Consider the following 72,089-nt stretch of genomic DNA (forward strand, 5'->3'; position numbering starts at 1 on the left):
TCAGTTCTCGTCCACGACTCTCTGAATATGGATCCGGCGCTTTGGGCTGACATGAGAAAAATGATGCAAAAGTAATTATTTTCATTCATTTGCGCTCTATATCGATCGGCCTATTTCGTTCATCATTTCCTAATATCAAGTAACTAATTAATAACTCTCTTGTTTATTTAATTTTCTTTGCCTCGTAGGGTTTGGAGACGGTTCGTAGATACCAAGGTCGGTGAATTCAAAAAAGAGCTACATTTTAAAATGGCAGTGCGGACGACTGGGGATATTCAGCCACCGGGGACCAATCTATGTGGATACTATGTTTGTGAGAGGATCCGGAGATACAGCAATGAGCGGGACCAGAAGTGTGAGAACAACATCATGAGGAATAACCTCCGGAAGACGCTTAGTCCAGAAGCTCGCTTCCGACCACTTCAAGAGGAACTAGCTGAAAGGATCGTATGCCGCACCTAGAGGGGGGGGGGGTGAATAGGTGCTAACCAATTTTTAGTTCTTTTTCAATTTAGGCTTGACACAAATGGTAAATTCTCTAGATATGCAACTAAGTGAATTTACCTATATGACAAGGCTACCAACTAAGCAAGATAACTAAGCAATAGAGAGAGAATAGGATAGAGGTAACCGAGAGTGGAGCACGCGATGACACGGAGATGATTCCCGTAGTTCCCTTCCTTTGCAAGAAGGTACGTCTACGTTTGGAGGAGTGTGGTTGCTACGAAAGCCAAACCAACAGCCACGAAGGCTTCACTCAGATCTCCGGTGAGCAACGCCACGAAGGCCTAGCCCACTTCCACTAAGGGATTTCCTCGAGGCGGAAACCGGGCCTTTACAAGGTTCTTGGGGCACACATCCACAACCAAATTGGAGGCTCCCAAATCTGTTACAACACAACAATCAACAACAATACATCAACACGAATCAACTAGGGAACCAAATAGGAACACTAGCATGAGATCCCTCAAACAAGAGAGGGGGAAATGAAGAACGCTTCGGTGAGGATGTAGATCGGTGTCTTCTCCTTCGAATCTCCAAAGATCAAGAGATTTGGTTGGGGGAGGAAGGAGATCTTGCAAATCTTGACTTTCTTTGAGTTGGCTCTAATGGAGGTGGCTTGGCAGAATTCTTGTGCAATGATTGAGCAAAGAGGCAAGGAGGAAGAAGGGGGGTATTTATACCCCCACTCAAAATGGAGCCGTTGCAGTTTCCGGGGGGCCGGATAATCCGGCCTAAGTAAGGGCCGGATAATCCGCCCCCCCCGGATAATCCGGTCTTCGGGGCAAAAGAGTGACAATGTCCGGCCAAATGTCCGGCCTCCTTCCAGAGTTGATTTTCTTCCAGTCCTTAGCGAAAAACGGGGGGGCCGGATATTTCCAAAATATCCGGCCCGGATAATCCGGCCCTGGTACAATACCGGGACATTATCCGGCCAAATGTCCGGCCCCCTTCCAGAGCCAAAATTCCTGAAACACTTAGCCAAAAACAGGGGGGCCGGATATTTCGACAATATCCGGCCCGGATTATCCGGCCTGGCCAAACTTTTTATGAAACCTTTTTGACACACGATCAAATCCAACACACATGAATAAATATCTATGTAATCCCTGTACCACTTAAACAAACATTAGTGTATCATATATATTGACATCAAACACACAAAACATAATGTGAGAGATGTTCTTTCAATCTCCCTTTTTGGTGTTTGATGACAATATATGGATTTGCAATAGAATCACTATAGAGACAAGCATGATGGCAAAACATAGAGGCACTCCCCCTACATGTGTGCATATAAGTAATTTGCATTTGAATACAAATACACAACACATAGAAGTATGGTGCCTCAACACAAGAGATATCCAACATGAGCTCTAACAAAAGACATTGACACATATGAAGTTGAGATAGGATGAAGGAAGTCATACCCATGTGTAGATATATAATACGGAGATATAGCATCACACATAATGAAATATCCTTGATCTCAACAAATAGAAATCCGAAAACCATAACAATGTCTCACACCACATAGCACATAGTTTTGAACGGCACACAAATAAACCAAATAGTTCAAATAAGCGGGAACACAAGCAATATAAGAATGATAAACGCCTATGCTTGTGCCCAAACCATGCAAATCCCGAGAATCCTAATAGAACACTTCTCCCCCTTTGGCATCGAGACGCCAAAAGGGGACAAGCGCGATGCTACACGTCCCATGGGAATCACTCGGAGGCATAATCATCATCGGACTCTTGCACCTCTTCTTCTTCTTCTTCCTCTTCATCGATGTCGGGAGCATCCGGAGAGCGACGAGAGGTGTTGGACCTTTGAAGGCAATCATCAAGATCACTCCATGGAACCTGTGCAGAGTGCCACCTAGTGTAACCCGGGTGAGCTGGAGGCTGAGGCGGGGGACCTTGTTCACCACCGAGCTTGTGAAGAATAACCGCTCGAGTATGCTTAATCTCGTAACGCTCACGGCTAGCTGCATAGTTCTCCTTATGGATCTCAATGTTCATGCAAAGGATGTGACGCTGAAACCAACTAAGCCGGGTCACTTGCTTCCTCATAGCCGGGACATCGGGATGACGACCAGGAGCAACACCACTAGAACGAGCATCACCCATGAAAGAGTCGGTGCAGGAACAATGAGAAGAGACTGGCTTGAGCTTGTAGGCCTTCTTGACATGGTGCTTCACCAACGGATACCCACCCAAATCTTCACTCACAGACACAGAGTTGTTGATGAGAAGCTGGATGTAGGGTGCATAAGGTATGGTGGTCCGGGAGACCATGGCATCACGGATCTCATGGAAGATAAAGTCCATGATATCAAGAGTGTAGTCCCTCACTTCATCACCATCACGAGCACACTTATAGCTGAGGTGCATAAGATCTACAAGAACTCCCGGATAGCATCATTGTTACCACCACTTGGGCAAATGGTTGCCCGAAAGAACCGAAGCAACTGACTGTATATGAGAAGCAGCCCCTTTGTAAAACCAATCCTTCCCTCTGAGGTATAGAGATTTGCAAGAGCATTCTTATCTGCCTGTTGTGGTCCATGAAGACGACGACCCTCATCAATAGAGACTCCAAGAATACTGGCAAAGCGGTGCAGTGGCACCTGCGGTGTGTGGAGCCAGACATCCATTCCATAGTGCGTTCCTCATCAGTCTTGATTGCCAAAGTGGCAAAGAATTGCTTCACCAACTCTGGGCTATAGTCACATTGAATCTTCATGATATCTTTCAAGCCCATTCTTCCAACAACCCAGATAGCATCTTCAAAGTGATCGTTTTCAGCTAGAATGTCCACATCAATGGCTTGCATGGGTCTCAGATTCTTCATTGGCTCATAGATGTCCTTGTAGATGTACATTTGCTCCATGCACCAATATCTCCTGCCCTCTATCTCTTCATCTCTTGGCAAATCTTCATACCAGTTCTTCAAGCGGAGAGCGGAATAAGACACTGGATCCATGGCCTTGTAGTTCTCCCTCACTTCCTTGTTCTTCCTTCTTGAAGTGACCGACTTGCGAGGAGCATTGGGTGCAAACTCGTCACTAGATCGATCATGCCTCTGGCGTCTCCGACCACCCCGAGAAGCACCACCTGTGAGAAGCAAAGGCGGGTAGCAAAGAGAAGGTAATGCTCATAAGTCATGTAAGATATAGTAAAATACTCGAGAAGCATGCTATAAGTTGGTACAAGTCTAAACATGATAGATTGAAGCAAAACTGCAGCGGCGATGAAGCTCCAGGCCGGATAATCCGGTGCCCTGGGGGGCGGATAATCCGGCCCGGCCGGATAATCCGGCCTGCTCGGGGGGCGGATAATCCGGCCCTGCGAGATGTGCAGATTTCCAATCAAAAACATGTCTAAGACTAGATCGGCCTCATAGCATGCAAGAGGAGTACACTACTCATGATTTGGAACAACTAGACACCAATTCCACCAAGAAAATAGCACATATAAAACACAACATCTAGGGTTAGAGATTGTGAATCATACCCACATCCATTGTGGAAACCGCTTGGTGGAGAAGGTAGCTAGGGAGGAGGTGCACCCGATCCACCCAAGAACTCCGAGAGGGGGCGGATGGAGCGTCTCCGGCGAGGAGGAGGAGATCCGGCGGCCTTGAGAGGAGAAAGAGGAGAGAGGCGCGTGGGGGGGAAGGTCTGAACCGTTTTGCCCCCTGCGCCCTCGACTCAACCCTTTCAAGATCTGCCCAGGCCGGATAATCCGGCCCTAGCTTAGGGCGGATAATCCGGCCGGGCCGGATATTCCGGGGTGGCCTGGGGCCGGATTATCCGGGGTTCTGGAAAATTCCAGAATCACCGGAAATCCAGCCCATCTTTCGTTGGTTATTTGCAAGTCCCATATATGATGTAATAAAGTATCACGTCACATATAAGGTACAAATTTACCAATAAGATGAAGCACCCTAGATCATCCGACCGAAAAACCTCAAACTCCAAGTTTTTTACCAAACATGACAAATGAGCAAGATGGAAATGGCTTATAGGGGAGAGTAGGCTTAGGTTTTAGAAGATACAAACTGTTAATGGTACATGGTCACTCAAGTTTGCAAGATATGAGCAAATAAGGCCAAACTAGAGTGATTTCCCATAAGAACATGGAGATGTCAATAAAATCCAATGAAAAACCAAACAACTCCAACTCTTCACAAAGAAGAGTGTGGTGGCCTAGGCCACCATATATGAGTGTTATGGTATGGCACCGCGAAGATATATCTTGGGTCCAAACCAATACTCATCATTTAAGCTCACATATCAAAATATGATATAACGAGAATGAAATCTTTAATGTTGGCATTATGGGGGGAGGAATAGCTCAATAATTTAAACCGCACTCCCCCTATTTCCATGCCCACATCTAAACCAAATAAAGTTTTGAGACGAAGGTGTGTTTGCAAGATGGTCAAGCTATACTCCTTGAATCAATGATATTTAGCTCATTCCTCAAATAAGTGAACCTTGCTTCATCAAGAGGCTTTGTGAATATATCGGCAAGTTGATCCTTGGTAGGAACATAGATAAGCTCAATATCACCCCGGGCAACATGATCCCTAATGAAATGATTCCGGATCTCAATATGCTTCGTTCTTGAATGTTGCACCGGATTATAGGCAATCTTGATAGCACTTTCATTGTCACATAATAGAGGCACTTTGTCACAAATGACACCGTATTCCTTTAAAGTTTGCCTCATCCATAACAATTGAGTGCATCCACTTGCGGCGGCAACATATTCGGCTTCGGCGGTGGAGAGAGATATGCAATTTTGCTTCTTAGAAGACCAACACACCAAGGACCTACCAAGGAATTGGCAAGCCCCGGAAGTTGATTTCCTATCATCCTTGTCACCCGCCCAATCCGCATCGGTATATCCATTGAGAATAAAACTTGAGCCTTTGGGGTACCAAATACCATATCTTGGGGTATCAACTAAATATCGAAAGATTCTTTTGAGAGCCATCATGTGACTCTCCTTAGGAGAAGCTTGATACCTTGCACACACACCAACACTCAACACTATGTCCGGTCTAGATGCGCAAAGGTAAAGCAAGGATCCAATCATGGAGCGATATACCTTTTGATCCACTTCTTTACCATTGGGATCAAGAGCAAGATGACATTTGGTAACCATAGGAGTGGCCACACCCTTCAACTCGGTCATCTTGAACCTCTTGAGCATGTCTTGGAGATATTTTGCTTGGTTGATGAAGGTTCCTTCTCTCAATTGCTTGATCTCAAAACCAAGGAAAAACTTCATCTCTCCCATCATAGACATCTCGAACCTATCGGTCATAAGCTTTGAGAATTCATCATTGAAAGCTTTGTTAGTAGAGCCAAAAATAATATCATCAACATATAATTGGCAAACGAAAAGCTCCCCATTGACCCTCTTAGTAAAAAGAGTGGGGTCGATTAGCCCAACATCAAACCCACGGTCTACCAACAATTCCTTAAGGTGCTCATACCAAGCTCTAGGAGCTTGCTTGAGACCATAAAGTGCTTTATCAAGCTTGTAGACATGGTTAGGAAAGTTGAGATCCTCGAACCCCGGGGTTGCTTAACATACACCTCTTCATGCAAAGGACCATTAAGAAAAGCACTTTTCACATCCATTTGTTGAAGCTTAAAGTTATGATGCGATGCATAAGCAAGAAGGATACGGATGGACTCAAGACGAGCCACGGGAGCATAGGTCTCTCCAAAGTCAATTCCTTCAACTTGAGAGAAACCTTGAGCCACCAATCTTGCCTTGTTCCTCACAATATTTCCAAACTCATCTTGCTTGTTCTTGAATATCCATTTAGTGCCTATAACATTGCGGCACTCCTTTGGCTTCTCTACTAAGGTCCACACTTTGTTGCGCTTGAAGTTGTTGAGTTCCTCATGCATAGCTTCCACCCAATCCGAATCTTCAAGAGCTTCAAATACTTTCTTGGGTTCCACTACGGAGATATAGGCATGATGATTGCTAAAGTTAGCCAATTGCCTTCTTGTGGAGACTTTTGCTCGAACATCACCGAGGACCTTATCATGAGTGTGTCCACGAATTTCAAGGGTCCTATCTCTTCTTGCTAAACGACGGGCCTCGATCTCCTCCTTGGTTCTTCTTGGCCTTGGAGGTGTCACTTGATCATCTTGACCATTTGGGTCCCCGTCTTGACCTTCAACTTGAGCTTCCTCAATTACTTGAGGTTGCTCATCCTCATGTGCTTGATCTTGAATGTTGAAAGGATACTCATCGGATCCATCATGAACCCGTGGTTGATCTTGACCTTGATCTTGTTCTTGATCTTGTCCTTGATCTTGCACACTAGGGGGAGGGTTTTGTTCTTGTTCTTGGGTTGGTGCATCATTTGCTTCACTTGATGGGGTTTGTTGATGTTGAGAAGATGAGGGCTCCACCGAGGTAGAGCATAGTCCTTCCCGAGACGCCACACCGTGTCCCTCAATGGGGCGGAAAAATCCCACACCCATTCTTACTATGGCATCTTGAGGTATTTCATCACCTGCACAAACATCAACTTGCCCCACTTGGGAGCCATCATTTTCTTCGAACTTCACACTACAAGATTCAATGATAATCCCGGAGGATACATCAAAGATTCTATAAGTGTGAGATTCGGCACCGTAACCAACAAATATACCCTCCAAAGCTTTAGGAGCAAATTTAGACAAACGAACTCCTTTGATTTGGTAGAAACACTTACACCCGAACACCTTGAAGTATGAGATATTAGGCTTGTTCCCGGTGAGTATTTCATATGGAGTCTTGTTCAAGCCCTTGCGGAGATAGAGCCGGTTGGAGGAGTGACATGCGGTGGAGATGGCTTCGGCCCAAAAGTTATAGCGGGATTTATACTCCGCCATCATAGACCTTGCCATATCCATAAGAGTCCGGTTCTTCCTCTCCGCAACACCATTTTGTTGAGGGGTGTAAGCAGCGGAATATTGATGACGAATCCCCTCATCACTAAGAAAATCATTGAGTGTGTAGTTCTTGAACTCGGAGCCGTTGTCACTTCTTATTGCCATAATGAGGAGGTTGTGTTGGCGTTGCACCTCGGTAGCAAAGTCAATGAATATTTGTTGAGTCTCATCTTTCGTCTTGAGAAAGTAGACCCAAGTGTATCTTGAGTAGTCATCGACAATCACCAAGCAATGTTTCTTCGCACCAAGACTTGCATGAGTAACGGGACCAAAGAGGTCCACATGAAGGAGCTCCAAGATCCTCTTGGAAGAGATGATGGTCTTGCTTGGATGCGGAGAGTCATGCATTTTGCCTTCAACACAAGCCCTACAAACACGATCTTTGGCAAAAGACACATTTTCCATTAGTCCCACAATATGGTTCCCCTTGTGAAGACTTTGCAAAGTTCTCATGTTGACATGGGCTAGGCGGCGATGCCACAACCAACCCACGTCCGCCTTTCCGAATAGGCACATCGCACTTGACGTGGTGGTCCCCGAAAAGTCCACCACATACAAGTTGTGTTCGCGATACCCAACGAATGCGACTTTTAGAGTCTTGCTCCACAAGAGGACCACAATATCATTATCAATAAAGACGGCGAAACCCATCTTGCCAAGGGCGGAAACGGAAAGCAAATTGTAACCAAGGGTTTTGACAAGCATGACATCCACAAGAGTAATGTTGTGTGCAACCACAACCTTGCCAAAACCCAATACCTCGGATGTAGAATTATCGCCAAAGGAGACGGTGATATCATTTATGTTAGGCCTCAACTCCTTGACGAGGTTCTTGCCGCCGGTCATATGACTTGTACATCCACTATCAAGTACCCATTTTGAACCTCCGGCGGCATAGTCCTACATGAGATCAATTCTTGGATTTAGGTACCCATTTTTCAATGGGTCCTCTTTTGTTAGCAACAAGGGTCTTTGGGACCCAAATAGACCAAGCAACATAACCATCATATGGACCAACATACTTAGCATAAACATCACCATAATAATCTTTAAAGAGAACATAGTGAGGATTATCTATTCCCGCACCATCATCATTAATGGTGTTGCCCTTTCGGGGTTCACCATTAGCTTTCTCATGTGCGGGCTTGGTCTTTTCTTGCTTGCCTTTTTAGCCTTGGAATTAAAACCAAGTCCCTCCTTCCCATTGTTTGATCTTTGCTTACTCAAAAGATCATCCAATGAAAGTTTACTTTGGGGAGAGGAGGTCCTAGCAAGTTCATCTTTCAACCTAGCATTTTCCTCAATAACATTTGCATGATCACATGAAGGAGTAGAGGAGCTAGGCACATCATATGAGGCAAGCCTAATTTGAAGTTGCTCATAAGACTTGGATAAGAGAGTGTATTCACTCTTCAAAGCTTTGTGAGCTTTGTCTAGTTCATCTAGACCTTTCACAAGTTTCTCATGATCAACCTCAAATTGAGCCTTTTCCTTTTTAAGCACTTTAGACTTAGCCCTAGCAAGATCTCTAGCTTTTGTGAGCTTGTTAATTTTATCTTGAGGCTCTTCAAGAGTTTCTAGCCTCTCCTCAAGAGAGGCTATAGTTTCTTGACTTTCCTCAAGAGCATTTTTAAGAGCATGGATTTCAAGAGAGTCTTCTCTCTCTATTTGACCCTTTTTCTCAAGCAAATCACCTTGTTGAGCTATACGAACCATGAGGCTAGAAACATGCTTCTTAGTGTTACCTTGTAGGTTAAGAATGAAATCATCAAACTCTAGCATTTCTTGTTTCACTTTTAGACTATCATCATCAACCCCTAGATCACTAGATAAGTTAGGCATAGAGGGGTTAGGGGATGATACCTCGGAGGATTTAGCCATAAGGCAACTTTCTTCCTCCACATGAATGACCTCATTGGGGGATTCACTTGGTGATGAAGAGTTAGTGGAGAGGGAGGCAAGAGCGACCAATCCATTAGAGGTTGCATCTTCTTCATCATCAACATCATCATCTCCGGAGGTATACTCTTCTTGAGTTGATAGCACAATAGGTGTGTCCAAGGAGGACCTTGCCATGAAGCAATGTGCATTCTTGATATGAGGGTTCTCATTGGGAGATTCAAAGAGAGATGAAGAGGGGGTGTTGGTGGTGGCGATGGCGGCCAATTCCTTTGAGCTTTCTTCATCTTCATCACCACTAGAACTTTCAACTTCATCGGTAGAATATTCTTCCCTTGTTACTAGCACAACTCTTGAGGGCCTCTTGCCCTTCTTGGTCTTGTTGTTGTAGAACTTCTTGTTGAGGGGCTTTGAATATTTGCCCTTTGAATCTTTGCTCTTGTCCTTGGGAATGAGCCTCCCATTATGAAGCTCTCTATTTTCATAGGGGCATTCGGCAATGAAGTGGCGCTTGTCATCACAATTGTAGCATGATCTTGTCTTTGGGCCAAAGCTAGTGAACCCACTTTTGTTGTTCCTCTTGATGTTGTCTTCCTTGGCCTTGGAGGGATCAATCCAAAACGACTTTGCATGGAAGGCCATGTGGTCATGGTAGTGGCATTGCAAATCTTCCGGATAGGTCATACTCCAAGATGCTCTATAAGATTCTTGAGGAACCACTTCTTCAACGGAGTTGACCACCAAGGCAAGGTTGGAACCTTTTGCCATTCCAATAGCACGATTGCGAGAGTCATGAGAGGTTTCCTCAAGCACCTTGAGAGCTTGCAACTCGTGCACAACTTGTTGAGAGGTGAGAGAGGAATAGCATTCCCTTCCCACAAGGGTCTTGACATCAATGGGTACAAATGGCATCATGCATTCAATGTACTTCTCCTTGATCCAAGAATCATTGATGTGGGTGGCACCAACAAGCCGGAAGGCATCGGCAACGGTGAGAAGTCTTCCATACATATCTTCATGATCTTCATCCGGAGCCTCATGAACCCTTCGGCTTTATTCTTGAGAGCATTATACTTGTTCCTTCTTGTGCTCTCACTTCCAATGCAACTCGAGGTCAAACCATCCCAAGCTTCCTTGGCGGTGGTGTAGTTCGGACACGATGCAATTCCTTTGTCCCCACACTTGATTGAATCATGTGCAAGGCGGTGTTGTTGAGTTGACTCTCAATGGCTTCTCTTCTAGTCAAATTGTCGGGGTTGTATGGCTTGAAGCCCACCTTGATGATTCTCCATAATTCATTGGAAGCACTACAAACATGAGAGCGGAACTCAAATTGCCAAGTATCGAAATCCTCAATAGAAAACTTAGGTGGGTCGCCCCTAATGTTCAAATGAGGCATGGGAACCGGTATATCGGGTGATTGGAAAGGTGGAGGTACTCGATTGTAGCTCTCACTTTCACTAGTTCCCTTGGGAGATGCAATGGGGAATTTGATAGTGTTTAAGTTATCACCTTCCACGGGTTTGGTAGATGAGGGTAAGTCCGAAGCCTCTCCCTCATGTACCACACCCGTGTCTTTAACCTCTACACTAGGAGCCTTGGGAAGGACCGGAGCCAAAAGCTCGGCAATCATCTTTTTCATGCTTTCCATTTGGGCTTCCATGGAGGACTTCAACGAATTGAAGTCTTCCACGGAGACCATCTTGGCGGCCCCTTCCGAGGACTCCTCGTCCGGCATACTCTTAGGCGGTTAAGCCCGAAATAAGAGCCGAGGCTCTGATACCAATTGAAAGGATCGTATGCCGCACCTAGAGGGGGGGGGGTGAATAGGTGCTAACCAATTTTTAGTTCTTTTTCAATTTAGGCTTGACACAAATGGTAAATTCTCTAGATATGCAACTAAGTGAATTTACCTATATGACAAGGCTACCAACTAAGCAAGATAACTAAGCAATAGAGAGAGAATAGGATAGAGGTAACCGAGAGTGGAGCACGCGATGACACGGAGATGATTCCCGTAGTTCCCTTCCTTTGCAAGAAGGTACGTCTACGTTTGGAGGAGTGTGGTTGCTACGAAAGCCAAACCAACAGCCACGAAGGCTTCACTCAGATCTCCGGTGAGCAACGCCACGAAGGCCTAGCCCACTTCCACTAAGGGATTTCCTCGAGGCGGAAACCGGGCCTTTACAAGGTTCTTGGGGCACACATCCACAACCAAATTGGAGGCTCCCAAATCTGTTACAACACAACAATCAACAACAATACATCAACACGAATCAACTAGGGAACCAAATAGGAACACTAGCATGAGATCCCTCAAACAAGAGAGGGGGAAATGAAGAACGCTTCGGTGAGGATGTAGATCGGTGTCTTCTCCTTCGAATCTCCAAAGATCAAGAGATTTGGTTGGGGGAGGAAGGAGATCTTGCAAATCTTGACTTTCTTTGAGTTGGCTCTAATGGAGGTGGCTTGGCAGAATTCTTGTGCAATGATTGAGCAAAGAGGCAAGGAGGAAGAAGGGGGGTATTTATACCCCCACTCAAAATGGAGCCGTTGCAGTTTCCGGGGGGCCGGATAATCCGGCCTAAGTAAGGGCCGGATAATCCGCCCCCCCCGGATAATCCGGTCTTCGGGGCAAAAGAGTGACAATGTCCGGCCAAATGTCCGGCCTCCTTCCAGAGTTGATTTTCTTCCAGTCCTTAGCGAAAAACGGGGGGGCCGGATATTTCCAAAATATCCGGCCCGGATAATCCGGCCCTGGTACAATACCGGGACATTATCCGGCCAAATGTCCGGCCCCCTTCCAGAGCCAAAATTCCTGAAACACTTAGCCAAAAACAGGGGGGCCGGATATTTCGACAATATCCGGCCCGGATTATCCGGCCTGGCCAAACTTTTTCTGAAACCTTTTTGACACACGATCAAATCCAACACACATGAATAAATATCTATGTAATCCCTGTACCACTTAAACAAACATTAGTGTATCATATATATTGACATCAAACACACAAAACATAATGTGAGAGATGTTCTTTCACTAGCTGGATGGTTGGCGAGGGAAGTCATCGATCCTAGAGGAGAACACCATTACGATGACGTAGAACTTTATATGCACTAAATTATGGATGGAAACTTGTTCAAAATTGTATATGGTCATCCGATATTGAATATATATTGTATATGGTCATCCGATATTGAATATATATTGTATATTCCTCTTGAATTCTTTTTGGTTCTAATTTCAAATTTGTTTGAAATTGTACATTCATATGCATGTACGTAGTACCGTAGAATATGTGAAACTCCTTCAAAATTAAAACCCAAAAGAAATAAAATAATACAAATTAAAAAGAAACCAGATTTAGGGGGAGGGGGGGCTAAACCCTAAACCCTGCGGAGGCCTTTAGTCGCGGTTGGCCAGAAGAACCGCGACTAAAGGTCCTCCGCCCTGGCGCTCGCCTGCGGCCCACGTGGACGGGCCTTTAGTCGCGGTTCGTAAGGAACCGCGACTAAAGGGGGGGGGCCTTTAGTCGCGCTACTTTGGTCGCGGTTGCGCCACCGCGACTAATGGCAGTTGCCAACCGCGACCAAAGCCCCTTTTTCCACCAGTGTTCCTGCTCTATGTAAAATGTATAAATATACATGTGCAGACAAAAAAATTAAAATAATAGAAGTATCTAATAAGCTGGTTCAGCATGTTTTAGTAACAGACCATAAGCTTCAGACGGCTTTCCTGCATAGCAAAAAAGATCAACCATGACGAGTGTACAATAATAGAGTTCATACTCAATTCACTACTTCTACCGATGTCGTGGGCTGAGCGTGCGGATGATAGCCAAGACCCCACACCATCAACTCTGTTTCTCTCTCTTTTTTTTTTTGCAATAAAACTAATTTCAATCCAAAGTGCACCTAAAAAGAATCTCATATGTCAAACCCCATAGTGGTTATAAAACTAATTTCAATCCAAATGCACCTAAAAAGAATCTCATATGTCAAACCTCATAGTGGTTTGCTCATCGCTTAAATCTGAAACGGCAGTACTTGAGCCAAGACTACAGCCAACAGTGTACTTGCAGTACTTGGCGAGCTTTGTTTATGAACTGCACTGCAGCCCGCGAGAAACAGCGCCTCCAGCTAGACCTGACTACCTGAGAGAGCTAGCAGAACATCCTAGAACCCGCCGAGGACCGCGGACACTACCAGCACCCTCACGAATCCCACGCCGATCCGCAACCGTACCACCGCGTCTGGCCCCTGTCGAGCTGCGCCTTGTCGACGTCGTTGGTGTTGGCTATGCCTGACAGGACCGTGTGAACCGCGAGATAGAAGACCGACGACCAGGAACGTTGTGGACGTCACTGACAGCAAGAGCATTGCGAGCAAGTGAACAATCGAGGAACCCCGCGCGGGCGCGGGTGGGATGTCACACATCCTCGTCCATCATAGCATGGCCGCCACCGATCTTCTATCCATCCTGCCCGATGACGTGCTCCAGCACATGCTGCCCTTCAAGCCGACGAGGGATGCTGACGCGAGCGACTGGCGACGTACGTCCGCGTTGCGGCGTTGGCGCTGCGCAAGTATCCTGAACGGCTAAGCCTTGACAGCAGGCCCTACTCCTTGGTTACACGTCCAGATACCTGCCTGCCTGGATGCCTTCTTTCACAAGCCAATGCTGCTCTCGCTGATCGACCTCCGTTGCAGAACTGAACTCATGAGTCTCACGTCCTTCCTAGTGTAAGGCAGGCCTCGAGACATCGCCTGCAAGAGGATTGATGGGTTCAGCAAGATCACGTTCCCGATCCTCAAACTCGCTTATTATACGTGATGCCGGGATGATCGCCACCGGCGCGATGGCAAATATGTGCTCGGACGCCGTAAAGCAGCTGCCGCCGGTGGATCCTTACCGGGCGCCAACCATTGTCTTTTGCCTTGCTCGAGAGCGAAATCGCTCGTCTCGCCTCGCGCGATGGCGAGGTATGAAATCGGGCCAGGCCAGGTTGCCTAGTAGATATGCCTCCACGAACTTCGTATAGATTGGATCCTCGAGGAGTTTGTCGATGGATACCTCGATCGAGCTGTGTAGACTATATATGAGGTTTACATAGACCTGTATCCACGTCGACATGGACTCTTTTTGAAGGAAGGAGGCCCGGAAACCAAACCTGATATGACACGGGCCCATCAACTGAGTTGTGCAGATTAGCGATGCGACGGACGAAAACAAACGTGGTGGACGAACGAAAACGGACGAAACCACGAAAACGCTTCTCCCTTTATTATTACTAGTAAATTTGCCCGTGCGTTGCAACGGGTTAATTGTATTAAAAAAAATCCATGAGAATGCAAGAGCACAAGTGTGTAACTTGAAAGACAACCAAGTACACTCAGGTGATGTGAAGAAGTTGTGGGCACCTATTGGTCGAGCTCTCGGCCTCCTCCAATATATGGTAGCACCGCATGGTCCAGCTGAAGAAGGCAACAACGAAGAAGGCATGCCGGCATCTTATAGTCTCACCGGCTTCTTCAACATAACTTATCATGCAAGACCATTTAACTTAAATAGAATTATTTTTAATAAGAAATTTGCCATCATTTATAAGTGCAAATGTTCAGTTAACTTGTTTTTATGTCTTAAAAGTTTCAGTTCAAACTGGCACCTATGTTCATAGTGTGCCACACGACATAGTACAATACCAAACCTCTCACCTTCTAGAACATCACATATGAATGAAATATAGAATTTCAAGAACGAATAATAGATTGAAAAATTGTTAGAACATAATACGAACCTGGTAGAAGGAGCGAAACCCATAGATTATCCCTTCTCAACTAACATTCTCTATAAATTATCTCAACATGTCAGAAGATTGTATATTAGGAACAATGTGCCTCAACAACTCCACTATGAGAGCTGGTGTTTCATATTCTTGCCTTCATGATGATCTGAATTTAACAGGCCGCGCCGCAATACTTATAGTGACAAAAGGAGAATTGTAAATAGTTGCAGGAAGCAAAGAATGAATAGAACTTGTATTCTTCTTATTTTCTGAAGACCCACTCTCCCTTCCGTCAAAATTGTATGGGCCGAACATGAGCTGCTGCAACCAGCTGACAGCTCCAGGCAGTCGTCGCCCTACCGCTGTACCGCCCTATTTCTCTGAAAAACCACCAGACTAAAATCGGTTTTTCCATAGGAAACTGTGTAGATACCCCTAGGTTCATGCGTTAGTTAGTGTACAACTTCCCAGTCTCACAATTGATCGCTTGTTCATAGACAAGCTTATTTGCCATCGCTATGTGCCTCTTTATGCTTCGAGATGTGGCGAGCTTTACGTTCTGAATTTTTAGAACGATCACACACTCATCATCCAAATCAAATCTCAAGTTTTCAGCAGTGCCACCCTCAACAATACTGCACAAATGCTTCAAGCTCTCAACGTCAACACCGCATGAATACAAAATCGTTTCAAAGATCCATAAATAGAATTTGTGGAAGCAGGCTGCAGAGAACGTGTCCTTTCTCCTGTGAACCCAGTGATAACAACCTGTGTCCGCTCTCGCGGGGGCTGGTGGCCTGAGAGAGCGCCCTGCACTCCGGCTTAAAGAGTAAATTTAATTAATCGATTAATCCACCTGTGCTAGCAGCCAAGAAGAGTCCTCTCACAGACGTGCTGCCGTCGCATCCCTACGCGTCGGCCAATCCAATTGTGGCGCGCTCTCGTCCCCTCCAAGCTGCCTCAGTTTTCTTGTCCTTATTTATCTCTTCTTTCTACCATCCAATTAAAGCAGATGGGCACGGCTGCCATGAATCAGTCTGGAAATCGCCAAGTACCCTGAGCTCGCGACCATAATTAACCTGACGCTCGCGAACCACAGCTCCGTTCTCCCTCGAGCTCGAGGTAGATGCGTTTTCGCCGCCGTGGCCACTTTCTTGAGCTCGTGCTGACCGGGTCGCACATCCACGCGGATCTACGCGGATGGCATCATCATCTGGTTTAGCACGCGTACGGGATGCGGCCGATGATTGCAGCAGCTCAGATGTCATGGCCCAATCGGATCTCATCTTCTTCCTCTCCCTGTTCCTCCTTCGATCTGGATTCCGCCGGTGGATTCGAGTGATATTGTGCCCATAGAGCGGCAGCACGAGCGGCGCATTGGAGCAAAGGCGGCTTGATGGAGGAGGGCTCTGCGCTTCTTCGCTCCCGGCTGTCGCTGATCCACCGTCGTCCGCGAGCGACGGAGGCACAAGAGGTGATTTGTTTGTCCATCGTCGGAACCATCCAATTATTTGACTTACGCGGTGGCATATGCTGTAATTTCGACTGAAGTACAGGGGCAAGTTAAAAACGGACGAAAAAAGAGGGGAGAAACCTTACTTCCTTTATTAGTAGGTATAGATTAGGTATAGATATAGATATAGATATAGACTTGAATTGTTATCCGTTAAGGGCATTTTAAAAAGGGATCAGCCGTCTATAAAAAGGCCTCCCATCAGCCGCCTTTTGGCGTATGATCATGGTACAAAAAGACGTATGATCATGGTACAAAAACGATTCGTATGTATCAATTTTTTTAGAGTATGTAGCATTTGTCTTCAACATTTTTCGTAGCAAAAAAATCTGTTAATGGTACAAAATATTCATAAATGTAACATTTTTTGTTTTAGCTTACCGGCGGGAGCGCGTGCAGCGGCAGCCAGCGGCGGAGGGCGGAACGACGGGAGCGCGTGCGATGGTGTCGGGCCAGCGACCGGAGCGCGCACGCCGGCCAGTTAACCGGAGTTGTTTTTGTATGAGGGCATCTCCAGCGGCGCGACGCAAATCCACCATGACCGGAAATGCGTCTGGGGCCTGCTCCAGCGGGGCGACGCAAAGTGACCGGACCGTCCGCGGAGACGCAAACCTGGCTAAAATATGCGTCAGGTTTGCGTCTCGGCGGACGCTCGGCGGTCGCGCGGAGTGTCCGCCGAAAAAGATGTAGGACCCGCGCGTCAGTGGCAGGAGACCGATATTATTCCCGCCAATGGCCATTCCCCGCGCGAAATTGCAAACTAGACCGGCGCGAGCAGTCGAGAAGCGATGGACGTCCTCGCCGCCGCAGCCACCGCCATGGATGCGGAGCAAATCCTCGCACCCGCCGCCGCCCCACACTCCCCCGTAGCCATGACCATAGCCACAATGGAGGCTGCAGCTCCGGCGGAAGCAAAGCGGGCCGCCACCGGCGGCGGCCGGGTGGCAAAGCCGAAGGCGGCAAAGAAGGTGCTCTCCCCGGAGGAGAAAATCATCGAGGCCGCGAAGCGTCGCGGCCGGCGTAAGAACCGGAAGATCAAGACTGTCGCGACCGCCAACCAGCAGGCCTGGCAGATGCAGATCAAAGCCGGCGTCGCGCAAGTAGCTCTCCATCCGAGCTTAGCGGAGGGCTACATGCTCGTCAAGAAAGAGGGGATGGCCGGCGTCGCGCCTCCGGCTTCGTCGGTGAGCTCGGTAAGTTCCCAGCTGCGCCCTGGAACTCCCGCTCCCTTGCAGGGCCACGCGGCGTCGCGGTTCGCCTCCAGCCTGCCGCCGGTGAAGTTGACCGGGAGGGCGGTTCCCGACCTCAACCGGACCCCTAGAAGCGGTGACTCCTACCTGGGTGTGACACAGAAGACGCGCCAGGTGCCGGAGGAGAGCATGTCGCAGCCCCGCATCATGTTCGACGAAATGGCGCCGCCTGCCCCGACGATGGACGACCCGGTACGTGAGCTCTGTCAATGTGTGCGAGTGTCGAGTATCATGCGTCTGATGTCCGGTCGTTCGTAGGACTATTGGAAGGACCGCCATGATTCAGACATCCAGGAAATTATCTACGGCGGCGGCTTCGTTCGCGATGATCGGGCCGGGACGCAAGATGACTGGGCAGCAACGCAAGATGCGGACGACATCGAAACCGCACGGCTGTTCGCCACCCAGCAGACGCAGCCAACATCCGTGTCCGTCGACGACTTCGACGACCCGCCAACACAGCCTGACATTGCTACGAAGAAGAAGGGAAAGAGCCGCAGGACACAAGGCTTCGTCGACGACAAGGATAAGTGTTTGTGTGAAGCGTGGCTGGCAACGACCCATGATTGTATTAATGGCGCGCAGCAAAAGGGCAAGGTCTATTGGGCCAAGGTCTTGCAGCAGTACAACGAGACAAGGATGCACCCGCCCTACCATATCACAAGCCCTCAGATCGAAGAGTGTTGTCGTCAGAAACCCACCGGCGGGCAGCGACGGGCAACACCGTAGAGCCGGGAACAACCTAGAGCTGCGGCTGGCTGAGGTCCCTCCGAGCGACGGCCCGCAAAGCCTTCTGGTCACACGTCCGATGCTGATTGCAAGGGCGTGCCACCTGACCTATACCTGGTCAGGAAGGTGATGGAGATGCCTCGCTTAGTTTCCTGCATGGCATACACGTAAACATTAAATACGAGCCTCGATCGGCTCTCAGGTTATCCTGTGAATCGGCTCAGGGAGCCGATCCACCCATGATTCGTACGGGGTACACGAATATATGGTGGTCCTGCTTGATCAAGATAAAGCTAATTAGACCTACGACGATTTAGGGCTTTCACCGCATAATCGGATCATCCTACTCCAGGTTGGGCCTCGCGGCCACGCACGGTGATTGTAAGCCGATCCTAAACAAGGCCTAAAAACCAACACGAAGTTGATCCCCGGAACATCCTATTTAGGACTAGCGAACGACACCCTACGCGCTGCTGGATCCTCCCCCCCTTTGTAAGGCCTAACTATTGCAGATATTAAACTAATCCTTGTAGAACAAGGAGCAATCGTAACGGATCAGATCTACTAAATAATGATCAAGCGGGGTGCCGCCCCCACACCTAAGATAGGTGCGAGGGCGGCTAGACATGCGAGGGTTGCACTACGATAGCATGTTACGCGAAGAACTATGCTAACCCTAACACATCTATGATAACTACGTTGCTCGCCATCAACAAGGCTTCAGTACGAGCAACGCATGAACAACGTGGAGCTTGTGCTGCCTAGATCGCAAGATGCGATCTAGGCAGCATGTCGCTTACCGGTAGAAACCCTCGAGACGAAGGAGTTGGCGATGCGCCGAGATTGATTTGTTTGGTTGAACGTTGGTTGTTGTTTATTCCATAAACCCTAGATACATATTTATAGTCCAGCGGACTTTCTAATTTAGGCGTGCACCTAACCGTGCACGGGTAAAACTCTATCTAAGATACGATCTATTATATTACAGATATATGGGCAATCTAGCCCAACTTTGCATATAAGGCCGATCTACGTATTTTCTTCGTATATAATCTTCACGCCCATCTTGATCGTGGCCCACCTCTGACTTGGTCAAATTTTGGTGATAACACATGCCCCCCTGGTTTTGGAATTGTCAATTCCAAAATCACTCCGTTTTTTCTTCGTCGGGTCATGTCATGGCAGAGCAGAACCGTCGCAGCATTCTCATGATGCCCTGTCTTCTCAACTATTCCGCGTGATTTGACCGTTGTCTTTGGGTACCGCCTCCTCGGAAACTGCTGTGGCATTGATTTTTTTTTTTTCCATAGCCCCTTTATTTAACCGCTCTGAGCAGTTTGCCATTCATCATCCTGCTCTGTTCTGGCCATCGGCACCCAAAAAACCCCCAATCTCCCATAGCCATGTCTTCCTCTTCCTCCTCTTCCTCGTCGGTCTTTTATGACTCCTCCCCCTCCCGCGAGCCGACGCCGGAGTGGGGCTCGTTGGCGGCACACGACATTCTCGCCCCGACGATGTGGGACAAAGAGGAACACGATTCCTCCATCTGGTCTGAGGATGACAAATCCCTGACTGACGGAGAGGGCGACCTTCAATTCCTCGTCGAAGGGGAAGAAGAGGCGGAGAGCGAAGACGACCGCTTCTCCTGGGACGATTTCACCTCTTCCGAGGAAGAGGCGGAGGAGGAGGGCGACGACGACGACTCCCTTGAAGGTTACCCACCAGCGAAGCGCCTCCGCACCTGGTGGGACGACGACAGCGAGGACGACGATGAGGAAGATGAAGCCCCCATAGAAGGCTACAGAAGCTCCGATGAGGAGCCTCTCAGCAGCTGCGCCGGAGGCAGCGACGACGAGGGCAGCAACGGCCCCTAGATTAGGGATCAGTAGTAGTAGTTGGCTTTTGCCCTCTTCTCCCTTGAGCAATCGGCTCTTTCTTTGTAAGGAATCCCCCTATTAATGAAGAAAAATCCCTTAATTAATTTCACTTCCTTGTTAACCTTGCCGATTGTCGAATGGCGCTGTCGTACAGGGAGCCGATAGCAGAACATCGGCTCATATTGCTATCCGAGGCCAAGCTGTTGCCTAAACACCTCAACAGGCCTAATTCTCGTTCAAACCATCAGATTGAATCCCTCAGCAACCATTAGGAGATTCGTCTCTCATATCATGATTTCTGGCTTGAACCGATTCCGTTAACTTGCTAATCTGAGCTTATTCCTCTAGAGTCGATATCAGTGTATCGGCTCTGTTTTTCTGAAGTCGATGCCCGTGCATCGGCTGCATTTTTTTTTTACTGGCCGATTTTTAAATCGGCCCCCACATCTTACTGCCCATCGTCCCACATGCTTGGAAAATATTTCTTGAGGTGTTGACCATTGACAGCCACTGGGAACTTTTCGCCGCTCAACTCTTCCAGCATGTATGCATTACCCTTCAAGGCCTGGACAACTTTGTACGGACCGTGCCAATTAGGAGACCATTTGCCATATGCCTTGTCCCTGGTTCCTAATGGCAACACAGCTTCCCATACTAGATCACCGACTTGGAACTCCTTTGGTCTAACCTTTTTATTGTAGGCACGAGCCACCCTGGCTTTGTTTTCCTTAATCTTCTCCAACGACCAAAGCCTAAGCTCTGTTGCGTCTTCAATAGTGTCGCTCATCAAAGCTGCATATTCTTCAGCTATCAAATCATTCTGAAACGTGACACGTCTTGATCCAGCCGTAATTTCCCAAGGCAATACAGCTTCCTGTCCATAGACGAGCTGGTACGGCGAAGTCTTTATAGCTCCATGGCACGACATGCGGTAGGCCCATAATGCTTCTGATAACTTCTCATGCCAATCCCTAGGGTTCTCGTCAATTTTCCTCTTGATCAGCTTGATCAGACTCTGATTGGACGCCTCAGCCTGCCCATTAGCTTGAGCGTAGTACGGGGATGATCGGATCAGTTTAATCCCCATGTCATCGCAGAACTTCCTGAATTCTTTAGAAATAAAGACCGAACCTCCATCGGTCGTGATAGTTTGGGGAATCCCGAACCTATGAATGACGTGTTCTTTCACAAACTTGATCACATCTTCTGATTTCACCTTTTTCATAGGGACGGCTTCCACCCACTTGGTGAAGTAATCTGTGATAACCAAAATCCATTCATGTTTTTTACTCGACGCCGGATGGATTTTGCCAATCATATCCATGCCCCACCCCCGAAACGGCCAAGGCTTGATGATGGGGTTCATCGCTGATGCTGGTACCATCTGAATCTTCCCGAACATCTGACACGCTTGGCACCCCTTGTAATAATTGAAGCAATCTTCAAGCATGGTGGGCCAATAAAACCCTGATCGCCTGATTAACCACTTCATCTTATGAGCCGATTGATGAGTTCCACAGGCGCCTTCATGCACCTCATGTAAGAGCCGATTAGACTCAGTTGGCCCCAGGCACTTAAGCAGTAACCCTTCCAACGTCCTGTAGAACATATCGTCTCCTATGAGGACATACTTCATGGCTTTGTACCTTATCCGTTTAGGTGCCCCCCGAGCCGAATCTTTTAAATAATTGAAGATTTCGGCTCTCCAATCATCCTGTTCCAGGAACTGTACCTGAACCTCTGACCCGTCAGATATATCTATGTAGCCTGACGCCATTTGTGCGAGATTGTTGGCCTCAGCATTTTGGGATCTTGGGACCCAATTAAAGTTGATGTATCGAAACTGTGTCATCAACTCCCGGCATTCCACCCAATATGGGAAAAGCGATTCACTTTCGCACTTATATTCATCCGTGAGCTGGTTAATCACCAACTTTGAGTCTCCAAAAAGCTCTACTGCTTCAGCTCCGGCTTCCAATAGCACCTCCATTCCCTTACGTATTGCCTCATATTCTGCTACGTTGTTGGTGCAAGGGGTAGATAATCTGATGGAGAAGGAGTATTCTGCCCCCCGAGGCGACACGAGCAGAATGCCGATGCCACAACCATCGTCACAAACCGATCCATCGAAGAACATAGCCCATGCACGTATAGATAGTGCTGCTATGTTGGTACCGATCCGTTCAGCGATAAGATCGGCCAACGCTTGTCCCTTGACTGCTTTCGCAGGCTGATACCGGAGATCAAATTCTGACAACGCAAACGTCCACTTACCAAGTCGGCCTTTCAAAACAGGGGCCGACAACATGTGCTTGACAACATCCGACTTGCATATGACGATGATCTCTGCCATCAAAAGGATGTGATGAAGCTTGGTGTAGGTAAAGAACAGGCAGAGGCAAAGTTTCTCGACCTCAGGATATCTTGTCTCCGCGTCCAGCATCCTTCTGCTGAGGTAGAAAACGACCTTCTCAATGCCATCGTAGAGTTGCACCACCACCGAAGCGATGGACGTGTCAGCTACTGACAAGTAGATGTAGAACGGCCTGTCTTGCTGGGGCGGAACTAGCACAGGCGGCGTCGTCAGATACCGCTTAATCTCATCAAACGCCTGTTGCTGTTCTGCCCCCCAGTGAAACTCGTCATCAGATTTAGTCTTCACCAACGCCATGAACGGCTCGATTCGTCCTGACAGGTTAGAGATGAATCGTCGGACAAAATTGATTTTGCCGATGAGGCGTTGGAGCTCCTTTTTCGTGGTCGGCGGCTGCATGGTACGCACCGCCTCCTGACTTTTCAGGCCGATCTCAATTCCCCGTTCATGAACCAGAAAACCTAGGAATTGACCAGCCGTCACGCCAAAAGCGCACTTCTTCGGATTCATTCTCAGCCCGAATTTCCGAGTTCGGTCCAGGACGCGCCGTAGATCGTCCAAGTGTCCCTCCATGGAGACTGATTTGACTACCACGTCGTCGATATAGATCTCCACCAACTTGCCGATCAGATCATGAAATATATAATTCATGGCTCGTTGGTACGTTGCACCAGCATTCTTCAACCCAAAGGTCATGACCACGTACTCGAACAAGCCTACTGCCCCTAGTACCCTGAATGCGGTCTTGTGTATATCTTCCGGAGCCATGAAAATCTGGTTATAACTGGCGTTGCCATCCATGAAGCTCAACACCTTGTGGCCAGCAGCGGCATTTATCAACGTTTCTGCCCCGGGCATTGGATATTCGTCCTTTGGAGTGGCTCTGTTAAGATCTCGGAAATCGATGGCCACGCGCCATCGGCCGTCCTTCTTTTCCACAGGAACGATACTGGAGATCCACTCAGCATACCTGCATGGCCTGATGAATCCGGCGGCCAACATTTTCTCGATCTCTTTCTTGACTTCTTCCAGAATTTCGGCCCTCATCTGACGTGCTCGTTGTTGGAACGGCCGAAATCCTTTCTTAAGGGGGAGCCGATGCTCAATGATGCTCCTGTCCAACCCAGGCATCTCCGTGTAATCCCATGCAAAGCAATCTGGGTATTCTTTTAACAGAGCTATCATCTGTCCCCTGAGCTGTGGATCTAGCTTCTTGCTGATAAAAGTCGGTCGCGGCTTATCCCCAGGACCAATGTCGACTTCCTCCAGCTCGTCAGCCGATGTAAACCCATACCCTAGCTTTCCATCCCCTGTGAGGTCGACACCATATACCGGGAGAGCAGGTGGTACGGATGATACAGGCCGATCGCTAGAATCGGCTTCCATCTTGATCATCACCAGGATCTTTCGGCAGTGTTGGAGCCGATCGCGTGGAGCAGCTTCTTCCTTATCTTCGCTATGAGAGCAGTTGCCCTCGCCTCTATCTTCATCAGGGGGGTGCCCCAGTTCTATCATGTTGATGTTGAACGAGTATCCTGGTTGGCACCTCCCAGGGTAAGTGTCGTTAACCCTGTCAACGGCGCACGACGGTGAATTAGGCACTTCTGGTGCCGCCGATGTGAATGACGACGGTGGACGGGACTGAAGTGGCACTTTTCCTCGGTAGGTCCCGAGAGCTGGTTCTAATAGAGAGTGCTGATTCTTCATGACCTCCTTGATCATCCGAACGGCGACATGCTCCAGAGTATTCACCAGGCTCTCAGAATGGCGATGCAACGAGTGAGTCACCATGCCACTAATCTCCTGGCGCACGGCCCTGGTGCGTTCCTCCGACGGGACAGATAGGTCCACTCCATCGAGTGCGCCTTCCGGTGAGAACCCCTTCCACCTGACGCCATGTGAACGGGTTCTGTGATATGAGCCGATGAGGTCGGCTTCGAGGATGACTTTGACCTCGTTATACTTCTTCTTGAGCTCGTCCGTCAGATCCTCGTACGTGACTGGCGTGCCGTCCGCCATCTCAGATGTAGATGGCGATGTGGTTGATGTAGAAGCTTGTCCCACCGGGCGTGCCAGAATGTGTTGTCGTCAGAAACCCACCGGCGGGCAGCGACGGGCAACACCGTAGAGCCGGGAACAACCTAGAGCTGCGGCTGGCTGAGGTCCCTCCGAGCGACGGCCCGCAAAGCCTTCTGGTCACACGTCCGATGCTGATTGCAAGGGCGTGCCACCTGACCTATACCTGGTCAGGAAGGTGATGGAGATGCCTCGCTTAGTTTCCTGCATGGCATACACGTAAACATTAAATACGAGCCTCGATCGGCTCTCAGGTTATCCTGTGAATCGGCTCAGGGAGCCGATCCACCCATGATTCGTACGGGGTGCACGAATATATGGTGGTCCTGCTTGATCAAGATAAAGCTAATTAGACCTACGACGATTTAGGGCTTTCACCGCATAATCGGATCATCCTACTCCAGGTTGGGCCTCGCGGCCACGCACGGTGATTGTAAGCCGATCCTAAACAAGGCCTAAAAACCAACACGAAGTTGATCCCCGGAACATCCTGTTTAGGACTAGCAAACGACACCCTACGCGCCGCTGGATCCTCCCCCCCTTTGTAAGGCCTAACTATTGCAGATATTAAACTAATCCTTGTAGAACAAGGAGCAATCGTAACGGATCAGATCTACTAAATAATGATCAAGCGGGGTGCCGCCCCCACACCTAAGATAGGTGCGAGGGCGGCTAGACATGCGAGGGTTGCACTACGATAGCATGTTACGCGAAGAACTATGCTAACCCTAACACATCTATGATAACTACGTTGCTCGCCATCAACAAGGCTTCAGTACGAGCAACGCATGAACAACGTGGAGCTTGTGTTGCCTAGATCGCAAGATGCGATCTAGGCAGCATGTCGCTTACCGGTAGAAACCCTCGAGACGAAGGAGTTGGCGATGCGCCGAGATTGATTTGTTTGTTTGAACGTTGGTTGTTGTTTATTCCATAAACCCTAGATACATATTTATAGTCCAGCGGACTTTCTAATTTAGGCGTGCACCTAACCGTGCACGGGTAAAACTCTATCTAAGATACGATCTATTATATTACAGATATATGGGCAATCTAGCCCAACTTTGCATATAAGGCCGATCTACGTATTTTCTTCGTATATAATCTTCACGCCCATCTTGATCGTGGCCCACCTCTGACTTGGTCAAATTTTGGTGATAACAAAGAGTCCCTCTGAAAAAGATGAAACTACATCAAACAAAAGACAAGCAAGTTCTGCTCGGCGGTCGAACATGCTATTAACAACCCCGTAAGCGGCGCTGGCATCATGACAGTGGTAAACACGGTACAACCATCATCATTCTACACTATTTACATCATTGTATGTACATCATTGACGGCTATGATTGCAGGTATCCCGCGCCTTGAAGAAGTTCAGGGCGACACATAAGAAGGGCTACCATATGGTCCATTGCTGGGACCTGCTCAAGAACAACAACAAGTGGATGACAAGCTTTGCGGCCTACAACGAAGCTGTGAGGAATGGGACAGCGATCAACCTCGACGGCGAAGACGACGATCAAGGCCGTCCAGCCCTTCCACCTCGTCTACGAGGTCATATGGCTACCAAGGCCGATCTTGTCCGGGAGGCGCAGGCCATTGCGTTCACCCAGAGCATGGAGAAGATAATGGCCGACAATCGTGCCGCCTTGGCTACTAGGGACGAGAAGAGGCGTCTCGAAAAAGAGACCGCAGCTGCCATCTACCACAACCTCGCGAAAGAGGTAATTGAGGTCCAGAAGACAGACTCCGAGGCCAAATTGCTTGACGCCGAGGCTAGGAGGATGGACGCCAAGGCCAAGATCCTTGCAGAGGACACTAGGATCATGCTAGCCGACTTGAGCAACATCGACGACGACACCAGGGCCTGGTTCATCAAGAGGTACGCTGAAATCCGCGCGCGAGACGCCTGATCGCCGGCGCCATGCGCCTAGCACCTTGGCCTCCTTTTGGACTTTTTATTGCTGTTCAGGCCTTGTTGTGCCCCTTTTGGACTCCACTTTGCGCCGTGACATGTGCAAAGTATGATGAACTTGTTTCAGCCCTCAATTTGCGGCTGTAAAATTTCGTGCAAACTTGTTTCACTCCTCTTTTTTGAATTCTGGCATGCGCCGAATATGTGTCTCCCTGCTGGAGCCAGACGCAAACGGACGCACGACCATTTCCGCGTCCGCTGGCGACGCAAACGGATACCCGCGAATATTTTAGGTCAAATGCGTTCGCGCCCACTGGAGATGTCCTAAGTAATAAGGAGATGGAGCGGGGAATATAGGCCACGAACAGACCCGACTGTTAATATAAGACTTTTCCTTGAAAAGACATAAGACACTATCACGTCCCTATTAAGCGGTCAACCGCCAAAACTATTCCGCGCTGTTACTTTTTGATCAGCGGTCTTTCCATAAAAGGAAATTAGTTGATTTCCATAGTTGGCTAAACGACAGAAATGCTCAGTGCCTATGCGTTCGGCGGCGATTTACATAGAAATAACTCTTTGTTTCAACTATAGCACAGACTAACCCTCCGGTTAAACTATTTCACCCATCTAATCCTTTTGTGTGGCGCCCCTCACGCCGGCGTCACACCTCACTGTGTGGCGCCCGTGCCGGCGGCGCCACTCTCCCAGCCGACGTGGTGCCCTCGACGCTAAGCTGTGCGCCGATCTGACGTGGCAGGATGTGTGGCGCTGCTCCCATCGGCGCCACACTGTGAAACTGTGGCGCCCGCGTGCGCCCCAGCCCGACCGACCCTTCCTCACATCTCCTCTCTGTTTCTTCAAGACCTGCAAGGCGGCCGGCGGTTCCTCCTCCTCCCCCCTCTCCCTCCCGCCAAATCGGCCACGAATTCGTCAGATCTGACCGGCCAATCTCTTCCCCATCCATTCCTCAAGGTAATCCCCTTCGAATCCTTTCCATTCATCCACTAATTTCATAGATCTTGCTAGATTTGTACATGAACCCTAGACATGGAAACTAGATTTGAAATGTTGGTTGGTGCAATCTAAATTATACTCTGTGTTGAAATTGATAGCCCACAAAAATGCATGTGTTTAACCATTGATTTGTTGGAACCCTAGATGTTAAATTTTAGATGTATGTATGTATGTATGTGTTGAAATGGCTCATAATATGGTTTTTTAGCCCTAGATATGTATGTATATGTATGTATGTGATATATGTGTGATGGCTTATTTGGATATATTCTCATGTATGTGTTGCTCATATTTGTTAGGAATGACTCATAATATGGTGTATTTGTGTGAACATGTAGGATGGTGTGGCTCCTTGATCAAGAGTATGACAGGGATCACCGGGCTTTTCATATGACGGAGAGGAAAACGGATCTTCACCCTTTGAAGATTCGTTACCATGGCACAATGAATATGGCGTATGACGAGAGGTACACGGAGTTCATCCAGCCTACCGGTCTTCTCCCGTTCATATCGCTTGTAAGCCGTGGGGGGCCGAACATCAACGTCGCGGCACTCACCGCCCTTGTCGACCGGTGGAGGCCGGAGACGCACACCTTCCACTTGAGGGCCAGCGAGATGACCCCTACTCTTCAGGATATTTTCATGATACTTGGACTTCCTATTCAGGGCGACCCACTGTGTATGAACACAGCTTCTGATGGGTGCGCCAGCAGATGGAGAACCTTATTGGCATGTGATACATCTCCAACGTATCTATAATTTCTTATGTTCCATGCTAGTTTTATGACAATACATACATGTTTTGCTCGCACTTTATAATGATTTTATGCATTTTCCGGAACTAACCTATTAACAAGATGCCACAGTGCTAGTTCCTGTTTTCTTTTGTTTTTGGTTCTAGAAAGGCTGTTCGGGCAATATTCTCGGAATTCGACGAAACAAAGACCAAACATCTTATTTCACCGGGAAGGTTCCAGAAGTCCGAAGGGGAGACGAAGATGGGCCAGGGGGCCCCACACCACACCTGGGAGCGGGCCCAGGCCTGGCCGCGCCACCAGGTGGGGAGGGCGCCCTGGTGCCCTTCCGACTCCGCCTCTTCGCCTATTTAACCCCTCGTGACCTAAAAACTCGATACCAATTGACGAAACTCCAGAAAGACTCCAGGGACGCCGCCGCCATCGCGAAACTCCGTTTCGGGAGACAGAAGTCTCTGTTCCGGCACGCCGCCGGGACGGGGAAGTGCCCCCGGAAGTCATCTCCATCAACACCACCGCCATCTTCATCGCCGTTGCTGTCTCCCATGATGAGGAGGGAGTAGTTTTCCCCCAAGGCTGAGGGCTCTACCGGTAGCTATGTGGTTCATCTCTATCTCCCATGTACTTCAATACAATGATCTCATGAGCTGCCTTACATCATTGAGATCCATATGATGAGCTTTGTAATCTAGATGTCGTTATGCTATTCAAGTGGATTTTACTTATGTGATCTCCGGAGACTCCTTGTCCCGCGTGTGTAAAGGTGACAGTGTGTGCACCGTGTGGGTCTCTTAGGCTATATTTCACAGAATAATTGTTCACTGGGTTATGATTTGAGTTGGATGTCTCTATGAAATTGTGGTGTGTTAGTACCTCCTATGAATGCTCACAGTGACAGCGTGGGGTATTTATTAGTACTTGGGAATACATCTTTAAGGTTTGCTTTTGCAGCCCTACACGGTGAATTAATGTTCGTTATCCTGCCAGAGAGTAATTCAGAATAGCATAGTGAAGTGCTTATATTTATATCCCTTTATGATATCATTGTTGAGAGTGTCCACTAGTGAAAGTATGATCCCTAGGCCTTGTTTCTAAGCATTGAAACACCATTTCCAACAAGTTCTGTTACATGTTTGCTTGCTGCCATCTTTATTTCAGATTGCAATTACTACTTACAATCATCCATATTACTTGTACTTCACTATCTCTTCGCCGAACTAGTGCACCTATACATCTGACAAGTGTATTAGGTGTGTTAGGGACACAAGAGACTTCTTGTATCGTGATTGCAGGGTTGCTTGAGAGGGATATGTTTGACCACTACCTCCCTGAGTTCGATAAACCTTGGGTGATTCACATAAGGGAAACTTGCTGCTGTTCTACAAACCTCTGCTCTTGGAGGCCCAACACTGTCTACAAGAATAGAAGCATGCTTAGACATCAGCATGGCTCCTCCGCCGCCAGAAGATGCAAAGGCGAGAGCTCCCTCCGGCGCAACTTTCCTTTTGGCTTAACTTTGGACAATTCCCGGAAGGGGCCAATAGGGACACTCTCAGGACGTACACCCGCGTGTACTTATGGTACATGATTTCGAGGACTCTCTTTGCTAACAGTGGTGGGAAGCTGGCCCATTGGTGTTGGCTCAAGGCGCTTACGGTGTTGGAGCACCGGTGGAGTTGGGAAACAGCGGCACTTGCCTACCTCTACCAGCAGGTGATGATTTGTTGTATGTACTATTCTTCTATAGTAGTGTGATTTTTTGTATAGTAGTGTGTTGTGATCTCCTCTCGTGAGAATGACTTGCAATGGTCCATCACTTGTGTCTACGGACCCCAAGGATATCAGGATAAGCTTGCCTTAATCGATGAGCTAAAGGGCCTCAAGCCGTTGGTCCGTGACTCATGGATTTTACTGGCCTCAAATGCGCAAGTTGACCCTGTCCTCACCAAGATTGACCACGTCTTCTTCTCTGCCGACTGGGATGAGGCCTTCCCGGATGCCTACCTCCAGGCCATCACTTCGGCTTGCTCTGACCACGCACCTCTCTTCCTCCAGGGATCAGTCGCTACTGTTAGGAAGCCTTCCTTCAAGTTCGAGGAATTTTGGTTGGGCATGCAAGGCTTCAAAGAGACCGTCGCTTTGGCTTGGGCCAAGAACGTTCAGACCACCGACCCCATTCGTCGTGCTCATATAAGGCTATCTCGGGTGGCTAAAGCTCTGAAACATTGGCAACGGGACTATGTTGGGGATCTTCACACGCAAATTGCTACGGCCAAAGAGATCATTTGGCGCCTGTTGGCGTCCGAAACCCACCGGCGAGCTGCGGCTGGCAACACGAAGAGCCGGGAGGCTCCCAGAACTGCGACTGGCCCTGGTCCCTCGAGCGACGGCCGGCAAAGCCTCGGCACGCACGTCCGATGCTGGTGCAAGGGCGTGCCACCTGACCTATACCTGGTCAGGAAGGTGATGGATTTGCTTCGCTTAGTTTCCTGCATAGCATACACGTAAACATTAAATACGAGCCTCGATCGGCTCTTAGGTTTTCCCGTGAATCGGCTCAAGGAGCCGATCCACCCATGATTCGTATGAGGTCTACGATAACATGGTGGTCCTGCTTGATCAACATAAAGCTAAAACGACCTACGACGATTTAGGGTTTTCACCGCATAATCGGAACATCCTATGCGTGATTGAGCCTGGCAGCCACGTAAGATGATAATAAGCCAGCCCTAGATAAGGCCTAAAAACCAACATGAAGTTGATTCCCGAAACATCTTATCTAGGGCTAGCAAACTACACCCTACGTACTACTGGATCCTTCAACCCGTTTGCAAGGCCTAACGATGCAGATATTAAACTAATCCTTGAAGAACAAGGAGCAATCATAACGGATCGGATCTACTAAATAATGATCAAGCAAGGTGCCGCCCTTACACCTAAGATAGGTGTAAAGGCGGCTAGACGTCTAAGGGTTGCATGGATAAAAGCATAGTAACACGGTAAAACAATGCTAACCCTAACACATCTATGATAACTACGTTGCTCGCCATCAACGAGGCTTCAGCACGAGCAACGCATGAACAACGAATAAACGTATACTGCCTAGATCGCAAGATGCGATCTAGGCAGCATGATGCTTACCTGGAAGAAACCCTCGAAACAAGGGGTTGGCGATGCGCCTAGATTGATTTGTTGCGAACGTGATTGTTGTCTTTCTCAATAACCCTAGATACATATTTATAGTCCGTAGACTTTCTAACGTGGGAACAATCCCAACCGTGTACGAGCCAAATTCTACCTAACCGACACGTATCCTACTATATTTACAGATACACGGGCAAACTAGCCCAAACTTTGTATACAAGGCCGAATCATGTATATCTTCTCCGTGTATATTCTTCAAGCCCATCTTAATTACGGCCCACCTCTGATCTGGTCAAATTCTGGTGATAACACATGCCCCCCTGGTTTTGGAATTGATAATTCCAAAATCACTCTGCTTTTCCTTCGTCGGGTCATGTCGTGGCAGAGCAGAACCGTCGCAGTATCCTTCATCATGATGCCTTGCCTTCTCAACTTCTCTGCAAGATTTGATAGCTTCAACATCACTTCCTCGGAAACCGTAGTGGCATTAAATCTCCACTATACCCCCCTTATTTAACTGTGCCGAACGGCTCGCCTCTTCATCCCCTTGTTCTGCTCCAACCATCGGCACCAAAAATCCCTCCTTCCCTGTAGTAATGTCTTCCTCTTCCTCCGTCTCATCAGGCCTCTCTTTCCAATCTTCTTCCTCAAGCGAGCAAGAGTGGGACTTTGACTACGTGCCAGATGGCCCACCCGAGGCCCTCGTCGGGTCAGATGGTGACTTGCCCCTGACCGATGGGGAGGACGACCTCCAGTTCCTCATCGAAGGGGAGCTGGAGAGCGAGAGCGAGGACGACCTCCACTCCTGGGCGAACTCCACCTCCTCCAACGAGGAGGAGGAAGAAGAAGAAGAGGAGGAAGAGGAGGAAAAGGAGGAAGAGGAGGAGGATGACTCCTCCTCCTCCGCTGGGTACCCGCCGGCGAAGCGCTTCCACGCTTGGGCGGACAGCGAAGACGATGATGATGACGAGGAGGAAGAGGCTCCAGCCGAGGGCTGGGGCAGCAGCGACGAGAAACTCTCCGGAAGCAGCGCCGATGGCAGCTACGATGCCGACGACGAGGCCAGCGAGGATTAGTAGTGTAGGATTAGTAGTTCCTGAGCAATCGGGTCTTCTTTTGTTCTTCCTCTCTTGAGCAATCGGCTCTTCATTGTAAAAACCCCTCTTATTAATGAAGAAGTGCTTCCAATTAATTTTGCCGATAGTCAAAGTCAAACAATCCCCAAAAGAGCCGATGGCATCGCATCGGCCTCTACCATAAAACGCGAGTAAGGCCAACCCAGTTGCCCCTTCAAACGGTAACTTGCGACCTCCGTCTGAGAAAGCAAACTCAGATCCCCAAATCGCCGCCCGAGCAGATCCAACCCACGGCCACACGAAACTCAGATCTCATCCGCGCCGTCTCAACTCCACAGCGCATCAAATGGCGGAATCATCCAACACCAACGCCATGGTCTCCGGTCTGAAGGTAATCCTGAACCGCCTCTCGCCATTCGAATCAATGTTAGGATTAACAGCAAACACCTGAATTAATGTCCTATTCCGTTATTAATTTTAGGTTTCAGACATCCTGCTGCCGCATCCTTCTCTCCCAAATTCCATGTGTCTTGGCCCCCATTCTTCCGAGAGTCCCGCTCACTTAATCTCATGCGAGGCCAATAGAATCCCCTTCGTGAACCAGAATCCCCATCCGCCACGCTAGACCTAACCACCTCGACAAGCGTGGCTGACCAAGTGGCTAACCTAGCCAAGTCCACGGAAAAGCCGATTATCACAACATCGGCTGCTCCTCCTACTTTGGGAGAGGTACACTCCACTCCCTTGGCTCTACCCTTTTCTCTGTTGTGTACTAATACTGCTCTTGTTCGTCTGACAGGGTTGTGATCTTTCAAGCTTGCTGACGTTCGATCCTGAATCCATCGAACGAGCTACTTCCAAGGCAGGTGAAGAGCCAAGTCCTAGCACGGTCCATGGTCCACTCCAGCGTCTCAAGGCTTTGCTCTCCTCCTCAGTTGAGACCCTGGTTGAAAACCCCGAGGAAGTCAAGGGAATCCTCGAAGACATCCAGCCCCATCTCCCGGTGACACTGCAGGTGAAGCTTTGGCCAGCTGTGACTCTGTCGGTCTTCAGGTCAAGGGTGCAGTCGGCTCGTCAAAGAATTGTCCTTCGTCACGCCCAGCTTCCGTTGAGAGCCGATATTGCAGACAAGTGTCAACGGCTCAACGAGAAAAAGGCTGCTTTAGACGCCAAAACTGACACTTCTGCCAATAGTGCCGAACTCGAGACCCTGCGTAAGGAACTGGAGAACCTTGAAGAGAGGGTCAGGGTGACCAAGCAGCTTATCCAAGACAAGGAAGCCCTTATTGCTCGCTCCCAAGAGGAAGCAAAAGGCCTCACAGCCGATCTGGCTGAAATTCGTGCCCTGAGCAGTCAGCTGGTGACAGGCAGAGACGAGGACGACGAGGCTGAGATAGCCGAGGTGGATCGTATCCGTGCTGACGCCCTTCACGCCCTCAATGCGTTTCTTCAGTAGAGCCTCTCTGCGTAAACTGATAAATGTTTTGCTGAACTTGTACCTCTAGAGTCGATGGCTGTGCATCGGCTTTTTACATTCTGAAGTCGATGTCTTTGCATCGGCTGTACTTGCATACTGTTGTCTTCGCATATTTCCTCAAGTCGATGTCTGTGCATCGGCTGTGACTTGCATGCACACATTTTTTTTACTGGCCGATTTTTCTATCGGCCCCCCAATATTTCACTGCCCATGTATCGCACATGTTCATCGCACATGTGTTCATCTGATTAGGTGCCCCCCGAGCCGAATCTGTCAGGTAACTGCAGATATCGGCTCTGTAGTTAGCCAAGGCACTGTACTTGAACATCGGCTCCATCTGGACCATGTCTACTTCTTCTAGATCTTCAGCCGATGTAAACCCATACCCTAGCCTTCCGTCACCTGTTAGATCGACGCTGAACACAGGCAAAACGGATGGCGAGGATAATATGGGCCGATTGCTGGAATCGGCCCCAATTTTGATTGCATTGCTCAAAAGAGGTTTACATCTTGGTCGTGCTTTACTATAACTACGTGACATGCTTGAGACAAGGTTATCCCTTTTTATTTTTTGGGGCCGATCACAAGGATCGGCCTTGCCACGTACGTCCATGGATTTTGCTCTTGTTACACGGTCAGGACGGTGGATAAGACCAGCCTCACCCCGTTTTTTGTCACGTCGATGCGCTCGCAGTCGTCCAAAGTGATGCCTGAGAGTGGCTCTTGGCCTGCCGTCTCCCAAACGTTCATGCCAGCCGTGGAAATCTCGGCTGAGTCATCTGCATGGACGACCTCTACTTCATCTCCATCCCACTGTATTAGACATTGGTGCATCGTGGATGGAATGCAACAGTTGGCATGGATCCAATCTCTCCCTAGCAGGACAGCATAAGTGCTCTTGCTGTCGACGATGAAGAATGTCGTAGGGATGGTCTTCCTCCCTACGGTCAGATCCACGTTCAGAACACCTTGTGCTTCAGATGCTTGGTCGTTGAAATCGCTCAGTGTAACGTTGGTCTTGATCAGATCCGAGCTAGAGCGTCCCAACCGACGTAGCATGGAGTATGGCATGATGTTGACTGCCGCTCCGGTGTCCACCAGCATCTTGTTGACAGGCTGCCCATTGATATAACCTCGTAAGTACAGGGCCTTCAGGTGTCTGTAGCTTCTTTCTCGTGGCTTCTCAAAGATAACTAGCCGTGGGCCGCAATCAAGTTGTGCCACAGGTGCTTCGTCTAATCCTGGAGCACAAAACTCCGCTGGAAGGATGAACACCATGTTTGTACCAGCCGATGTCTCATCATCGGTTTTCCTTTGTTTGGGGCGCCACTCTTTCCTTTGTGGTCGACCCTCTTCGTCCAGAGTTCGCTGAATTTTCGCGGCCAGATCAGGCCGCGCTTTCCTCAACGTGTGCAGGTATAACCTTTCGGCTTTCTCCAAGCCACGTAGTCGCTGAACCCTACGCTTTTGGGAACGGCTGAGTCCATCAGGGCACTACCTTGGCCGGTGGTACTTATCTTCTTCTTCTCCATCGTCATCTTCTAACTCCTCGAGATCTTCCACCCGAGAGGACTCAGCTTGCTTGTTCCGAGATGGGAGAGGCCCTAGACGTTTGAACACTGACACGTCTCCTGCACCCTTCTTCTTCTGTCTACATTCTGGGCAGTTGCCGATTGTAGGCAATCGGCTCATTCCTGAATCCCAGCAGTGTCTGAAGAAGGGACAGTCCCAATGCCTGTCCACGTCGTCTTGCTCTCTTGACTTTTCCTTAGCATGGCGCTCATATCTCTCCTCGTCGCGATCATGCCGACGATGTCTCCTGGCGTCCCTGCTAGCCAGACGATCTCTTTCGTCATCGTCATCGTATCGTTGGCGTTGGTCGTATTGACTCACGTATTTGTTGAGGAGATGATCAGAGAGAGGTCGCTGATATCGCACATTCTTCACTTCTCCCTCTGTGATGTAGCGTTTGCCATCGTGCCGAAGCCGATCGCGTGGAATGGCTTCCTCTTTGTCCTTGCTACGAGAGCGGCTGCCCTCGTCTCTGTCCTTACCAGAGTGGTGCCCAGGTCCTACCATGTTGATGCTGAACGAGAAACCTGGCTGGCACCTCCCAGGGTAAGTGCACTCCACCATGTTAACGGCGGGGAAGGGGTGTGTGTCGACTTTCATGGCGTACTGGTTAAAGATTAGACGCCCTTGTTCTATCGCCATTTGGATCTGCTGACGCCACACCCTGCAGTCGTTGGTGGTATGGGTGAACGTGTTATGCCACTTGCAGTATGGCTTTCCGTTCAGCTCCTGTGCCGTGGGGATTTTGTGGCCTTCGGGTACCTTTAGCTGCTTCTCCTTAAGTAAGAGGTCGAAAATTTGCTCAGCTTTGGTTACGTCGAAGTCAAACCCTCTTGGAGGACCTTGTGGCTTAACCCACTTGCAGGACACGGGGCTTGCCCCCCGAGTCCATTCAGCCACTGCTACCTCTTGATCTCCCGCAGAGTCTTCACCTTCCTCTGCCTCAACCAGGACTATCGCACGCTTGAACTTGTCCTGGTACAACTCTGGGTGGCGCTGTTCATATAATGATAGTTTCTGAACCATATGCGCCAGTGAAGGGTAATCTGCTTGGGAAGCCATATCCTTGATCGGCGATGCGAGACCCACTACCGCCAACTCGACTGCTTCTTTTTCAGTCAAACGAGCCGAATAGCATCGGTTCCTAACGGTCCTGAAGCGCTGGATGTATTCTGACACTGTTTCTCCGCGCTTCTGTCGTACTTGTGCTAGATCGGCAATGCCAGCCTCGGAAGCCTCTGAGTGATACTGCATGTGGAACTGTTCTTCCAACTTCTTCCAAGTCCGGATTGAGTCTGGTGGCAGCGATGTGTACCACCCGAAAGCCGATCCTGTGAGGGACTGTGCGAAGAACCTCACACGTAGTTCATCTGATGCTGAGATCGTGCCCAGCTGCGCCAAATATCGGCTCACATGCTCGATTGAACTGGAGCCATCTGACCCACTAAACTTGGAGAATTTAGGGAGCCGATATTTGGGTGGTAGTGGGATCAAATCGTACTCGTTGGGGTACGGCTTGGAATAGCCGATTGCCCTCCTTTTCGGCACCATGCCGAACTGGTTTCTCAAGATTGTACTGATCTGATCCGCGGTGCTGGCTGCAGGAGTCGAGCTCTGAAGATTCGCTGGAGTGGCGTACTTAGCCAGCCACGCTTGCTTCTCAAGCTCTGAGCTAGCTGCAGGAGTTGAGCTTTGGAGGTTTGTTGGAGTGGCATACTTAGCTAGCCACGCCTGCTTCTCACAATCTGAGCCAGCTGCAGGAGTTGAGCTCTGAAGGTTCGTCGGAGTGGCATACTTAGCTAGCCACGTCTGCTTCTCAAGATCTGATCCAGAAGCCCCTCCTACTGTTCCAGAAGTCCCTGATGTTGCAGTCTGGTTCGTGAGTGCCCAGTTACTGCAGTCTGGCACGTATGTGCGCGTGTACCCATGAGGGATCTCCTTAGGCGCCTCATACAAGAACTGGTAATCACTAGGGTCACCACCGATCTTGTAGACGACGAATGCCGGTGAACTTGGCACTTCTGGTGCTGCCAACGCGAACGGCAACGGTGGTCGGGACTGGAGTGGTATCTCTCCTTGGTGAGTCCCTAGAGCAGGTCCTGACGGAGAGTACTGATGCCTCATGATTTCCTGGATCACCCGAAGGGCGACACGCTCCAAAGTGTTCACCAGGCTCTCAGAATGGCGGTGTAGCGAATGAGCTACCATGAAATTAATCTCTTGACGAAGAGACCTGGTGCGTTCCTCTGAAGGGGTGGACAGGTCCACTCCATCGGGCGCGCCTTCAGGTGAGAACCCTTTCCACCTGATGCCATGTGATCGGGTCCTCTGGAAAGAGCCGATGAGGTCGGCCTCGAGGATAGCTTTGACCTCGTCATACTTCTTCTTGAGCTCCTCAGTCAGGTCCTCGTACGTGACTGGAGTACCTTCCGCCATCTCAGATGTAGATGGCGATGCAGTTGATGTCGAAGACTGTCCCACCGGGCGTGCCAGAATGTGTTGGCGTCCGAAACCCACCGGCGAGCTGCGGCTGGCAACACGAAGAGCCGGGAGGCTCCCAGAACTGCGGCTGGCCCTGGTCCCTCGAGCGACGGCCCGCAAAGCCACGGCACGCACGTCCGATGCTGGTGCAAGGGCGTGCCACCTGACCTATACCTGGTCAGGAAGGTGATGGATTTGCTTCGCTTAGTTTCCTGCATGGCATACACGTAAACATTAAATACGAGCCTCGATCGGCTCTCAGGTTTTCCCGTGAATCGGCTCAAGGAGCCGATCCACCCATGATTCGTATGAGGTCTACAATAACATGGTGGTCCTGCTTGATCAACATAAAGCTAAAACGACCTACGACGATTTAGGGTTTTCACCGCATAATCGGAACATCCTACGCGTGATTGATCCTGGCAGCCACGTAAGATGATAATAAGCCAGCCCTAGATAAGGCCTAAAAACCAACATGAATTTGATTCCCGGAACATCTTATCTAGGGCTAGCAAACTACACCCTACGTGCTACTGGATCCTTCAACCCGTTTGCAAGGCTTAACTATGCAGATATTAAACTAATCCTTGAAGAACAAGGAGCAATCATAACGGATCGGATCTACTAAATAATGATCAAGCAAGGTGCCGCCCTTACACCTAAGATAGGTGTAAAGGCGGCTAGACGTCTAAGGGTTGCATGGATAAAAGCATAGTAACACGGTAAAACAATGCTAACCCTAACACATCTATGATAACTACGTTGCTCGCCATCAACGAGGCTTCAGCACGAGCAACGCATGAACAACGAATAAATGTATACTGCCTAGATCGCAAGATGCGATCTAGGCAGCATGATGCTTACCCGGAAGAAACCCTCGAAACAAGGGGTTGGCGATGCGCCTAGATTGATTTGTTGCGAACGTGATTGTTGTCTTTCTCAATAACCCTAGATACATATTTATAGTCCGTAGACTTTCTAACGTGGGAACAATCCCAACCGTGTACGAGCCAAATTCTACCTAACCGACACGTATCCTACTATATTTACAGATACACGGGCAAACTAGCCCAAACTTTGTATACAAGGCCGAATCATGTATATCTTCTCCGTGTATATTCTTCAAGCCCATCTTAATTACGGCCCACCTCTGATCTGGTCAAATTCTGGTGATAACAGCGCCTTGATCAGGCTGAAGAGGTCAGGTCCCTTTCGAATGAAGAAAGGTTGCTGCGGTCCCAGTTGAAATCTTCGTATCTCGGGCTGCTCGCCATTCAGAAGATGAAGTTACGCCAGAGATCGCGACTCACTTGGATCCATTTGGGAGACGCTAACTCCAAGCTCTTTCACTCCAGAGCTAACGGCCGTCGACGCAAGGTCCACATCCAGACTCTCAGCACTGCCTCAGGCGCTGCTATCACTAAGGAGGACAAGGAAGAGGTGCTGCTGGCGCACTTCAAAGGCATCCTCGGCACTAAGGCGGCAAGACAGGTCAGCCTTGATTGGGAGGGCCTCCACTACCCCGCCCACGACCTCTCCGACCTTGACGTCCCCTTCAGTGAAGACGAGATCAAGGACGCCGTGTTTTCTTTGCCCTCTGTCAAAGCGCCGGGCCCGGACGATTTTATTGGAGCCTTCTTCAAGTCCTGCCGGGACATAATTCACTACGACATCGTAGCGGCGATTCTTCACTTGGCCAACCTAAAAGGGGGGGTGCGTCAACCTCATCAACTCCGCGAACATCATTCTCATCCCCAAGAAGCCGGATGCCGCCTGCGTCTCGGACTATAGACCAATCAGCCTCATACACAGTCTATCGAAGATCTTCTCCAAGCTCCTGGCCAACAGACTTGCACCGGTCCTGCCCGATATCGTCTCTAAATGCCAGAGCGCATTCGTCAAAAAGAGAAGCATCCACGACAACTTCTTGCATGTCCAGAACCTCATCAAAGAGTTGCACGCCTCTAAGACTCCGAGTCTGTTCCTAAAGCTGGATATCTCCAAGGCCTTCAACTCCGTTGGTTGGGCTTACCTCCTTGAGGTGATGCGAGCTCTTGGGTTCGGTCAGATTTGGAGAGATTGGGTATGCCTCTCGCTGGCCTCCGCCACTTCGAGAATCCTCCTCAACGGTGAGCCCGGAAAGCCGTTCTCGCATGCCAGGGGCTTACGTCAGGGAGACCCGCTCTCGCCTATGTTGTTCATCCTTGCTATTGATCCTCTTCAGCGAATGCTTCAGCTGGCTACCTCACATGGGATCCTCAGCCCCATTAGATCGCGCACGATGCATTGCAGGATTTCTCTCTACGCCGACGATGCCGGAATTTTCATCAACCCTATAAAAGCGGAGCTTCTTGCGATTTTCGGCATCCTGGACTGCTTTGGGAAGGCTAGTGGCCTTGTTACCAACCTGGCCAAAACAGAGGTTTTCACCGTTAGGTGCGACGACTTGGATCTGCAAGACATCCTTACAGACTTCCCCGCCAAAATCGCCACCTTCCCTGGGAAGCACTTAGGGCTGCCTTTACATCACCGCCGTCTTCGCAAAGTGGATTTGCAACCACTCATCGACAAGATCGCTAGGAAACTTCTGGGATGGTTCGGCAAAAACCTCGCACGCCCGGGAAGGACCACGTTGGCAAAGTCTGTCCTCATGGCCACGGCAACATACCACGCCAGGGCCATCCCTCTCTCAAAATGGGCCCGTGACAAGATCAACAAAATTGCCCGTAATTTCATCTGGGCGGGTGATGATGCCGAACACGCCTCCGGTGGGCACGCACTGGTGAATTGGAATACGGTCTGCGGACCTAAGGACTTGGGAGGTCTGGGCATGACGGATCTCGAACGTTCGGGCCGTGCCCTGCATCTTAGATGGCCCTGGCTGCAGTGGACCGACCCACAGCGCACCTGGGCGGGGTCTAAACTCCCTTGTGATGAAGCTGACATGGATCTCTTTAGGACCGCCACACAAATTACTATTGGGAATGGCGAATCCACCAAGTTCTAGTCTGATCCATGGACGGAGAGGGGGCCGATCCGGCTTTGGGCACCTGACCTTCATAAGGTGGCTTCAAGAAAAGGGAGGGGCCGATCCGGCTTTGGGCACCTGACCTTTATAAGGTGGCTTCAAGAAAAGGGAGATCAGTGGCTAATGAGATGCTCAACGACAACTGGATTTGCTCCATCGCTAGGTTGACAACGTCGGTTCACCTGGACCAATACCTGCAGGTCTGGGAGGTCATCGCTGGGATGCATCTCACCCTGACGATCGCGGATACCATTACTTGGAAGATAAACACTCAAGGTGTCTACTCCGCCAGCTCCGTGTACCACATTCAGTTCTTGGGTTGCTACCCCAAGTTCGACGCCAAGAAGATTTGGTCCGCGCACGCCGAGCCCAAATGCAAGCTTTTCGCTTGGTGATACGTCTCAAACGTATCTATAATTTCTTATGTTCCATGCTAGTTTTATGACAATACTCACATGTTTTATATACACTTTATATCATTTTGATGCATTTTCTGGCACTAACCTATTAACAAGATGCCGAAGCGCCAGTTCCTGTTTTCTGCTATTTTTGGTTTCAGAAATCCTACACAGGAAATATTCTCGGAATTGGACGAAACAAAAGCCCACGGTCTTATTTTCCACGGAGCCTTCCAGAAGTCTGAAGAGGAGACGAAGAGGGGCGACGAGGCGGCCACACCCTAGGGGGGCGCGGCCCCACCCCTGGCCGCGTCGCCCTAGGGGTGGGCCCCTCGAGCGTCCCCCGACTCTGCCCCTTCGCCTATATATTCTCTCCATCGCGAAAACCCTAGTACAGAGAGCCACGATACGAGAAAAGTTCCAGAGACGCCGTCGCCGCCAATCCCATCTCGGGGGATTCAGGAGATCGCCTCCGGCACCCTGCCGGAGAGGGGAATCATCACCGGAGGACTCTACATCACCATGCCCGCCTCCGGACTGATGCGTGAGTAGTTCATCCTTGGACTATGGGTCCATAGCAGTAGCTAGATGGTTGTCTTCTCCTCTTGTGCTATCATGTTTAGATCTTGTGAGTTGCCTATCATGATCAAGATCATCTATTTGTAATGCTACATGTTGTGTTTGTTGGGATCCGATGAATATGGAATACTATGTCAAGTTGATTATTGATATATCTTATATGTGTTGTTTATGATCTTGCATGCTCTCCGTTGTTAGTAGAGGCTCTGGCCAAGTTGATACTTGTGACTCCAAGAGGGGGTATTTATGCTCGATAGTGGGTTCATGCCTCCATTGAATCTGGGACAGTGACAGAAAGTTCTAAGGTTATGGATGTGCTATTGCCACTAGGGATAAAAAAACCAATGCTTTGTCTAAGGATATTTGTATTGCTTACATTACGCACAGTACTTAATGCAATTGTCTGTTGTTTGCAACTTAATACTGGAAGGGGTGTGGATGCTAACCTGAATGTGGACTTTTTAGGCATAGATGCATGCTGGATAGCGGTCTATGTTCTTTGTCTTAATACCCTAAGTAAATCTCATATTAGTCATCATGATATGTATGTGCATTGCTATGCCCTCTCTATTTGTCAATTGCCCAGCTGTAATTTGTTCACCCAACATGCTATTTATCTTATTAGAGAGACACCACTAGTGAACTGTGGACCCCGGTCCATTATTTTACATTTGAAATACAATCTACTGCAATCATTGTTCTCTGATGTTCTTTGCAAACAAACATCATTCTCCACACCATACGTTTAATCCTTTGTTTACATCAAGCCGGTGAGATTGACAACCTCACTGTTAAGTTGGGGCAAAGTATTTTGATTGTGTTGTGCAGGTTCCACGTTGGCGCCGGAATCCCTGGTGTTGCGCCGCACTACACTCCTTCACCAACAACCTTCACGTGGCCTTCATCTCCTACTAGTTCGATAACCTTGGTTTCTTTCTGAGGGAAAACTTGCTGCTGTGCGCATCACACCTTCCTCTTGGGGTTCCCAACGGACGTGTGCATCACGCGCCATCAAGACTGTCTTCTGGCGCCGCTGCCGGGGAACTGAAGAAAAGTTACACCACAAAGATTTCTAACTCCCACGTCAACTGCACGCCAGCAACTGTTTTCTGGCGCCGTTGCCGGGGAGATCAAGACACGCTGCAAGGGGAGTCTCTCACATCCAATCTCTTTAGTTTTTTATTGTCTTGCTTTACTTTATTTTATTTTCTATCTTGTTTGCTTTCTTTATATCAAAAACACAAAAAAATTAGTTACTTGTTTTACTTTACTTAATTTAGTTTACTTTACTTACTTTTTATTATTGCTAAAATGAATAATCCAGAAGTTGAAGTTCGTTCGTTTAAGCAACAAGGGGGAGAAAGTTTTAAAGATGCTTGGTATAGAATTAGTGATGCTCATCATAGGTGCACTAAGAAACACTCCACCATTATCCTCCTTAGGAACATTTATGTTGGTATCTCTAGCTGGAATAGGTATGTTCTTGATACTCTTGTGGGAGGTAATTTCCTAGGCACTCCTGCTTTAGAAGCTAGTTGCATTATTGAGAGTCTAGTTGGAATACCACCTGTTAATGAAGCTAAAATTGTAATCTCTCTTGAAGATGTCATGAAAAAGTTGGAGGCCATAGAGAAAAATCTTCCAAGTGTTGAGACTAAATTGGGAATATTGCTTGATAACACTGATAAACTTGATAAATCTCTAGGAGGAATTAATGAAAGAATTGCTGTCTTAGAAACTTGTGCTATCCATGATAATCAAACCCATAGGATTGGTGAACTTTAAGAAGCTATGGGAACCTTGGGTTCAACTTTTTCTTCTCTTAAGTTTAAGGAGAAAGCTTATGTGGGTAAGGAGCAAAAGTTCATGTATGCCTCTAAGGTGCCTAAGCCAAAGAACTATTATAAGCCTAAAATTGATAAAGCCCTTAGTACCACTATGGGAAATTTAGATAATGGAGCATCTAAGATACCTATTGTGATTTGTATTTTTAAGAAAAATCATGATGTTGATGCTTCTTCTCTTGATAATACTTGATTTACACTTTCTGCGCCTAGCTGAAAGGCGTTAAAGAAAAGCGCTTATGGGAGACAACCCATTATTTTATTTCTGCAATTTTTGTTTTATATTTGTGTCTTGGAAGTTGTTACTACTGTAGCAACCTCTCCTTATCTTTACTTTATTGCATTGTTGTGCCAAGTAAAGTCTTTGATAGTAAGGTTGATACTAGATTTGGATTTCTGCGCAGAAACAGATTTCTAGCTGTCACGAATTTGAGTAGATCTCTCTGTAAGAAACTCAGAAAAACCTGCGAAAATTCATGAGTAATCCTCAGATATGTACGCAACTTTCATTCAATGAGAGCTTCTTCATCTGAGCATGTTAAGTGCCTCTAAAAAATTCGTCTTTACGGACTGTTCTGTTTTGACAGATTCTGCCTTTTATTTCACATTGCCTCTTTTACTGTGTTGAGTGGATTTCTTTGCTCCATTAACTTTCAGTAGCTTTGGGTAATGTCCAGAAGTGTTGGAAATGATTGTGTCCTCTCTGAACATGTGAATTTTTTGATTATGCACTAACCCTAATGAGATTGTTTTGAGTTTGGTGTGGAGGAAGTTTTCAAGGATCAAGAGAGGAGGATGATATAATACGATCAAGAAGAGTGAAAAGTCTAAGCTTGGGGATGCCCCCGTGGTTCATCCCTGCATATTTCAAGAAGACTCAAGCATCTAAGCTTGGGGATGCCCAAGGCATCCCCTTCTTCATCAACAACTTATCAGGTCACCTATAGTGAAACTATATTTTTATTCCGTCACATCTTATGTGCTTTACTTGGATCGTCTGTATTTTTTTATTTTTGTTTTTGTTTGAATAAAATCGGATCCTAGCATTCCTTGTGTGGGAGAGAGACACGCTCCGCTTGTTCATATGAACACTGGTGTTCTTAGCCTTACTTTTAATGTTCATGGTTAAAGCTTAAGGCCGCTTCATTCATTGCTATTTGGTTGGAAACAGAAAATGCTTCATGTGGTAATTGGTATATTATCTTGAATAATTTGATACTTGGCAATTGTTTTGAGCTCTCAAATAGATCATGTTTAAGCTCTTGTATCATGTAGTTTGAACCTATTAGTGGAGAATTACTGTAGAGCTTGTTGAAATTTGGTTTGCATTGTTGGTCTCTCTAAAGTCTAGATATTTTCTGGTAAAAGTGTTTGAACAACAAGGAAGATAGTGTAGAGTCTTATAATGCTTTCAATATGTTCTCACGTAAGTTTTGTTGTACCGGTTCATACTTGTGTTTGCTTCAAACAACCTTGCTAGCCAAAGCCTTGTACTGAGAGGGAATGCTTCTCGTGCATCCAAAACCTTGAGCCAAAAATTATGCCATTTGTGTCCACCATAACTACCTACTATGTGGTATTTCTCTGCCATTCCAAGTAAATTGCTTGCGTGCTGCATTTAAAATTTTATTCCATGTCTTTACAATATATAGCTCATGGGAAAGTAGCTTAAAAACTATTGTGGTAAAGAATATATAGCTTATGTATCTTATTTATTATAAGTTGCTTGTTGAGCGGTAACCATGTTTCTGGGGACGCCATCAACTGTTACACTTTTGTTGAATATCGTGTGAGTTGCTATGCATGTTCGTCTTGTCTGAAGTAAGGGTGATTTGCCATGAGTTGAATGGTTTGAGTATGCATATTGTTAGAGAAGAACATTGGGCCGCTAACCAAAGCCATGTATCATGGTGGAAGTTTCAGCTTGGACATTAATCCTCAATCTCTTATGAGAATATATCTGTTGTTGAATGCTTAAGAATTAATGAGGAGTCCATTATCTGTTTTCTATGTTGTTCCGGTATGGATGTCCTCAAGTTGAGATCTATCAAAATCGAGAAATCAAATGCGATTTATCTCCTTGGACCTTTGTACAGGTGGCATAGAGGTACCCCTTTGTGACACTTGGTTGAAACATATGTAATGCAATGATAATCCATGGAAATCCGAGCTAATTAGGACAAGGTGCAAGCACTATTGGTATTTGATGCATGAGGCTTGCAACTTATAGGATGTTTTATGCATAACACATATGAATTATTACTACCGTTGACAAAATTATTTCTATGATTTCAAAATAAAAGCTCTAGCACAAAAATAGTAATCCATGCTTCCCTCTGCGAAGGGCCTTTCTTTTACTTTATGTTGAGTCAGTTTACCTACTTCTTTCTATCTTAGAAGCAAACACTTGTGTCAACTATGTGCATTGATTCTTACATACTTTCTATCTTACCCCTGGCCGCGCCGCCCTATGGGGTAGGCCCCTCGAGGGTCCCCCGACTCTGCTGGATAGCGTTCTATGTTCTTTGTCGTAATGCCCTAAGTAAATCTCATATTAGTCATCATGATATGTATGTGCATTGCTATGCCCTCTGTATTTGTCAATTGCCCAACTGTAATTTGTTCACCCAACATGCTATTTATCTTATTGGAGAGACACCACTAGTGAACTGTGGACCCCGGTCTATTCTTTTACATCTTAAATACAATCTACTGCAATCATTGTTCTCTGCTGTTCTTTGCAAACAAACATCATTCTCCATACCATACGTTTAATCCTTTGTTTACAGCAAGCCGGTGAGATTGACAACCTCACTGTTAAGTTGGGGCAAAGTATTTTGATTGTGTTGTGCAGGCTCCACGTTGGCGCCGGAATCCCTGGTGTTGCGCCGCACTACACTCCTTCACCAACAACCTTCACGTGGCCTTCATCTCCTACTGGTTCGATAACCTTGGTTTCTTTCTGAGGGAAAACTTGCTGTTGTGCGCATCACACCTTCCTCTTGGGGTTTCCAACGGACGTGTGCATCACGCGCCATCACTTGGCTCGCCATGCACCGGAAGCTCCTCACTGCGGACATGCTTGCCATTCGAGGATGGCCTCATGACCCGGTCTGCCCCCTCTGTTTGTCTGCTCCGGAAACCGCTGATCACCTCTGCAAGGACTGCCCCTTCACCTTGGCCATCTGGACTCGCATACAACAATATTACTCTGACGACCCGGTCACGCATGGACAAACTTTCGGTTCCACCTCCGATTGGTGGGAAGAGATAATTGCTGGGAAGTCCATGGATTACAAACGCCGTCTTAGCGGACGTCTCCTATATGTCCTTTGGAACGCCTAGAAGGAAAGAAACAGATGCATTTTCACGGGTCGGTGCCTCACCTTCCTTTAGGTGGCTTCACTCGCAAGGGACGACATCGCGCAAAGAGATCTTGCCTTTGCCGCCATCAGGCAGAATATCCCGGCCGAGCCGGATTAGGGTATTTTTTTGCCTCTTTCGGTGGTTTCTCGCATGTTTACACCTAGCCACAAACACGCAACCCCTTTGTATAGTTGTATAGTTTTCCCTCTTGCTTAATGAAAAGGCAGTGCTCCTGCTGGTTGCTCCAAAAAAATATAGTAGTGTGCTAGACAAAGTACTAACCAAATGTCTTATGTACGCAGTTGGACGAAGCTTGTCGCAGGACTGGGAGCGGAGGTATTGGTGGATGCTTGCTCCTACTTTCCGTATGGAGCTGGGACCGCCTATCAGTTGGGCGACCCAGGATACTCAACGAGATGCCATGGCCTCATCACCGGAACAACCTTGATCGGGAGCCCACTTGGGCATACATTTGGGACAATGTCTCCGAGATGACGAGCGATCCAAAGATCATGTACATGCACTCCACTGAGGAGTTGGACACTCTTACCGCTGAGCAGGTAACCGATCACTCTTTTGCAATCCGAGTTCATAAATTCTACTGGCATGTTGTAAATTCTGAAATATTTGTATGCTGCAGGTGGATTGGGAGCCATATGGTACCTACTACCATATTGGCGCGGGGATGGCTGACCTCAACCCCAAGTGCCTTGAGGAGGAGCGGTTCTGGCGTATGCGCTGCCCACTCATATGCATGTGGCTTGTTGAATACCACCAGCCGCACAGAGTGATGAGACAGTTTGGGCTGTATCAGGAGTGCCCACCTCAGTGGCAAGACACGGACCACGCGCTTCATAGGTAAACTTCTGGAATCATGCGATGGAAGATTCTTGATTTAAGAGGTAGAATCTAACTTCTTGATTCTTGCAGGATTGATAGGCATCAGCAGAGGAAGATCACAAATTGGCCTGTCCATCATAGCAGCCACGTCATAGCGTTCCAACACTGTTTGGAAGCGATACGGAATGCTAGCCATGTGGAGATTGTGCCTCATGACTTGGCCGCTTTCAACAACTATCTCCAATGGTTTCATCAAAGCACGCGTATCGAGTTAGTGAAACCCGCGTATGATGATGACATCTTGGACAACCCCATCTAGTTCGATGAGGTTGCGCAAAGCCAACACGACATCTATGCTCGCAAAGGGAGATCGACTTCTATTGCTTCCGAGCTGAACTTCATGGTAATGGATTCTCTCATTAACTAGTACATCATCTACATTGACATGTGCTCGCTTAAATTGTGTATAATATGTTTTTCACAACGGTCGGAGATCCAAAAAACACCTGAGGAGTGTGAGGTTGTTTGGGATCAGAGCTATAGAGATGAAAAGCCTATCAGACCATTGCAGCATTTCATTAAGGTACGATCACCAACTTTGAATGTACGCTATTATGTTCAGGTGTCTTTGTAACCATGACTTCCATGACGCAGAACACTGCACGAAAGATGCGGCGGTTAGCCAACTTGCTAGATTGCTGCGACGGCGAAATTCCTACATCCTCTTCTGAAGAGGCGGGGGTATGGACTATTTTGTTGTTGTCAAACATGTGCTTAGTAATTTCAACTTTTGTAATCTCATGTGTTCATGTTTGTGAAGATTCCTGACGACGACGCCATTTTGAGTCAAAACATTAGTCGCAGCAAGAAGCAAGCCACACGATCAGCTTACCAGTTGAAGCCTAGGGACAAGGCTCCAAACCGATACACTCCGGACGATTATGTCAACCGAGGAAAGAAGGTTGTCATTGAGGAGGATGAGGCGCCACCGCGGAGATCATCTTTGACGAGGATGAGGAACGATGAGCCGTTATCTTCAGAGGAGGAGGAGCAGGAGGAGCAGCAGCAACAAGAGCCACGGCAGCGGACGAAAAGGATGGCCGTCCGGAAGCAGCCCATGAGGACGGAACGTCGAGGACGATACTAGGATTTGCTACGTGTTGTTGTGAACTCTATCTTCATAAGTATCGTGTTGTGAACCCTATGTCATTTCGAACCATGTCTCTAATGCTACTTGTTGTTTGAATCTATGTGCTACGATGTGAGCTACGATGTGTTATATGTGTATGTTCTATGTGTATGTTCTATGTGTATGAAATTGCTATTGTTGTGTTGAAAACTGTTTAACTAAGGCAAGAATTTTCATGGTTTTAACACAAGTCAACAAGTGGCGCCCCTCACTGAAAGGATCGTATGACGCACCTAGAGGGGGGGTGAATAGGTGCTAACCAATTTTTAGTTCTTTTTCAACATAGGCTTGACACAAAGGTAAATTCTCTAGATATGCAACTAAGTGAATTTACCTATATGACAAGGTTACCAACTAAGCAAGATATAGCTACGCAATATATATGGGATAGAATAGGATAGAGGTAACCGAGAGTGGAGCACGCGATGACACGGAGATGATTCCCGTAGTTCCCTTCCTTTGCAAGAAGGTACGTCTACGTTTGGAGGAGTGTGGTTGCTACGAAAGCCAAACCAACAGCCACGAAGGCTTCACTCAGATCTCCTGTGAGCAACGCCACGAAGGCCTAGCCCACTTCCACTAAGGGATTTCCTCGAGGCGGAAACTGGGCCTTTACAAGGTTCTTGGGGCACACATCCACAACCAAATTGGAGGCTCCCAAATCTGTAACAACACAACAATCAACAACAATACATCAACACAAAACAACTAGGGATCCAAAGAGGAACACTAGCAAGAGGGCCCTCAAACAAATGAGTGGGAAATGTAAATCGCTTCGGTGAGGATGTAGATCGATGTCTTCTCCTTCGAATCTCCAAAGATCAAGAGCTTTGGTTGGAGGAGGAAGGAGATCTTGCAAATCTTGTGTTCTTGAGGTGGCTCTAATGGTGGTGAAGCTTGGCAGATTTTTGTGCAATGATTGAGCAACTTGTCCCATTGGAGAAGAGAGCTAGTTATATGATTGGAGCTCTCAGATCTAACCGTTAGGACGTTTTTCAGTAACACCAGAAGTTCCAGCCAGGAGGGCCGGAAGTTCCGGCTGGCACCGGAAGTACCGGCCAAGAGGACCGGAACTTCTGGCAGGATGTTTCCGCATCAGACGAGCTGGTCAGAAGAGATTGGGGCGGAACTAGGGCGGAACTTCCGGTGACCGGAAGTTCCGGCCAAGTTCCGGCCAAGTTCCGGAATTGCGAGAAAACCATACTGGACATACTGAGCCACAATTGCGATGATTCCGGAACTTGCCCGGAACTTGGGCGGAAGTTTCGCTGACCGGAACTTCCGGCCTTCTTCGCCGTAACTTCCGGCCAGCAACCAAAAACTTCAATGTGAACTGCGCTGAGAAGGCTCTGCATGGAGCATCAGGGCGGAACTTCCGCCAGCAGGGGCCGGAACTTCCGCCTGGAAAGAAAAACCTGCAGAATCTTCAGAATTGACATACCATACCACCAGCCATATATATGTAATGAAATCTTGTACCTGTCTACATCAACAAACATAAATATATACCTAGTGTTGACATCAAACACACAAAACCCAAAAGGGCGGGAAATGTTCTTTCAATCTCCCCCTTTTTGGTGTTTGATGACAACACAAGTATTTGCAAGGAATGATCAAAATAAACAACAAGAATGTGGTAGATATAGAGGAGCTCCCCCTATTTATGAGCATTAATACATAAGAAGCTCCCCCTATATCTTGCATCCATCTTCCATGGGTTAGCAATACAACATAGTGATAAGCATATAGATAGATAGATCATGCACACAAAGATAACCATAGAGGACTCACATCCGGAGTTCACCATACACAACGATAAGGTTCCATACACATAGATAAGTGTAAGGGTATATTGCCCCTATGTGTGGTTTTGGTAATCAATGACAACCCCTATGGACTAATGTTTTCATTGAGTTTATATGAAGGAATATTCCATATGTACTACTTGTATTCCATGTGTTGGATTCAAGTATGGATGCCATGAAGATAAAGATACACCTTGTGTATTGGCATCAAGATCATCGATTTAAAGACATATATGTGATATGATCAAGAAGAAGAAACGAAGATGGAGTTCTTATGTGGAACTCAATATTAGCCATGCTCTATCTTATGTGAGTATGAGATGATACAAGGTTGAGTTGGGCAAGTTCAAGATGAGCATCTTGAGTGGATCACTGATGCGTGTAGTTGACACGTCCGTTGGGAACCCCAAGAGGAAGGTGTGATGCGCACAGCGGCAAGTTTCCCTCAGTAAGAAACCAAGGTTTTATCGAACCAGTAGGAGTCAAGAAGCACGTTGAAGGTTGATGGCGGCGGGATGTAGTGCGGCGCAACACCAGAGATTCCGGCGCCAGCGTGGAACCTGCACAACACAACCAAAGTACTTTGCCCCAACGAAACAGTGAGGTTGTCAATCTCACCGGCTTGCTGTAACAAAGGATTAGATGTATAGTGTGGATGATGATTGTTTGCAGAAAACAGTAGAACAGTATTGCAGTAGATTGTATTTCAGTATAGAGAATTGGACCGGGGTCCACAGTTCACTAGAGGTGTCTCTCCCATAAGATAAGCAGCATGTTGGGTGAACAAATTACAGTTGGGCAATTGACAAATAGAGAGGGCATGACCATGCACATACATATTATGATGAGTATTGTGAGATTTAATTGGGCATTACGACAAAGTACATAGACCGCTATCCAGCATGCATCTATGCCTAAAAAGTCCACCTTCAGGTTATCATCCGAACCCCCTCCAGTATTAAGTTGCTAACAACAGACAATTGCATTAAGTATTGCGCGTAATGTAATCAGTAACTACGTCCTCGAACATAGCACTAATGTTTTATCCCTAGTGGCAACAGCACATCCATAATCTTAGAGATTTCTGTCACTTCCCCAGATTCACGGAGACATGAACCCACTATCGAGCATAAATACTCCCTCTTGGAGTTACAAGCATCTACTTGGCCAGAGCATCTACTAGTAACGGAGAGCATGCAAGATCATAAACAACACATAGACATAACTTTGATAATCAACATAACAAGTATTCTCTATTCATCGGATCCCAACAAACGCAACATATAGAATTACAGATAGATGATCTTCATCATGTTATGCAGCTCACAAGATCCGACAATGAAGCACAATGGGGAGAAGACAACCATCTAGCTACTGCTATGGACCCATAGTCCAGGGGTAGACTACTCACACATCACTCCGGAGGCGGCCATGGCGGCGTAGAGTCCTCCGGGAGATGAATCCCCTCTCCGGCAGGGTGCCGGAGGCGATCTCCTGAATCCCCCGAGATGGGATTGGCGGCGGCGGCGTCTCAGTAAGGTTTTCCGTATCGTGGCTCTCGGTACTGGGGGTTTCGTGACGGAGGCTTTAAGTAGGCGGAAGGGCAAGTCAGGAGGGGGCACGAGGGCCCCCACCACAGGTCGGCGCGGCCAGGGGCAGGCCGCGCCGCCCTAGGGTTTGGGCGCCTCGTGGCCCCACTTCGTCTCCTCTTCGGTCTTCTGGAAGCTTCGTGGCAAATAGGACCCTGGGCGTTGATTTCGTCCAATTCCGAGAATATTTCGTTACTAGGATTTCTGAAACCAAAAACAGCAGAAAACAGCAACTGGCACTTCGGCATCTTGTTAATAGGTTAGTTCCAGAAAATGCACGAATATGACATAAAGTGTGCATAAAACATGTAGATAACATCAATAATGTGGCATGGAACATAAGAAATTATCGATACGTCGGAGACGTATCAGCATCCCCAAGCTTAGTTCTGCTCGTCCCGAGCAGGTAAAACGATAACAAAGATAATTTCTGGAGTGACATGCCATCATAACCTTGATCATACTATTTGTAAAGCATATGTAGTGAATGCAGCGATCAAAACAATGTATATGACATGAGTAAACAAGTGAATCATATAGCAAAGACTTTTCATGAATAGCACTTCAAGACAAGCATCAATAAGTCTTGCATAAGAGTTAACTCATAAAGCAATAATTCAAAGTAAAGGTATTGAAGCAACACAAAGGAAGATTAAGTTTCAGCGGTTGCTTTCAACTTATAACATGTATATCTCATGGATATTGTCAACATAGAGTAATATAATAAGTGCAATATGCAAGTATGTAGGAATCAATGCACAGTTCACACAAGTGTTTGCTTCTTGAGGTGGAGAGAAATAGGTGAACTGACTCAACAATGAAAGTAAAAGAATGGTCCTCCATAGAGGAAAAGCATCGATTGCTATATTTGTGCTAGAGCTTTGATTTTGAAAACATGAAACAATTTTGTCAACGGTAGTAATAAAGCATATGTATCATGTAAATTATATCTTACAAGTTGCAAGCCTCATGCATAGTATACTAATAGTGCCCGCACCTTGTCCTAATTAGCTTGGACTACCGGATCATCGCAATGCACATGTTTTAACCAAGTGTCACAAAGGGGTACCTCTATGCACTTTGTACAAAGGTCTAAGGAGAAAGCTCGCATTGGATTTCTCGCTATTGATTATTCTCAACTTAGACATCCATACCGGGACAACATAGACAACAGATAATGGACTCCTCTTTTATGCATAAGCATGTAACAACAATTAATAATTTTCTCATATGAGATTGAGGATATATGTCCAAAACTGAAACTTCCACCATGGATCATGGCTTTAGTTAGCGGCCCAATGTTCTTCTCTAACAATATGCATGCTTAACCATAAGGTGGTAGATCTCTCTTACTTCAGACAAGACGAACATGCATAGCAACTCACATGATATTCAACAAAGAATAGTTGATGGCGTCCCCAGAAACATGGTTATCGCTCAACAAGCAACTTAATAAGAGATAAAGTGCATAAGTACATATTCAATACCACAATAGTTTTTAAGCTATTTGTCCCATGAGCTATATATTGCAAAGGTGAATGATGGAATTTTAAAGGTAGCACTCAAGCAATTTACTTTGGAATGGCGGAGAAATACCATGTAGTAGGTAGGTATGGTGGACACAAATGGCATAGTGGTTGGCTCAAGTATTTTGGATGCATGAGAAGTATTCCCTCTCGATACAAGGTTTAGGCTAGCAAGGTTATTTTGAAACAAACACAAGGATGAACCGGTGCAGCAAAACTCACATAAAAGACATATTGTAAATATTATAAGACTCTACACCGTCTTCCTTGTTGTTCAAACTCAATACTAGAAATTATCTAGACCTTAGAGAGACCAAATATGCAAACCAAATTTTAGCATGCTCTATATATTTCTTCATTAATGGGTGCAAAGTATATGATGCCAGAGCTTAAACATGAGCACAACAATTGCCAAGTATCACATTACCCAAGACATTTATAGCAATTACTACATGTATCATTTTCCAATTCCAACCATATAACAATTTAACGAAGAAGAAACTTCGCCATGAATACTATGAGTAGAGCCTAAGGACATACTTGTCCATATGCTACAGCGGAGCGTGTCTCTCTCCCATAAAGTGAATGCTATGATCCATTTTATTCAAACAAAACAAAAACAAAAACAAACCGACGCTCCAAGCAAAGCACATAAGATGTGATGGAATAAAAATATAGTTTCAGGGGAGGAACCTGATAATGTTGTCGATGAAGAAGGGGATGCCTTGGGCATCCCCAAGCTTAGACGCTTGAGTCTTCTTGATATATGCAGGGTGAACCACCGGGGCATCCCCAAGCTTAGAGATTTCACTCTCCTTGATCATGTTGCATCATACTCCTCTCTTGATCCTTGAAAACTTCCTCCACACCAAACTTAGAACAACTCATTAGAGGGTTAGTGCACAATAAAAATTAACATGTTCAGAGGTGACATAATCATTCTTAACACTTCTGGACATTGCATAAAGCTACTGGACATTAATGGATCAAAGAAATTCATCCAACATAGCAAAAGAGGCAATGCGAAATAAAAGGCAGAATCTGTCAAAACAGAACAGTTCGTATTGACGAATTTTAAAATGGCACCAGACTTGCTCAAATGAAAATGCCCAAACTGAATGAAAGTTGCGTACATATCTGAGGATCACGCACGTAAATTGGCATATTTTTCTGAGCTACCTACAGAGAGGCAAGTCGGAATTCGTGACAGCAAAGAAATCTGAAACTGCGCAGCAATCCAAATCTAGTATGAACTTTTCTATCAAAGACTTTACTTGGCACAATAAAACACTAAACTAAGATAAGGAGAGGTTGCTACAGTAGTAAACAACTTCCAAGACACAAAATAAAAACAAAGTACTGTAGGTAAAAACATGGGTTGTCTCCCATAAGCGCTTTTCTTTAACGCCTTTCAGCTAGGCGCAGAAAGTGTGTATCAAGTATTATCAAGAGACGAAGTGTCAACATCATAATTTTTTCTAATAATAGAATCAAAAGGTGACTTCATTCTCTTTCTAGGGAAGTGTTCCATACCTTTCTTGAGAGGAAATTGATATTTTATATTACCTTCCTTCATATCAATAGTAGCACCAACAGTTCGAAGAAAAGGTCTTCCCAATATAATGGGACAAGATGCATTGCATTCAATATCCAAGACAACAAAATCAACGGGGACAAGGTTATTGTTAACGGTAATGCGAACATTATCAACTTTCCCCAAAGGTTTCTTTGTAGAATGATCAGCAAGATTAACATCCAAATAACAATTTTTCAGCGGTGGCAAGTCAAGCATATTATAAATTTTCTTAGGCATAACGGAAATACTTGCACCAAGATCACATAAAGCATTACAATCAAAATCTTTAACCTTCATCTTAATGATGGGCTCCCAACCATCCTCTAGATTTCTAGGAATAGAGGCTTCGCGCTCTAGTTTCTCTTCTCTAGCTTTTATGAGAGCATTTGTAATATGTTGCGTGAAAGCCAAATTTATAGCACTAGCATTAGGACTTTTAGCAAGTTTTTGCAAGAAATTTATAACTTCAGAGATGTGGCAATCATAAAAATTCAAACCATTATAATCTAAAGCAATGGGATCATCATCCCCAATGTTGGAAAAAATTTCAGCAGCTTTATCACAGGCAGTTTCAGCAGTTTTAGCAGTTTCAGGCAGTTTTGTACGCTTTGCACTAGGAGTAGAAACATTGCCAACACCAATTATTTTACCATTAATAGTAGGAGGTGCAGCAACATGTGTAGCATTAGCATTACTAGTGGTGGTAATAGTCCAAACTTTAGCTACATTCTTCTTTTTAGCTAGTTTTTCATTTTCTTCTCTATCCCACCTAGCACGCAATTCGGCCATCAATCTTATATTCTCATTAATTCTAACTTGGATGGCATTTGCTGTAGTAACAATTTTATTTTCAATATCCCTACTAGGCATAACTTTTGATTTCAAAAGATCTACATCAGCAGCAAGACTATCGACTTTAGAAGCAAGTATATCAATTTTCCCAAGCTTTTCTTCAACAGATTTGTTAAAGGCAGTTTGTTTACTAATAAATTCTTTAAGCATAGCTTCAAGTCCAGGGGGTGTGTTCCTATTATTATTGTAAGAATTCCCATAAGAATTAGCATAACCGTTACCATTATTATAAGGATATGGCCTATAGTTATTACTAGAATTGTTCCGGTAAGCATTGTTGTTGAAATTATTATTTTTAATGAAGTTTACATCAACATGTTCTTCTTGTGCAACCAATGAAGCTAACGGAACATTATTAGGATCAACATTAGTCCTATCATTCACAAGCATAGACATAATAGCATCAATCTTATCACTCAAGGAAGAGGTTTCTTCGACAGAATTTACCTTCTTACCTTGTGGAGCTCTTTCCGTGTGCCATTCAGAGTAATTAATCATCATATCATCAAGGAGCTTTGTTGCTTCACCAAGAGTGATGGACATAAAGGTACCTCCAGCAGCTGAATCCAATAGGTTCCGCGAAGAAAAATTTAGTCCTGCATAGAAGGTTTGGATGATCATCCAAGTAGTCAGTCCATGTGTTGGGCAATTTTTAACCAAAGATTTCATTCTTTCCCAAGCTTGAGCAACATGTTCAGTATCTAATTGTTTAAAATTCATTATGCTACTCCTCAAAGATATAATTTTAGCAGGGGGATAATATCTACCAATAAAAGCATCCTTGCATTTAGTCCATGAATCAATACTATTCTTAGTCAGAGATAGCAACCAATCTTTAGCTCTTCCTCTTAATGAGAAAGGAAACAATTTCAATTTAATAATATCACCATCTACATCCTTATACTTTTGCATTTCACATAGTTCAACAAAATTATTAAGATGGGCAGTGATACGCGTTCAACACGCGTCCGTTGGGAACCCCTAGAGGAAGGTGTGATGCGTACAGCGGCAAGTTTCCCTCAGTATGAAACCAAGGTTATCGAACCAGTAGGAGCCAAGAAGCACATTGAAGGTTGATGGCGGCGGGATGTAGTGCGGCGCAACACCAGGGATTCCGGCGCCAACGTGGAACCTGCAGAACACAACCAAAGTACTTTGCCCCAACGAAATAGTGAGGTTGTCAATCTCACCGGCTTGCTGTAACAAAGGATTAACCGTATTGTGTGGAAGATGATTGTTTGCAGAAAATAGTAGAACACTATTGCAGTAGATTGTATTTCAGTAAAGAGAATTGGACCGGGGTCCACAGTTCACTAGAGGTGTCTCTCCCATAAGATAAACAGCATGTTGGGTGAACAAATTACAGTTGGGCAATTGACAAATAAAGAGGGCATGACCATGCACATACATATCATGATGAGTATAGTGAGATTTAATTGGGCATTACGACAAAGTACATAGACCGCCATCCAACTGCATCTATGCCTAAAAAGTCCACCTTCAGGTTATCATCCGAACCCCCTCCAGTATTAAGTTGCAAAGCAACAGACAATTGCATTAAGTATGGTGCGTAATGTAATCAACAACTACATCCTTAGACATAGCATCAATGTTTTATCCCTAGTGGCAACAGCACAACACAACCTTAGAACTTTCTGTCACTGTCCCAGGTGTCAATGCAGGCATGAACCCACTATCGAGCATAAATACTCCCTCTTGGAGTTACAAGCATCTACTTGGCCAGAGCATCTACTAGTAACGGAGAGCATGCAAGATCATAAACAACACATAGATATAACTTTAATAATCAACATAACAAGTATTCTCTATTCATCGGATCCCAACAAACGCAACATATAGAATTACAGATAGATGATCTTGATCATGTTAGGCAGCTCACAAGATCCGACAATGATAGCACAATTGGGAGAAAACAACCATCTAGCTACTGCTATGGACCCATAGTCCAGGGGTAGACTACTCACACATCACTCCGGAGGCGACCATGGCGGCGTAGAGTCCTCCGGGAGATGAATCCCCTCTCCGGTAGGGTGCCGGAGGCGATTTCCTGGATCCCCCGAGATGGGATCGGTGGCGGCGGCATCTCTGGAAGGTTTTCCGTATCGTGGCTCTCGGTACTGGGGGTTTCGCAATGGAGGCTATTTGTAGGCGGAAGGGCAGGTCAAGAGGCGGCACGAGGGCCCCACACCACAGGGCCGCGCGGCCAAGGGGGGGCCGCGCCGCCCTAGGGTGTGGCCCCCTCGTGGCCCCTCTTCGTCTCTTCTTCGGACTTCTGGAAGCTTCGTGGCAAAATAGGACCCTGGGCGTTGATTTCGTCCAATTCCGAGAATATTTCGTTACTAGGATTTCTGAAACCAAAAACAGCAGAAAACAAAGAATCGGCACTTCGGCATCTTGTTAATAGGTTAGTTCCAGAAAATGCACGAATATGACATAAAGTGTGCATAAAACATGTAGATAACATCAATAATGTGGCATGGAACATAAGAAATTATCGATACGTCGGAGACGTATCAGCATCCCCAAGCTTAGTTCTGCTCGTCCCGAGCAGGTAAAATGATAACACAGATAATTTCTGGAGTGACATGCCATCATAACCTTGATCATACTATTTGTAAAGCATATGTAGTGAATGCAGCGATCAAAACAATGTATATGACATGAGTAAACAAGTGAATCATAAAGCAAAGACTTTTCATGAATAGCACTTCAAGACAAGCATCAATAAGTCTTTCATAAGAGTTAACTCATAAAGCAATAATTCATAGTAAAAGCATTGAAGCAACACAAAGGAAGATTAAGTTTCAGCGGTTGCTTTCAACTCATAACATGTATATCTCATGGATATTGTCAACATAGAGTAATATAATAAGTGCAATATGCAAGTATGTAGGAATCAATGCACAGTTCACACAAGTGTTTGCTTCTTGAGGTGGAGAGAAATAGGTGAACTGACTCAACATTGAAAGTAAAAGAATTGTCCTCCATAGAGGAAAAGCATCGATTGCTATATTTGTGCTAGAGCTTTGATTTTGAAAACATGAAACAATTTTGTCAACGGTAGTAATAAAGCATATGTATCATGTAAATTATATCTTACAAGTTGCAAGCCTCATGCATAGTATACTAATAGTGCCCGCACCTTGTCCTAATTAGCTTGGACTACCGGATCATCACAATGCACATGTTTTAACCAAGTGTCACAAAGGGGTACCTCTATGCCGCCTGTACAAAGGTCTAAGGAGAAAGCTCGCATTGGATTTCTCGCTATTGATTATTCTCAACTTAGACATCCATACCGGGACAACATAGACAACAGATAATGGACTCCTCTTTTATGCATAAGCATGTAACAACAATTAATAATTTTCTCATATGAGATTGAGGATATATGTCCAAAACTGAAACTTCCACCGTGGATCACGGCTTTAGTTAGCGGCCCAATGTTCTTCTCTAACAATATGCATGCTTAACCATAAGGTGGTAGATCGCTCTTACTTCAGACAAGACGAACATGCATAGCAACTCACATGAAATTCAACAATGAATAGTTGATGGCGTCCCCAGTGAACATGGTTATCGCACAACAAGCAACTTAATAAGAGATAAAGTGCATAATTACATATTCAATACCACAATAGTTTTTAACCTATTTGTCCCATGAGCTATGTATTGCAAAGGTGAATGATGGAGTTTTAAAGGTAGCACTCAAGCAATTTACTTTGGAATGGCGGGAAATACCATGTAGTAGGTAGGTATGGTGGACACAAATGGCATAGTGGTTGGCTCAAGTATTTTGGATGCATGAGAAGTATTCCCTCTCGATACAAGGTTTAGGCTAGCAAGGCTTATTTGAAACAAACACAAGGATGAACCGGTGCAGCAAAACTCACATAAAAGACATATTGAAAACATTATAAGACTCTACACCGTCTTCCTTGTTGTTCAAACTCAATACTAGAAATTATCTAGACCTTAGAGAAACCAAATATGCAAACCAAATTTTAGCATGCTCTATGTATTTCTTCATTAATGGGTGCAATGCATATGATGCAAGAGCTTAATCATGAGCACAACAATTGCCAAGTATCACATTACCCAAGACATTAATAGCAATTACTACATGTATCATTTTCCAATTCCAACCATATAACAATTTAACGAAGAAGAAACTTCGCCATGAATACTATGAGTAGAAACCAAGGACATACTTGTCCATATGCTACAGCGGAGCGTGTCTCTCTCCCATAAAGTGAATGCTAGGATCCATTTTATTCAAACAAAACAAAAAACAAAAACAAACCGACGCTCCAAGAAAAGCACATAAGATGTGATGGAATAAAAATATAGTTTCAGGGGAGGAACCTGATAATGTTGTCGATGAAGAAGGGGATGCCTTGGGCATCCCCAAGCTTAGACGCTTGAGTCTTCTTGATATATGCAGGGGTGAACCACCGGGGCATCCCCAAGCTTATAGCTTTCACTCTCCTTGATCATGTTGCATCATACTCCTCTCTTGATCCTTGAAAACTTCCTCCACACCAAACTCGAAACAACTCATTAGAGGGTTAGTGCACAATAAAAATTAACATATTCAGAGGTGACACAATCATTCTTAACACTTCTGGACATTGCATAAAGCTACTGGACATTAATGGATCAAAGAAATTCATCCAACATAGCAAAAGAGGCAATGCGAAATAAAAGGCAGAATCTGTCAAAACAGAACAGTTCGTATTGACGAATTTTAAAATGGCACCAGACTTGCTCAAATGAAAATGCCCAAATTGAATGAAAGTTGCGTACATATCTGAGGATCACTCACGTAAATTGGCATAATTTTATGAGTTACCTACAGGGGAAAACAGCCCAGATTCGTGACAGCAAAGAAATCTGTTTCTGTGCAGTAATCCAAATCTAGTATGAACTTTTCTATCAACGACTTTACTTGGCACAACAAAACACTAAACTAAGATAAGGAGAGATTGCTACAGTAGTAAACAACTTCCAAGACACAAAATAAAAACAAAGTACTGTAGGTAAAAACATGGGTTGTCTCCCATAAGCGCTTTTCTTTAACGCCTTTCAGCTAGGCGCAGAAAGTGTGTATCAAGTATTATCAAGAGACGAAGTGTCAACATCATAATTTGTTCTAATAATAGAATCAAAAGGTAACTTCATTCTCTTTCTAGGGAAGTGTTCCATACCTTTCTTGAGAGGAAATTGATATTTTATATTACCTTCCTTCATATCAATGATAGCACCAACAGTTCGAAGAAAAGGTCTTCCCAATATAATGGGACAAGATGCATTGCATTCAATATCCAAGACAACAAAATCAACGGGGACAAGGTTATTGTTAACGGTAATGCGAACATTATCAACTTTCCCCAAAGGTTTCTTTGTAGAATGATCAGCAAGATTAACATCTAAATAACAATTTTTCAGCGGTGGCAAGTCAAGCATATTATAGATTTTCTTAGGCATAACGGAAATACTTGCACCAAGATCACATAAAGCATTACAATCAAAATCTTTAACCTTCATCTTAATGATGGGCTCCCAACCATCCTCTAGCTTTCTAGGAATAGAGGCTTTGCGCTCTAGTTTCTCTTCTCTAGCTTTTATGAGAGCATTTGTAATATGATGTGTGAAAGCCAAATTTATAGCACTAGCATTAGGACTTTTAGCAAGTTTTTGCAAGAACTTTATAACTTCAGAGATGTGGCAATCATCAAAATTCAAACCATTATAATCTAAAGCAATGGGATCATCATCCCCAATGTTGGAAAAAATTTCAGCAGCTTTATCACAGGCAGTTTCAGCACTTTTAGCAGTTTCAGGCAGTTTCTCGCGCTTTGCATTAGAAGTGGAAACATTGCTAACACCAATTCTTTTATTATTATTAGTAGGAGGTGCAGCAACATGTGTAGCATTAGCATTACTAGTGGTGGTAATAGTCCAAACTTTAGCTACATTCTTTTCTTTAGCTAGTTTTTCATTTTCTTCTCTATCCCACCTAGCATGTAGTTCAGCCATTAATCTTATATTCTCATTAATTCTAACTTGGATGGCATTTGCTGTAGTAACACTTTTATTATGATGATTTTCATTAGGCATAACTTTCGATTTCAAAAGATCAACATCAGCAGCAAGACTATCGACTTTAGAAGCAAGTATATCAATTTTCCCAAGCTTTTCTTCAACAGATTTGTTAAAAGCAGTTTGTGTACTAATAAATTCTTTAAGCATAGCTTCAAGTCCAGGGGGTGTGTTCCTATTATTGTTGTAAGAATTCCCATAAGAATTACCATAGCCGTTGCCATTATTATAAGGATATGGCCTATAGTTGTTACTAGAATTGTTCCGGTAAGCATTGTTGTTGAAATTATTATTTTTAATGAAGTTTACATCAACATGTTCTTCTTGTGCAACCAATGAAGCTAACGGAACATTATTAGGATCAATATTAGTCCTATCATTCACAAGCATAGACATAATAGCATCAATCTTATCACTCAAGGAAGAGGTTTCTTCGACAGAATTTACCTTCTTACCTTGTGGAGCTCTTTCCGTGTGCCATTCAGAGTAATTGATCATCATATTATCAAGAAGCTTTGTTGCTTCACCAAGAGTGATGGACATAAAGGTACCTCCAGCAGCTGAATCCAATAAATTCCGCGAAGAAAAATTTAGTCCTGCATAGAAGGTTTGGATGATCATCCAAGTAGTCAGTCCATGGGTTGGGCAATTTTTAACCAAAGATTTCATTCTTTCCCAAGCTTGAGCAACATGTTCAGTATCTAATTGTTTAAAATTCATTATGCTACTCCTCAAAGATATAATTTTAGCAGGGGGATAATATCTACCAATAAAAGCATCCTTGCATTTAGTCCATGAATCAATACTATTCTTAGGCAGAGATAGCAACCAATCTTTAGCTCTTCCTCTTAATGAGAAAAGGAACAACTTTAGTTTAATAATATCACCATCTACATCTTTATATTTTTGCATTTCACATAGTTCAACAAAATTATTAAGATGGGCAGCAGCATCATCAGAACTAACACCAGAAAATTGCTCTCGCATAACAAGATTCAGTAAAGCAGGTTTAATTTCAAAGAATTCTGCTGTAGTAGCAGGTGGAGCAATAGGTGTGCATAAGAAATCATTATTATTTGTGGTTGTGAAGTCACACAACTTAGTATTTTCAGGGTTGGCCATTTTAGCAACAGTAAATAAAGCAAACTAGATAAAGTAAATGCAAGTAACTAATTTTTTTGTGTTTTTGATATAGCAAACAAGATAGCAAATAAAGTAAAACTAGCAACTAATTTTTTTGTATTTTGATTTAGTGCAGCAAACAAAGTAGTAAATAAAACTAAGCAAGACAAAAACAAAGTAAAGAGATTGAGAAGTGGAGACTCCCCTTGCAGCGTGTCTTGATCTCCCCGGCAACGGCGCCAGAAAAAGCTGCTTGATACGCGTTCAACACGCGTCCGTTGGGAACCCCAAGAGGAAGGTGTGATGCGTACAGCGGCAAGTTTCCCTCAGTATGAAACCAAGGTTATCGAACCAGTAGGAGTCAAGAAGCACGTTGAAGGTTGATGGCGGCGGGATGTAGTGCGGCGCAACACCAGGGATTCCGGCGCCAACGTGGAACCTGCACAACACAACCAAAGTACTTTGCCCCAACGAAACAGTGAGGTTGTCAATCTCACCGGCTTGCTGTAACAAAGGATTAACCGTATTGTGTGGAAGATGATTGTTTGCAGAAAACAGTAGAACAATATTGCAGTAGATTGTATTTCAGTAAAGAGAATTGGACCGGGGTCCACAGTTCACTAGAGGTGTCTCTCCCATAAGATAAACAGCATGTTGGGTGAACAAATTATAGTTGGGCAATTGACAAATAAAGAGGGCATGACCATGCACATACATATCATGATGAGTATAGTGAGATTTAATTGGGCATTACGACAAAGTACATAGACCGCCATCCAACTGCATCTATGCCTAAAAAGTCCACCTTCAAAGTTATCATCCGAACCCCCTCCGTATTAAGTTGCAAAGCAACAGACACTTGCATTAAGTATGGTGCGTAATGTCATCAACAACTTCATCCTTAGCCAGAGCATCAATGTTTTATCCGTAGTGGCTACAGCACAACACAACCTGAGAACTTTATGTCAAAGTCCAAGGTGTCAATGCAGGCATGAACCCACTATCGAGCATAAATACTCCCTCTTGGAGTTACAAGCATCTACTTGGCCAGAGAATCTACTAGTAACGGAGAGCATGCAAGATCATAAACAACACATAGATATAACTTTGATAATCAACATAACAAGTATTCTCTATTCATCGGATCCCAACAAACGCAACATATAGAATTACAGATAGATGATCTTGATCATGTTAGGCAGCTCACAAGATCCGACAATGATAGCACAATGGGGAGAAGACAACCATCTAGCTACTGCTATGGACCCATAGTCCAGGGTAGACTACTCACACATCACTCCGGAGGCGACCATGGCGGCGTAGAGTCCTCCGGGAGATGAATCCCCTCTCCGGCAGGGTGCGGAGGCGATCTCTGGATCCCCGAGATGGGATCGGCGGCGGCGGCGTCTCTGGAAGGTTTTCCGTATCGTGGCTCTCGGTACTGGGGGTTTCGCAACGGAGGCTATTTGTAGGCGGAAGGGCAGGTCAAGAGGCGGCACGAGGGCCCCACACCACAGGGCCGCGCGGCCAAGGGGGGGCCGCGCCGCCCTAGGGTGTGGCCCCCTCGTGGCCCCTCTTCGTCTCTTCTTCGGACTTCTGGAAGCTTCGTGGCAAAATAGGACCCTGGGCGTTGATTTCGTCCAATTCCGAGAATATTTCGTTACTAGGATTTCTGAAACCAAAAACAGCAGAAAACAGCAACTGGCACTTCGGCATCTTGTTAATAGGTTAGTTCCAGAAAATGCACGAATATGACATAAAGTGTGCATAAAACATGTAGATAACATCAATAATGTGGCATGGAACATAAGAAATTATCGATACGTCGGAGAAGTATCAGGCAGCAGCATCATCAGAACTAACACCAGAAAATTGCTCTCGCATAACAAGATTTAGTAAAGCAGGTTTAATTTCAAAGAATTCTGCTGTAGTAGCAGGTGGAGCAATAGGTGTGCATAAGAAATCATTATTATTTGTGGTTGTGAAGTCACACAACTTAGTATTTTCAGGGGTGGCCATTTTAGCAGTAGTAAATAAAGCAAACTAGATAAAGTAAATGCCAGTAACTAAATTTTTTGTGTTTTTGATATAGCAAACAAGACAGCAAATAAAGTAAAACTAGCAACTAATTTTTTTTTGTATTTTGATATAGTGCAGCAAACAAAGTAGTAAATAAAACTAAGCAAGACAAAAACAAAGTAAAGAGATTGGGAAGTGGAGACTCCCCTTGCAGCGTGTCTTGATCTCCCCGGCAACGGCGCCAGAAATTTGCTTGATGCGTGTAGTTGACACGTCCGTTGGGAACCCCAAGAGGAAGGTGTGATGCACACAGCGGCAAGTTTCCCTCAGTAAGAAACCAAGGTTTAATCGAACCAGTAGGAGTCAAGAAGCACGTTGAAGGTTGATGGCGGCGGGATGTAGTGCGGCGCAACACCAGAGATTCCGGCGCCAACGTGGAACCTGCACAACACAACCAAAGTACTTTGCCCCAACGAAACAGTGAGGTTGTCAATCTCACCGGCTTGCTGTAACAAAGGATTAGATGTATAGTGTGGATGATGATTGTTTGCAGAAAACAGTAGAACAGTATTGCAGTAGATTGTATTTCAGTATAGAGAATTGGACCGGGGTCCACAGTTCACTAGAGGTGTCTCTCCCATAAGATAAACAGCATGTTGGGTGAACAAATTACAGTTGGGCAATTGACAAATAGAGAGGGCATGACCATGCACATACATATTATGATGAGTATTGTGAGATTTAATTGGGCATTACGACAAAGTACATAGACCGCTATCCAGCATGCATCTATGCCTAAAAAGTCCACCTTCAGGTTATCATCCGAACCCCCTCCAGTATTAAGTTGCTAACAACAGACAATTGCATTAAGTATTGCGCGTAATGTAATCAGTAACTACGTCCTCGAACATAGCACTAATGTTTTATCCCTAGTGGCAACAGCACATCCATAATCTTAGAGATTTCTGTCACTTCCCCAGATTCACGGAGACATGAACCCACTATCGAGCATAAATACTCCCTCTTGGAGTTACAAGCATCTACTTGGCCAGAGCATCTACTAGTAACGGAGAGCATGCAAGATCATAAACAACACATAGACATAACTTTGATAATCAACATAACAAGTATTCTCTATTCATCGGATCCCAACAAACGCAACATATAGAATTACAGATAGATGATCTTGATCATGTTATGCAGCTCACAAGATCCGACAATGAAGCACAATGGGGAGAAGACAACCATCTAGCTACTGCTATGGACCCATAGTCCAGGGGTAGACTACTCACACATCACTCCGGAGGCGACCATGGCGGCGTAGAGTCCTCCGGGAGATGAATCCCCTCTCCGGCAGGGTGCCGGAGGCGATCTCCTGAATCCCTCGAGATGGGATTGGCGGCGGCGGCGTCTCAGTAAGGTTTTCCGTATCGTGGCTCTCGGTACTGGGGGTTTCGCGATGGAGGCTTTAAGTAGGCGGAAGGGCAAGTCAGGAGCGGGCACGAGGGCCCCACACCACAGGTCGGCGCAGCCAGGGGGCAGGCCGCGCCGCCCTAGGGTTTGGGCGCCTCGTGGCCCCACTTCGTCTCCTCTTCGGTCTTCTGGAAGCTTCGTGGCAAAATAGGACCCTGGGCATTGATTTCGTCCAATTCCGAGAATATTTCGTTACTAGGATTTCTGAAACCAAAAACAGCAGAAAACAGCAACTGGCACTTCGGCATCTTGTTAATAGGTTAGTTCCAGAAAATGCACGAATATGACATAAAGTGTGCATAAAACATGTAGATAACATCAATAATGTGGCATGGAACATAAGAAATTATCGATACGTCGGAGACGTATCAATCACATGCTTGAAGCTTGTCGTCCATTTGGTGATAATGGACATGTGAAGATGTGCATCAATGGAGCTTTCCCATTGACAAGGGATCACCTCGCCAATGCCTACAGATTGTAGACTTGGGTTTCGGGAAGAGCGACGATGGAGATTCCAGGGTTGAGATTAGGCACACGATGTACCCAGCTTCGGGTCCCCTCGGCGGAGGATCCCTACGTGCTGCTAGCAATCCAGTATATGATCATAGATGTGTTTACAGGGTGCCGCCATAGGCGGAGCTATGCTATCTATTTGTTAGTCTCCCCTCTATTTCGGGTGCCCTGGCTAGCTTTATATATGCAACCAGCCTAGGGTTTTACAAGAGTCCTAGTCGACTACTTCTTCGGGTTGCCTTGTTGGGCCTTCTCCATATTTGGTCTTCTCCATATTGGGCCGAGCGAGGTATACTAATAATGGGTACCCGAAGGGTATGCCCATGTCAGTAGCCCCCAAGTTTATAGGGAAGTCGAAGACTTGCGTAGAAACTCCAAGCATAACAATCTCCGAAGTCGAAGAAAAATACAAGGCGAGGTCCATGCCGCAGATCACGTGTAGCATAAATGATATCGACGATTCTTGAAATTATCGGGTGCGCGGCAGCGCTCCCGATGGGAGTAGCCCCCGAGTCTATGGGCAAGTGCTTGCACTTGGGCATAGACTCAAGTTGTACTACTCGATGAAGAATTTGACTGTACTTCTGGGCGCAGCCCCTCTTTTTATCGACTTCTGTTAGAGGACTTAATGAAATCCAGCACTCCCGATGGGAGTAGGCTCCACTCGAGTCGTAGCATCGAGTTGAGTCTACAAACATTGATTGTCGTAGATGTTGTCGAAGTTATTTTCTATCGGGTGCGCGACCAGCGCTCCCGATGGGAGTAGCCCCCGAGGCTACAGCCAAGTGTTTGCACTTGGGTGTAGGCTCAACTTGCTTGTAGTCGACTCCACAATTTTTCCTCTTTCTTGTATCTTATTGGAAGGGTGAACAATACTCTCAATAAGAGTAGTCCCCGAGCCTATGGGCAGGTGCTTGCACCTAGGCACAAACTCGAGTTGTACTACTCGATAAAGAACTTGGCGCAGCCCCTCTTTTTATCGACTCCAGGCCATTGCTATTTTTATTTGACATCCATATCTATATTGTACAGGGATAATGGTAATTGGGGCTAGTTCATCTGACGGATCAGGTACTAGTTAACTGCTCTAGTGGCAATCCGCAAAAACCTACTTCAAGATCACGTCCCTGGACATGATCTCGGGATACTGGTGCTAACTCGACAGGTGCCGCTTAAGGTCTTACCATTCTGTCGAGTCCCAGTCATGTTTATCGGGTACCTAACGCGTCCGTTAGGATTTTTCTTCGTATCTGTTGATAGGGAAAAAAGTAGCAAACCGACGTCAGAGATGGCGCCACGCCACGCAGAACGGATCTGGGGTCTTACCTTCACAAAGTTTTGCGGCATTCAGAGATTGATCGCAACTTTGGTGCTCTAAGAATATTTTGTCAAGTGCCTTGTTCGGCTGATGCAATGACCCATTTTGCGGGCTCTTCTATTTTTCTCTCGGGCTTGATGAAACAGCCGAATATATTGGTTATTCTATATTGTCGGGTACATCACCAATGCTCTTGCTCGGAACAATATGACGAGTCAATGGACCCGAAGATTTGTCCATCCTCTTTTTTTTTGGTTCCTCCTTGATGAAAATTTCGTCGAGTTCTTTCTTGAAGAAAATTTCTTCGGGTCCTCCTTGAGGACAATTCTTCGGGACCTCCTTGAGGGAAATTCTTCGGGTTCCTCCTTCAGGAAAATACTTCGGGTTCCTCCTTCAGGATAGTTCTCCGGGACCTCTTTGAGGATAATTTTTCAGGACCTTCTTGAAGATAATTCTTCGGGACCTCCTTGAGGATAATTTTTCAGGACCTTCTTGAAGATAATTCTTCTTGACCTCTTTAAGGATAATTTTTCAGGACCTTCTTGACCTCTTTGAGGATAATTTTTCGGGACCTTCTCTTTTTTTGAAGACAAAAATTTCGTCGAGTTCTCCCTGTAAAATATTTCGTGGGGTTCTCTCTTATATACTTTGAATTTTGCTTTCTCCTGCATAAATAAACAAACTTTTTCTATCTTTTGCTTGACTCTCTTTTTCGCATGCGGTGTCAGATGCTCGGATTCGATGATATGTAAAGTGAATATATGCCGTGCAGCCCCCGAGCGTCGGGTGCGGCAAAAGTAAATGATAATCAACTTTATGTGAAATAAAGGAACACTTAGCTTATTGGGCACGACGGAGTCGATGCGTGATGAGGTCTTCGAGTGTAGATAAGAAGTATAGCCGAAGTAGAAACCACCAAATAGTAAAATGGATGCCGAAAAATTATTGATGAAGAAATAACCGAGCCCCCGAGCGTTACTGGGGTGATGTCATGATTGTTGCTGAGACGCTGTGTCACAATTATCACTAGGGGCGAAGTCGTTGTCGAGCCCCCGAGTATTATCCGTGTCACCGAAAGAAAGCCATTAAGGATGAAATACCGAAGATGAATCCGAGATGAAGTACTTGAGATGAATTCATATTAAAGATTACACCACCAAATATAGAGCATATATTGAAGATAAATCCGTCGATATCATAGAGGATGAATCCATTGGCCCGAAGAATCCAGTAATAACCATAGAAGATGAATCCGTTGATATCATAGAGGATGAATCCATTGAGCCGAAGAAAATAGTTCCAGTAATAACCATAGAAGATGAATCCATTGTCCCGGAAACGCATCAGGTAATATTGTATAAGAGTAAACCAATAATAACCCGAAGAGAAACAATCGCAATCCAGCAAGCCGAAGAAGATAAAACCACTGTTCCGAAGAAGATAAATCCACTAAGTCGAAGAAAATAATTCCACTGAGCCGAAAAAAATAATTCCACTGAGCCGGAGAAGATACATCCAGAGCCGAAGAAAAGAAATTCACCAAGTAACCGAATATATTTGTGGTAACGAAGTAATGGTACAGCCCTCAGTGTTAGGTGAATTTTCTCTAATGATGTAATGATGCAGCCCCCGAGTATTCGGGTGTGGCGAAAGTAAATAATAATTAACTCTCGGAAGAGGAACACTTAGCTTTTTATCGGGTACGCCGGAGTCGACGCGGAAGTAGGTTGTCCGGCAGACGCAGTCGAAGCGATGGACGTAGTAGATGTGGCGGATCCTTGATGGATGAGCCCACAAACGTAGTGAGCGCCACGGCGGATGGGGTCGGCGCAGCAGCGGAGGTCGAAGTTTTATTCCGTTCTGTAGTTATATTGTAGTGCGCAAACTCGGGTGCACATAATTGCTCGAGCCGAAAATATTTGGCCAAATAAATTTTACAAGTCGTAATTAATTAGAAATATAGCACCTGATATTTTTGTATCGGATGGTCGGATCCATGTAGTAGTAGCCGAAGAAGTGATAGGTCCGCCACGGGTGAACTCCTGAATATGTTGAGTCCACGATGCGACAAGCGAGCCCCCGAGTGTGGCGACTGTGCGCGGCGAAGCAGTTGAAGCTTGTTCCGACCTGCAGTTATATTACGGCGTAAAACTGTGCGCAAATAATAGTACGAGCCACAAAATATTTAGCCAAAAAAAATTGCAAATATTAATTAATTAGAAATATTTTTGTATCGGATGAAATCGGGTTTCGTGATGGTCAATCCGCGCTGCCGGGGTCGATCGTGATGAAAAGTATGTCGCCGATTGCTTTATTTGGATTAGACTTGATCTCCTTGCATGTTGCCTTTTTTGGATGGGCACTGCTGAGCGTCCCCCGGGGGATCAAATCCTCCGATCCCCCGGGTGGCCAGCCGTTGGATCAATTACTGGCAGCCGTACGATTTGCGTAGTCCACTCCAAAGTCCAAATTCCAACCACACCGGACCCAGTCAACGGAAATAAAAAC

Source organism: Lolium perenne, chromosome 2 (genome assembly GCF_019359855.2).
Source record: "Lolium perenne isolate Kyuss_39 chromosome 2, Kyuss_2.0, whole genome shotgun sequence".
Classification (NCBI taxonomy): Eukaryota; Viridiplantae; Streptophyta; class Magnoliopsida; order Poales; family Poaceae; genus Lolium; species Lolium perenne.